Source organism: Hirundo rustica, chromosome 5 (assembly GCF_015227805.2).
Source record: "Hirundo rustica isolate bHirRus1 chromosome 5, bHirRus1.pri.v3, whole genome shotgun sequence".
NCBI lineage: Eukaryota > Metazoa > Chordata > Aves > Passeriformes > Hirundinidae > Hirundo > Hirundo rustica.
The window spans coordinates 71302860-71372514 of NC_053454.1; the positions used below are offsets into that span (position 1 = coordinate 71302860).

General features: G+C 40.0%; 1 long non-coding RNA gene across 2 annotated transcripts; it reads right to left on the minus strand.

Annotated features, from left to right (window-relative positions):
• Positions 1–20842: 20842 nt before the first annotated feature.
• LOC120753183 (uncharacterized) lies at positions 20843–38550 on the minus strand. Of its 2 annotated transcripts, XR_005701006.1 has the most exons (5): positions 38463–38550; positions 28715–28776; positions 27619–27664; positions 26669–26814; positions 20843–21733 (listed from the first exon to the last, which is right to left on the minus strand). It is a non-coding gene; the product is annotated as an uncharacterized LOC120753183 (long non-coding RNA). The 2 variants fall into 2 exon arrangements; XR_005701005.1 differs by lacking the exon at positions 27619–27664.
• Positions 38551–69655: the final 31105 nt, after the last annotated feature.

A 69655-nucleotide genomic window follows, 5' to 3' on the forward strand; every position in this document is an offset into this window, starting at 1 on the left:
CCTAGCACCTCGTCTTCCTAAGATGGGTGAGGTCTTCGGTTTCCTTGTATGGGATTTCTCTGGTACACACTCGTCTCCACCCAGATCTATTAAGGGAGGTGCATCTGGCCTTATGTTATACTCCTCTGTGCGTGATTTCTTGGACGCCCTGTCTGGCCACTCTGACACTACCTGTTCTAGTTGTTTTGTGGAGAGGCTGTCCATCAGTTTTTTCGGCATGTCCTTCTGCCAACCTTGTGACCAAACTGCCTGTCTCGTGAGTAGACGCTTCCAACTTGGTTTGAATAGGAGGAAATCCTGGGTGAAATTCTTGGACTAAATTGAACGTGTTAAACTCTACGAGTTTCTGACTTGTTTGCTGACTACTGGCCCTACTGGACTGTACTTTCATCCAAAATTAATCCATTCCTGGGCTACCTCTCCCCTGGCCCACACTTTGCCTCCCTGGGCAGTGGTATCTCCTGCAGGGAAGCATCTACTCTCAGCACCGTAGGTGATTCTTGTAAAGGGGTTACCTTACACTCATACATCACCTGAATGCATGCTGCCTTCTGAATGCCTTCTACTAATTTATCTGTGGCGCTTCCCGTGGTTACAGGGTCACCTCTCTCTGAGGGGTTTAAATTTCCAGCCTAGGAGGCTGCACTCTGGGTTAGGGACCACAGGGTTTGGCAGTCCCCAGTAGTAAGGAAAACACTGGGACCCCGGTACTCTTCAGCTTCCTTTTAGCTAAGAAGGATTTGTCAACCCCACTCAAAGAAACTCTCCAAACAAATTATGTTTCAGTTCTCGAGGTTGGTGGCTAAAGTCTTTTTTAACTTAGCTAATTCGGGAGCAGTAAAAAGTACCTCTTTGGCTGTAATGACGGGGGATTGATTCTGATCATTTTCATGTAAAAATTCAGTTTTCATTAGTGGGCAGAGATGGCCCACACTGTCACACAGGCTCTGTGGGGCCACTGGCTCTCATCCCATCCCATCCCATCCCATCCCATCCCATCCCATCCCATCCCATCCCATCCCATCCCATCCCATCCCATCCCATCCCATCCCATCCCATCCCATCCCATCCCATCCCATCTGAGCCTGTGAGAGCACAACTGCTGCACCTGTGATGTCACCCAGGTGTGTTCCAGCAGCAGCTGGGCTCCCAGAGCAGCTCCTTTTGCATCACTTCTCTCAAACCGCTGTTCTGGTTTCTCCTCTTTCCTAACTGTCCCTCTAGGTTTGCTACCTGGGCTTAGAGGAACGGAACCTGCGCTCAGAGAGATTTAATTACAGCCGTCTCCTGCTGGCTCCTGGCTGCTGGCTCTCCTGGGGCAGAGGCTAGTGCCCCCCCTAACACAGCACAGACAACTACTGTGCCCCTCCCTCGGTTTGGATTTCGTTTTCAATCGCAGAGTTGTGACGCGATCTATCGCTCTTTGCAGTCTGTGCCAGCGCTCTGCTGCCCACTCCACTGGAGACACAGACTGGTCCCCCTCACACCCATCAGTCAGACACTTCTAGTTCATCTGCTGTGTGGCTTGTTAATGCTACACAATGTGCTATTTTTAAATCGAAACATTATGTGATACTAAATTAAACGCCTCAGAGAAATCCAAGTATCTAAGAGTGACTCGCAGGTGTCTTTATCACCCAGACCTTGAACTCTGCTGAAAACAAAAGCTGACCCATCTGAGAAGAGGCTCCATAGTGACAAGCCTAATTATATTTATATTATCTAGTTCTTATTTAATAGACTCACAGAGTAGCCGCTTCATTATTCCACCTTGGGCTAGCATCTGGCTAATGTTTATGGCTCCATTGACTCATTCTTTTTAACCAGCAAAACTACCTTTAGTCAATTTTCCAAAGAGCACAGATAAATACCAGGGCAAGACCAGGTTCCTCAATTCCTCACTGTCTCTCTTGACACATCAGTGGAATCATAATATGGATTGGGTTGAAAGAGTCCTTAAATTCTTCTCTTTCCAATGTGCCTGGTATGGGCAAGGACACCTTCCACTAGGCCAGGCGCCTCAAAGCCCCATCCAGCCTGGCTTTCTACCTTGCCCAGGAAGGAACACCCACGGCTCCTCTGGGCAACCTGTGCCAGTCCCTCACCACCATTTATTCCCAACTTTCATGATGTTTTGTGCCCAGCACGCTCTCCTCCTCCTGGACCTTATGGCACGTGCCAGAGCCCTGTAAAAAGCCACACTTAATAGGGAAGGGGAAGTTACCCACGAGACTAAACCGAAGCAGTCATTTGCTGTAACTTCTAAAGACAATTCCTACAGAGCAGGTTTTGGGTTATTCTTTTTTTCCATTTAGTTCCAAGAGGACTAAGGTGTTCATTCCAACTGTTCTTAAAAGAACATCAAAATTTTAAAGCCCTGTACACATGAAAATTACTACTCTCCTGACAATTAGAATCATTTTCAGCTACTTTCTCAGTTGCCTGCTAAAGTTTTAAAAACATTAAAGCCCTGCTTGGAGCCTGTAAGTTATTTTGAAATTCAAATCCTGTGACTTTTGAAGTAGAATTGTTTCACAGCTGTCAGGAAATACAGAGAGGCAGAGTTGTTTCTCCCAAGCCACACAACAGCTTAGTATCTTACCAAGAATAAATATTTCTTTATGGGTCAGATCATGAACAATTTATTTTCTTCATACACGTACAGACATATAAGTAGTTGTGTTTTATAGAAAGGATGTTTAACCTGAAGAAGGACTACAGAAAAACAGAGTGCTTCAAGATCTGATCAACAATAAAAAATGTTCATATAATGCAGCTTCATAGAGACCAGTGCAGCATTCATGCTTAAGGCTTCTATTAAAGTAAAAATATCCTGATGCTTTCTTTGGATCCCTTATGAATTTCAGACAAAGAAAAAGAGAAATTCAAGAAGGGGAAGACAGAATTCAGGCATTTATGCAAAAGGATGGATTATATTTCAGCGTTCACTTTGCCTCAGGTACACTTCAGGGAAATTCATGGCATAAATATGCATGTATTTGGGCACATAGGCATAAATCCCACGCACCATTTTAACTGCAGTTTTCATTGTGAAATGTGGGGGGAAAGACAAATATCTCTTCACTCTTCTCTTTTTCTACATCACCATATAAGGTATTTGCTTTTAAAAGTTTTTTTGTCTCCCAAGAAACTGCAATACCGTCATTTAACTGTGCTACTAGGACCCATGAAAAAACTCATTTTGACAGCCAGCTTGGATGCTTTACACCCTGCCTCTGAGTGGAAAGAAGTTCAGGTCTCCACTGTCTGTGACAACTCTCACACACCAGCTTCTAAGCCCATCATGGCAAGAAACAAGGTCTGAGGTGAGAGCTCTCTCCTAATATAAAAAATTATGTTCTGTAGTTTGTAATGAAACTGCTGCCTGAAGCAGAGGAACCACACTGGGCAGGACAGGGCAGCCCAGAGTCAAGTGGGCATTTCCACTGTGCAAAGTGTAGTCAGTCAGCCAAAGGAAATTTCCCTCAGAGGAAGATACAAGTAGGATGTGTCAGCATATATCATGGCATCTACCAGCACACCTTCACAGCTTCTTTTTCCCCATCAGGAAGTTATGAAGCAAACTAGTTTCCAAAATCAGCCTTGGCCACCTCACCACCCCGTTGTTGCATGTGCAGTGGGAACATAAACACTGTGGACACTCCTGTCCCGTGCCTGGAAAGGTTCAAGGCCAGGCTGGATGTGCCTTTGAGGAACCTGATCTGATGAAAAATGTCCCTGCCAATGCAGAGAGTTGGAATGAGACGATCTGTAAGATCCCTTCCAACCCAAACTATTATGTAATTCTGTGATCTGCTTAGGGCACCTACGTATGCTAAGCAATAATTTGGGGACAGTGGAATACTTCTGTCTAAACCTCACCTGCTTGTTTAAGTGAGTCAATGAGACAAACTCAGGTGTTAGAGGACTGGATTACAAATAATTAAATCTTCTTTCTTTTATGTGAAATACATTTGCACATACATGTTTCTGGTTTGAAAAAAAAATCATTCAGTGCCTGCTGTACATGGGTTCAGGCCCAAAAATTACTGCGTCGTGCTGAATGGGAATTTTTAAATTTTTTAACCTTGCAAATAAAACAATTATTTCAACAGTTCTACTTTGTCTCCATCCCAGTTCTGAGACTAGACTTTTGCTAAGTGCCCATGTATTCTCTCAATTCTTCCTCTTTCTGTGTGTGTTGATCCAGAATTCAGTCTTTGAACTGAGTGACTCCTCCTCCTCAAAGTTTAATCAGACATTAGCTGGCACCTTTTGGGGGAATAGTGGGCTCTGACTGCAGCTTTATGTAGAGGCTCTGCTGAACACCTCCCACAGCAGTCAATATCTTACAGCAACTGCCAAGAAATTTCTACTATATGTTTTAAAATTACCTGTGATAGGCACTATAAACTGATTTTCCCTGCTTTTTAGCAAAATAATTCTTATTCTTTGCCATGGGTATATCATCACCGTGATGTTGAAAACACACATAGATTTGCAAGACATTCCCTGCACCTCTTTCTCACCACTCTGTGAGAGATCAAATTATAAAATGTACAGAAGGCATATAAAGCCAGGAAATAAATATTAAAAATAAATATCTTCCAGCACTTACTATCTGACATTTGTCCAATATCACCACAGTTTCTTCCATTTTCTCAATTAATAAAAATATTAAGAATTAAAAAATAACCTTTAATCTTAGTTCTAGACTGAGGATTTTTTAATATATAATAGTAATTTCTGAAAATCTTAGAGATTACTGCATCTGCAGTTGAAGTGCTAGTCCCGGAATGTTTGAAAGCCAGTCTAAAATCTACTAATCTTGAAATGAACACTGTCAGTCCTTTTAAATAATCTTCCATTCTTTTCAGATGACACTGGCTCTAAGAAAGGAAATAACATGTCAGGAAATTTTGATGCCTTATGTTTTATCTGGTGCGTGCACAGCGCCTAAGAAAAGCCAGTTAGCCAGTTTTTGAGAACTGTTCTGAACAGTTCTGAAGAATTTTAATTTGTGAGCTATACAGAACTTCCACCAACATTTTCACTGAAAGTAAAATCCAACTTTACTGATAGAAACATAAAAGTGGGGGAAAAAAAAAAAAAAAAAAACCACCAAAACTTTCAACCTGCTTTTACCTCTGTAAATGTCAGGTTTGGCACAGTTGTAGTTGCATTCCAAGGCTAATTAGAACTTCTCCGTTTTTCCTGGAGGTAGCATTTAATAGAGCTCTCCTCTGCAGTATCTCTTAGCTTCTGAAACAAACAGCAACTTGGAAAAACAGTTCCAGTAGGGATAGAAAGAGCCAGCGGAAATAAAGCAGAACATTTCCACTGTTAATGTGGGTTGTACAAGAAAGTTCATCCCAGTATCATGACACTTACTTTTTGGAGCTATGCTGTTAATAAATTGAATTTTTTAGAACGTGTAAAACAGAGACTAAACTTTTTAGTTTGCAGACAAAGGAAGTTTCCTACTTTCTTTGTATACACTGGCCTTTCAATTGCATTTTTAAATATGTTATTTTTTCATTAGAGACAGAATAGAATTTCAAATATAATCGTTGTATACAATCTTTCCATATTAGGTTATAAAGCTCTGACTTCTTAATATCTCATCACACATCAGTGCACAGTTTTTAACAAGCCTTTCCCAACTAATGAGTTCAGTCCCCTACCACAACTGTAGAGCTCAAAAAAAAATCACAAAATCCGCCAGCTCTGTAACTGCTCTAATTTATAAACTAGTTCATATCCCTCCCAGATCCCATATCTGGATCCACATACTCGCTAACATTTGAATCAGCAGAACAGCACACAGAGAATATTTTGGCTCTAAATCAAAGGCAGATGGAATACAGCGAGAATATAATTATTTTCTACTATCTACTGATGGGTTTGAGATTCAGCTCTCAGGTTTCCTCATTATCTAGATGTTTTCTGCCTTCCTCAAGGTAGAAAAGAGCAAGAGAACATGGAACATGCTCTCATGGAAGGCAAGGAACATGGGGCATTCTGATTTTGGGGAGACGACTGGAAGGGTAAAAGGGAGAGGACTTGTGGGCTGAGATAGAGGAATTTTATCTGGGAAAGCAAAAGCCACACACACACACAAGCAAAGCAAAACAAGGAATTAATGCACTGCTTCCCATGGCCAGACAGGTGCTCAGCCATCTCTGGAACAGCAGAGCCCCATCACAGACAACAGTGACTGGGGGGAGATACCACCATCCCTCTAAATGTCCTCTCCTTCCTCCTTCTTCCCTTCACTCTATACATACTGAGCATGAGGCCATATGGTCTGGAATATCCCTCTGGCCCCTTGGGGTCACCTGTCCTGGCTGTGTCCCTTCCCAGGCACCCCCAGCTTCCTCCAGTGTGGCAGCACAAAAAGCAGAAAAGGCCTTGGCTCTGTGAGATCCCTGCTCAGCAATAACAAAAACATCTCTGTGTTATCAACCCTGTGCTCAGCACAAATCCAAACCACAGCCCCACACCAGCCCCTGGGAAGAGCCCAACATTGTTCCAAGACACTGTTCTTAGAAATTAGTCAGAAAATAAAAGTGGGCAGACTTAGAACTTTTCTGAAATAGTAAAATTGCACCACTACCTTTTTCTCCCCTGGCCTTATTTGAATACCACATCATATTTTTTCTCATTCTAGCTGATTAAGATGTTTTTACTTTTCTCTAAGTCTCATCTGCAAAAGTGAGGCTGGTTTTATTATGATTTATAAAGCTTTAAAAAGATTGCAACCTAAAGTCGATAAAACTGATTTGATATTGTTGAACAAAGCCTAAAGTAATGTGATCATGCAGAAGTTTTGAGACAGGAATATTTTTAAACTCTCTACACTTTCTTCAGTAACTTATTTAATTATAAGAATTTTGGATGGCATGCTTTCTAAACTTCAGCTCTCTTCCAAAAGCTGTAGAATTCAGTTTTTCATATATTGAAATTTCCTTTCTTCTTCAAATTATATTGTCTGCAATATATTATTTTGATAATCGAAAGGGAAGTATTACATTTAGTGTGTACTTTTGGTTCATTTAATCTACCAAAAAAAGACATTTACAAATCATACTAAATCAGTACTAAATTTTGTGTTGGAAACTCACTCTGAGATATCTTCTACTGCCCATGGAGTCACAGAACCCACTCTTACTCACACGCTGTCACGTCTATATTGCTTTTGAAACTTTTTCTTGGAAGAATCCTTAACTATGCATACTAAAATAAATACCTGTCAAATAGAATAGATATGAGCAGCAGTACAGGTTTCCTCCAGCTGTCAGAACCACTGTAAAGAGACCAAGCATTCATGCATGATGGTCAGAAAGTTTATTTTTGAAATTTGGGGGAAAGGAAATAATAAACACCCAAAGAAAGTGACATTAACTGCTTTTGTTTCTTTGCCTGAAGAAAGATGATTTCTTCTGAGGTCACTTTATATCAGTCTTACTGAAGATGCCCTGCAGTTCTTCCACACTTCTATATGGAGTCCAATTTATTTTTCTTAAAAGATGTCTAATTTGTATATTTGCTAATTCGTAATTCGCTAGAGTGATGCGGTAGCATTGCTCCTTGTCTTAGGTTACAACGTAAGATGCAACCAAAACTATGTATTCTATCACCATTTTCATAAGGTGTTAAAACCAGGTGGGGCAGTGTTCTTTATCTCTTCCATGACTGACCCCTGATAACTCCAGGGAATATCTTCTGCTAATGGGCCATCAAGCCTCACTGCGTGACTTAAAATTACACCATCCTACCGTGAGATGCTCCCCCCAGGGGGAGGAACCAAGGGTTCCTACCTGGATATAATCTGAGGTTTGGAACACCACAGTCAGCTCTATCCACTGAATTCCCAGAAGACAAGAGCTACATAACCACCACAGGACCTTCAAAGGAAGACCAGGCACTTCTACAGGATCACAGCTTCAACAGAACCACATCTCTCACTCCAAGAGGACTGCAGCCACCATTTAATCAGACTGCTACCCTGACCAACAGGACGTCGGGTTGTCTCCTGACTCTGTCAGTGTTTCTCTATTATTGTCTTTATCCTCATTTTCCTATTAAATTGTATTTCTGTATTTCTGATCTCCCACTGGTCTGCTTTCGAACTAGAACATCCTTTCCCATGCCAGCAAGAGAAAATGAGGTTACCTCAAGACCCAGGCACACATCCTGCTCTTCAGTCACATCCTAGCTTTTGTGGGAAGGATCCTGGCTGTGCAGACTGAATAAAAACTACTGGTTACTCCAGCAGAACAACTGGATGACAGCAGGAAGATGTAGTGACATGCAAAATTGTCATACCTCTGACACAAATATATATTCAAATAACAAGAATAGAGCACAGGGCTTCATAACATTTGCAGAAGCATTTTACAGAGGCATTGATGCAGTATTTGTCAACTCTAATGAGATGTCAGTAAATAAGATACATCAGTGCAGATACATATGCATTGGAGTATTAAAAGGTCTAGGCACAATCACAGTATAATTCCCAAAACTATATGCCACGGTAAAATTTCCCTTGGATGTTTGAGCCTTGAGCCTTACAGATTCCTGCTCACTCTGGTTAATCCCAGTTTCATAAATTGGCTTGTGCTGAGGCCCTTAGCTAGACATCTACTGACCTTCTTTACTGATGTTTTTAAACAGTAAACACAAAACCAAAGATTTCCTCAATTTATCACCAACCCAAACAAAAAACTATAATATTCTGAAATAAGCTTTGTTGGGTTTTGTTTAAATTGCAGAACAAAAGCTTTATGCTCCTGCATACTGGGCTTTTCTTCCTTCCCCAACCACATTTTTTGCCTGTCAGCATCTATTGAGTTTTATTTTATACTGATAATTTGGCTTAAGCTTTGGAAATCAGCAGTTTCTGGAAAACTACAAATGCTGAAGAGTTTTGGAGATGTTCCTCTCTCCTGTGATTACTCATATTTCCAGGGCTTGACATCCTCTTGGTCCTGGTGGCTACATTTTGCCTTGTGGCCCATTGGTACTTATCAACATTTCTCAGCTGAATATTTTATCTTCTCTTCACAGGGCAGTGAGGGTGGATGAAGGCACTTTGGACCTGATGGCAGTTTATCTGATAAGGAGCTGGGTGTTACTGCATCTTACAAGCCACTGGAGTATCCTGTTGCTATGGATGCACAGCTCAGCCCTGCCCTTTGCTGTCATTATATCAATGCAGTGCATTGTAAAGGCGCTTTTCAAAAAAAGCGCTGTGGAACTCGGGCACAGATTGTGCAATCACGGGCTTTTCTACAAAGACCACAGCCTTATCTGCATGGTGATATTAATATGCATTCTCGTGTTTACTTCAGCCAGGTTTGTATTCAGAGGGAGGTGTTTTAAACGTTTCCTACACTTTTGATCATTGCTTCCGAGCAGATAATACTCTTCTCCCGTGGAATTTTCCCAAAGAAATTAGAAGGGGAAATAAAAGGACTTCCAGCAGAGCAAGGTGATACCAACTTTTTAGGATCACCTATATTTTGTCTATAACATCATGTAATATCTTCACTATTTCCATAAAAGCTTCTGATCTACAAATCCCAGAGACACCATCTGAATCAGCTCTGAGCTCTTCACATCCAAGTGGAAGTCAGGGTGGAAAAGAGAACATTTCCAGATATGTTGATGAAATCTATCTTTCACCTATAATTTTTGTGTAAGTTGACAAAAAAAGGAGGAAACTCATTTTTGGGGGGTTGGTTTTGGTTTTTCTTTCCCCTAAGCTGGAGCTTTTATTTCAGAGAGACATATTAGTTTCCAATTATTTTTCCTGCATTTTTCGAAGAGTGGAGGGCTCAAGCTGTTTTGCGGCTCAGTAGGCAAAGATCAGACTTTGCTGGAGTCAAACAATTAAAAAGTTTTGATCAGCTCTCTGCCAGGATGTAAAAGATAAGCAGCTCATCAGGCAGCCACGGGATCAGCACAGAGACAGGAGTGCATCTGCACCTCTACAAGAGTATTTGTGACTGAGAGTCCAAAAAGTCCAGTCCACTCCTGCGTCATCATCCTGAAACATCTTTTTTCCACCCCAAATCTGATGGGATAATTGGAACTGACTTGGCTGGTCCCATGGGGTACCTCCAGCTGTTTTCTTACAGCAGATAACTACAGGTTAAATCAACACACCTGTACAGAAATTCTTCTAAGATGAGAATTACCATAAAGTGGAAGAAATATTATATTTGTGACTATTTAATTACAATCTGAGCATGGTCTTGCATCAACCACTCACTACTCTGGCACAGTAAACAGCTTTATGCCATACATTTGCCTATTAAATTTCACATCCACTTAAATGTAAACTCAGCTTAAATCTGGTAAGGCAAATGTATGGAGCATTTGAATCACTATAATTATAGTAGAACACACATTCTATCTGGTCTTTTACTTACCAGATTTCCTGAGCTGCACAAGGATTTCAGAAAAGAAGATGCATCCATACATTTTTTACACTGACTGTCCCAAACTCCAGCTTAGTGAGCCCTAATTAAGGAAAAACCAAGACATTTTCCAGTAAGGCTAAAGCAATCTTTTTGCTCCAGACCCTAACTCATATTTATGGTTCTCTGCCGTCACAACACAGATATCACCTGAAATATAAATGTAATATATTGTAAATCCAAACTAAAAATATAATGTGTGAAGTAGTAAATTACCTTCCCAAAAATTCCATGAGGAACTGAGTACAGACTATATGTATTTCTTTGAACATGAAATGCCTTTTATTGTCTCACATCAAGGGAAAGAAAAGCCCTCCTAGGAAGGAGGGGGTTTGCTGAAGACAAGGCAACACAAGGTGTTGTCTTAGGTTACAATGAAAGATGCAACCAAAAACATACATTCTATCACCATCTTCATAAGCTGTTAAAACCAGGTGGGGCAGTGTTCTTTATCTCTTCCATGACTCAACCCTGATAACTCCAGGGAATAGCTTCTGTTAATGGGCCATCAAAGTCTGGCTGCATGACTGATAAAATTGCACCATCCCATTGTGAGATGCTCCACCCAGGGGACCATCCATTGCTACCTGGATATAATCTTAGGTTTGGAACACCACAAGCAGCCTTATCCACTGAATTCCCAGAAGACAAGTGCTACATAACCACCACAGGACCTCCAGAGGAAGACCAGGCACTTCTACAGGATCACAGCTTCAACAGAACCACATCTATCACTCCAAGAGGACTGCAGCCACCATTTAATCAGACTGCTACCACCACCCTGACCAACAGCATATCAGATTGTATCTCAGCCCTGTCAGGTTAAGCCAGTATTTTCAGCCTTTATCCTAATTTTCCTGTTTAATTGTTGTTCTGACTTGGAATATCCCACTGGTTCGTTTGCAAACAAGTACAGTGTCTTAACACGACTAATTGCTTTAATTTCGTTTTGAAATACATTCCCATTTTTACAAAACAAGTGCAAATAATCCTTGTACACAAGTAATAAAACCGATATAGTTTAGTAAAACAATGTCTCCTTATACAGGCATTTTTTTAAAGACTAAAACATACAGAAATTCAAATATTCCTCCTCGCTATCTGGTTCTCTGCAGCTACATGCCTCTGTAGCAATGCTAATTCCCAAAGCAACTTAGTGAAGGATTTTCCAAAAGGCAAGATGCCCAGGACTTACACATCTGTGCCAGAAAGGGAGATTTCAGAGCTGCCTGTTTCCTGAAGGCAGGGTTATTAAATACCAAATTGAAATGCTCTTGTAAATTTACACTGGGCATAACTCATACTGTAATTGTCGTATAAGAGAGCAACGACCTCCTGAAAATTGCTGTATCCTTTGTCCTATCCCCAGTGTCACTTATTTTTCACCAGAAAGCCTCTCTGGGAGTGTGCATAAACCCAGCTTGGAGCTGCTGTTGGACCTCTGCAGGGCAAGATGCTTCCCATCGATTTGTCCCATGAGGAACTCTGCAGACCGGCTTTGAGTGTGCCAGGTTCAACACATCAAACACACTTGCTTTATTGAAGGCTATTTTTCCCTGCTGTTAATGAATAATATATATTAAAGTAGATTACAGAAAAGTGTGAAAATTAAACCACATATGTCTGTTGTAAACACAGAGTTTAAATTGCTGTGTAGATTGGGTATTCTCTAGTGACAGCTGCAGCTTTTTTTGCCCACTGAAAGCTTTGAAATAGAAACTAAGTCTTTTAAGCTGGTAACGATTTTCAAATGCCCAACAAATTGCTTTTGTGATTAATGATTAATTTGAATACTCCGGAGTAAACTCCCCAAGTACTTTGGATTAAAAAAAAAAAAAAAAAAAATCATATTCCCAATACTCTTGTTCTGTAATGATGTAGCTTAGAAACTTACCCCTTTGCATTCAGGGATATTCATAATTTGGCTCAAAACTGATGTGCAAACACTAATGACTTTGCTAGCAATATAATTCCCTAGGAAAACTAGAAGAGTTTGATTCTTTCAGGAAAAAAAAAAAAAAAACCTGCAACATATTGAGCACCAAATTACTAAAGTTTACTTAATCATGGGCTTCAAATAGTACATACTGAACAGATTTATTGATTCTCAAGACATTTATTTATCCCTCTATTCTTTAGCCAAAAAAGAACAGAATACATTAAAGGTTTGATTAATAATGTTAGTACAGGAATACTTCTGGGGAATCTTCTTGTCTTTTCAGGATATACATTAACATTTGCTGGATTAAAGTGATTAAGGGAACCAGCCAAGGAAAACTTCCAGTGTCAAAGATGTTTGCCTTGAATGCTCATCATGGATGTGCTCTGTTGGGCCCTTGGACTGCTCTTTCAGCCCCATATAGTGTTTTAATTAATGTACTTTTCTACTTCAAGTTACTGCCTCAGCTCCAATTTTCTGAGAGAGCTCCTATGATGCAGGTTCTCCTCCCACCTTCCTTTTAGGACTGAGAGACTGTTGCCTCGTGGCCTTTCGCTGCCAGCTCCACAGATTCACCACTGGCACCAAAACAAAACAAAACCAAAACACTTGCCCTTAAACTTTTAATTGGAAAGTTAACTGAAAGCTGGTGAGCATTTATTCTGTCTTATCTGAGAATGAAGCGCTTGAAAAGCGTCATCCTGCTCATGTGCCCTTCAGGGGAAGCAGTCTTTTCCAACTCTAAGCCAGGCTCACAGGTTATTAGTACAAAACAAAGGCTTTTCACAGGTGTCCCCTGTCAGGAGACAGTGACAGCAAGTACGTGCAGCTGCTTTCTCAGCAACACTAAACATCAGAAAACTACAACCATTAAAAACAAGGAGAGAACATGAGGAATATGCTGGTTCTCAGCCTGAATTTCCACACTTGCTGCTCCTTACTCCTGTTCCTAGGCTTTGGCCAGAGACAGTCTAAAACAAGCAAAAACAAAAAAACAAAAAACAAAAAAAAAAAAAAAAAAAAAAAAAAAAAAAAAAAAAAAAAAAAAAAGTAATACTGCTATGAGATTTGAAGGTCTTGAATATATTGAATGTCAATGACCTGTGACTGTACTTGAAGACAAGTATAGATTTCTCCATTATAATCTGAAATAAAAGGACCCACTTGTACACTAATTTGTGACAAATAAATAGCTAATTTATTTGGAAAAATAAATTATTAGAAAAAAAACCCCAACTTACTAGTTACCCAGAAGAGAATGGTTTTGGCTGAGACCTCTCAGCATATCAAGTTCTGCATGGATATTCTGGTTATCTTATCTGTAGATAAGATAACAATACTTAAAAACCACTCTAGGTTTAAACCCACACTGGTTCTGCACAATCTGATCACAATTTTGCTTCACTAACCTGCCATTAGCGTGGCCAAGCAAATAAGATGTATTGCTGCCTCTATGAAAGGGATTGGTTGCAATGCATTAACTATGAAAACATCAAATACCATAAATGTCAGACACAAGATGCCACCTCCAGAGGTCCCAAATCTCCTTACATTAAGGAATAATTAATTTTACATTCTCAAGGTTTGTGAAATGAGCCATAAACTTTTAAAACAAAGAATGGTAAACACCATACCTCGGAAAATGAACACAGTGTGCTGTTTATAACATTGCAGTCAAGCATAGCAGCCAGAAAAGCAACCTGCTCTATCAGACATGTGTCACCATTCCCTTTCTAGAAGAACAGCGTGGGTGTTGGATCTCTAACTCAGAATTATCCATTTAATTCATGGATAAGTCCAGAAGTTACCTGGGTCTGCTGTTTATCTTTGATGTGCTACCCCCACCAGCAGGCGTGTACACTGCACCCCACCTCACAGGTACTGTGACCTAATAGTCTTCCTTCTACAACTATTTTCCAAGTGTCTTCAGATGAATATTTGGTGGGAAAAAATTACAGTGAGAATTAATACGGCTAAAGAAATACTAAAGAAATACTTTAAGTTGTTATTTGGGTTTTTTTCCCCTCGTGTAAATGTTAAACAAAAAGAATTTCACTGGTTAAGGGAGATGAGGGGTACTCACCTCTGCTGGGACTCCACCTAGAGCACTGTGTCCAGCTCATTGAAAAAGCCTGTCCAGAGAGCTGGGAGATGTCCCATCTCTGGAAACATTCACAGTCAGGTTGGACAGCACAACCTGTTCTAGAGGAAAAACCTTTCCTAAAGGAAAATGCAGTCCTCACTGCAGGGACATTGACCTTTAAAGGTCCCTTCCAACCCAAAATCTTCTATGATTCAAGCATGACCAGAAACAACTTTTCAGTTTGCATATTTCAGTTTATTACTCTTCTGACTTCATGTCAAATGTTTCAGCTGATGCTAGCTTGGTTCAGTGGAAAACTTCGGGTCAGCAAGCAATGACTTCAACAGAAGAGCCCATCTGCTTCAGATTAGGTATGACATAAAGAGCTGGCAGGATCAAAGCCAAAACAGCCACATAGGTAAGCTCCTCATGTATGGAATAATTACCTTGTGCTCCTGGCCTAGGGCACATTTACCAGCTTACTTTATAAAGTCATGATCTAATTAATCTAGAATTTAGCATATGTTTGTTATGTTGGAAAGAACACAGGTCTCCAGTAACACATAACAGACTTGAAGAATGGGGAAAGAAATCCTACTTACACAGACCTCCTATTGCCAGCTCTGACTCCAAGGGGCACAGAGTTTCATCTGGATTCTTGGATATTGAATTGCTTTTGCAGGCTTGGAGTAATTGACCCTGCTACTTCTACTTTTCTATGCTCATCTGAAAGACATTTCCTTTTATGCTCATTTACAAACAGCATGCTTTTTACATGCACTTTTCTCTCATGTGTGCTTTTTGTTTTTCAGTGGTTTCGCTCCACATCCTGTGCTTCCATAACTTTGGATTCATTGTTTATGTGATAAAGTTTCCAGAGTAGCCTTGGAGAGCTTAAAAGCAGCCTCCTCACCTCCCATTATGTTCCCTTCCTCCAACATCTGGTACTTCACAATTCAACGTGCCTATTTCTTCCAGCCCCAGACGCAAAAATAATGCTTTTCCAAGAAGGGAACTGAAATGCAGCCACAAAATAGTGTGTATCCATAACAGCTTGAAGGCAGGACTTGTCTCACCTAAGTGGAAAACCAGCACCAAGTTCTGGCATTCTTATTCCAAAGTAACCCTTTAGCCACATTCCTGTCTCTCCTTTTAATTTTCTGTTTTACATGTTGCCTGTTCGTGTTTAAAACCCAGTAACGAGAAGAGTGAACACTGGCATGTTTTCCTTTTGGCTCCCTGGCTATTTGCACTGGCATTACATGCACGTGTGTCTGTCTCAGAACAGAAAAGATTTAGGACGCCTGAAAATATGAGGTCTCACTGAAACTTCTGAACTTATGCTGACAGAATCTCTCTAGTTAATAAAAAAAATATGATCTGGAGAGATTTATTCTGGTGCACTTGCAACCCTGCATTGTACACAAGTATGGATGGCATGCAGAAAACTTCCTTTCAGGAGCCAGGGAAGAGATAATACCGCTTTTTGTGGTACTGGGCCATGTCATTTTATTTACTTTCATTCATATCCACCCGGGAGATTGAAATAACTACAAAAACAGGACCTGAAAACTAGGAATGTCCAACTTGGAGCCTAGAGTTGAGTAATATGAACAGTAAAGTGGGGGGAAAAGATGCACAAATAAAAGTCCTGGATTAACCTTCTCTCATGAAAGGGGCAACACAATACCCACTGAATATTAGAGAGACTAAGTGTACACCAACAGACTGGATTTCTACACACCCACCCCCATTTCATCTCTCTCACTGGAAGTTGTTAAACATTGCCGCCTGAGTATCAGACTGGAGAACTGTCAGCGTGAATAGGCTGGTAATATTTCAATCTATCTACTCGGCTCAGAAGAAAATATTATTTAAAAAAAAAAAAAAAGGTGAGTAGATTTAATGGAAAAATACACTGGTGATATTCAGGCTGAATCAGGATTTTTCCTGGTATTAGCAGGTTTAGTCTGAGACACACCCCTCAGACTCATTTTGCTTGCTTTGCAACATCACAGTCACATCTGACTGCATTCTTTATTAGTCCTAGAAGTTTTCTTTTGCTGAGTGTCAGAGGCTGCTGTCTTCACAGGCCAGGTTGATCTCCCCAGCGCACACATCCCCTGAGCTCCCTCATCTTCCCCTACCCAGGGAGCAGCCGTCCTGCTCTTTCTCCACGGGCTTTATCTTTTTTTTTTTTTTTTTTCCTCCCCTGTGGCTTCAGATCCCCAGGTGAAACAGCAGCAAGTCTTTTGGCTCTAAAGGATACCTTTAAAACTGACATTTCCACAGCCTTCAATTCCAAAGGCTGGCTGAATAACAGAAACAAATACTTCAAGCAAAGGGAATGAGAAATCATCGTTCTTTATCTGTTCTGATTACATTATAACATTTCTGGAAGTTACATTATAACATTTCTCTACCTGGGGAAAAAAAAAAAAAAAAAAAAAAAAAAAAAAAACACCACACCACCAAACACTTAAAAATACAGCCCTGCTAAAGTTAAATGAATGCAAGTGTAGAGAATGGGTGAAAGAAAAACACCTGGGATGAGAAGAAATCAGTAGAGGTTCTATTGCTGAGAGGTCAACAACAAGAAAAAGGAAAAACGGGAGAGGAAGAGGAAAGAGGAAAAGAAAGACCAGGGGAAGAGTCTAAAAACAGGATTCTAAAAGAGTTTCTTACAGTGACACCGCATTGGAAAAGTTGTTGCATAGTGTATGCTCACTGCCATCTACAGACAGAGAGCTGTGCTCAGAGCCTCAGCCCAGGGAGAAGAACTGGTGAACCCAGGATGTCCCCATTCCCAGGCAGGAGCCACTCAGCAGCCTTTAAGTGTACTAGCTCAGCTTTCAGGAGCCTACACACATTCTAAAATTGTCTGTGAGAAAACAGCAAGGAAGACATAAAAGACAGCAACAGTAATGCACTTGATGTGTCTGCTGGCAACAGCCACACAAAAGAAAATCATATCCTCTTAAAATACATTCTAGATTAAAAAACAAATGCAGTTACCATAAATACACGTACCACGATCCTGTTTACATTTTGGTGAAGATTCACAGCGGCACGTCCAATGTCACTGGGGGAAACAGACAAGGATTTTACCTGGAGGGAGCTGAAAAGAAAAGCAGATCACCTGTGTTAACAGCAACACGTTGATGGCACCCATGTTTTCTTGTAAGCATGATCTTTCCTCTCTATGGCAACATTAAATGTAACTGCATGTAACACAGCCAGCACACACGTCCAATATTCCCATCACCATCATCATCTCTTCAAAGCAGCACCTTCAATAACATTATCACATTCCATGAAACACTTGCTTTGTAAGGGTTTACGGTGAATTAAGGGAATCTTAATTTTAAAATTTAAAAAAAAAAAAAAAAAAAAAGCAAAAAAACCAAACAAACAAAAAAACCAAAAAAACCCACCACTTGTAGAAGAGCATGATTTAGAATTCTGCCTCCAGACAAACATGAAGGCTTTGAAAAGCAAACAGTAAACGCAATTTCAAAACAAAAGTTTCCCCAGTTAGGAATAAAACTGTGCTGAAGTTCCAGACAAACTTTTCCAACATTTTTTAATGAGCATTTCAAACGCCCCTTGCAGAATGTATGTGGAAGTACTTCAAGCTTTTTTTTTTTTTCCCCCCAAAAAAGTGACAAGCAGTGTTTAAATTTTCATTTCATTAGGTTAAAATACATCACTTTAATGAGATTTTGCTGAGATCAGAGAAATAAAGACAAAAACATTGGATAGAAACTGCGTAGGGCCCTTAAAATAGCACAGTTATTGTCAAGATCTTATAGAAAGAACATTTTCATGAAGCAGATACCAGGAATATTACACATATTGAAATAAATATATTTACACATACTTTTTTAAGACTGGTGAAACATTTATTCTAATTTTGTTTGAAAGAAAGATCACGTTTCCTTTTTGATTCAATGGGACTATTAAAAAGTAGTTGAAGGTCTGTCCCCCTGGAATATCAAATTTAATGAACACATCTGGCAGTCACTTTCATTCATTCCCGCCTTCATACCATTGAAAACGTGGGTTACCACGTCATCTGCAGGACTGGAATGTCACAGATATGCAGTAAATCCTGGCTCCTTGAAAGCACTTGACCTCCTCCACACAAGAGTGTTGTCTTTGTGTAGCAATAGCATAAGAAAAGTTATGTCTGGATCTGAGACTGCCACAGTTGTAATTCCTAAACCACTGTAAGGTGCAACCTTCCAGCCGTCAGTCAGTCTAGCAAGGCTGCACCTTGATGAATGCTTTCAAATTAAAATAGTGGTAGCTATATTACTTATAACACATTTCTCCAAACAGGGTTAATAAAGTAATTTTTACACCATTTTCAAAATAACAATTTTAGCTAATTCACTTCCCACACTCTTGGCTCCTGAATATAAAAGGGAGGCCCTGCAAAAAGCCTTAGCACAAGCAGAGAATGGGTGAACATGTGTCATTTAATTTGCTTGCAAAATGTGCCTGCAGCCAAAGAAAACTCCAGAAAGCATGGAGCAACTTTATGCATGTGGTCACAGCTTCCACAGCATCCAGTTCAACAGACTAAAAAAGAGAAGAAATTGCAGGATAATATTGTCCTGGGTAGACAGAGCTGTATTTTATGGAAGAAGTCTGGAAGCACATCAATCTTCTCTCATATGTTTCTAGTTACTGTCTTTACCGTGTAACAAAACTGTCAAATTCTTTTGGCTATTGAGAATCCTCTACCTTTCCTGACAAGCAGTAAAACTCATAAATATTTCAAAATACACTCTATTTGTCTCTGTTCCTCTTTAAACTGCACAGGAGTGTGGAGAAGCACTTATGAATCACATACTATTTTGTACCTTTAATGAGATGCAGAGCATTATAAGCGTATGCGTGCGTGTCAACTGCATCAGCCTCGTTAAGGTTTAAAAACATCTCTTTCTGTTGAAGAAAATTAAAAATATGAGGTTACCTGATGAAAGACTTAAAACTGAAGGATGATAGCTAACGTGGAGGTGGCACCTTGGTAAACTTTTTGTGTTGCTCCTGGAATCTAAAACACTGACTCCCCATTACGGAACACAGCGCATATTCAGCACGTATTAATGAAAGGCAACACTATTGCAAAGGTGCTTAATTTCTTCATCCCCGGATTCTACTTGTCCAGATAACCTGGGAGAATTTTCTTTTTCTCTCAACTTTTGTTTTTATTAAAGCCCCCACACCCTGGCAATTTAGAAAAGAATTATATACTGCCAGCCAACCTTACCACTTTGTTAATGTCATTTTTTGGCATCAAACTTGCTGGTTATTCTGCAGTCCTTCACAGAGGAAATGTCAAATCCAATCTCTTTTGTCACACAAAATACTTATTTTTGTCTTTCCTTGTCCAGAATAATCAAAGAAAAGATTGTGTACTTTGTTTTTTTTATTTGAGGCTTAGGTTGGCTTTCTTTTGTCTTTTCAAAATCAAATAAGGACTGTGTGCTGAAATAAAGTTCATGACCCAGCAGATATGCTGTGCACTGATCTTTAGGTGGAAAGACAACTCTGGCACCACTGCCCTGGTTGTCAAGTGGTTTTGTAGTACCTCACATTAATATAAAAATAGTAATCAAAAATTCACAAAAAATTTTGCTTGTTCTTGCTGTATAACCAGTTCCTCAATAATTCCCGCAGCTCTTTGTTCATGTTTCTTTAGTTCTCTAGTTATAAAGCATTAAACAAGAAATACCCTCCTAAAAACCCATTTCTCCGAGGTGCAAAACAGAAAGCACCAAACTCCCTGCTGCTAATCCAAGTTCACGTTGCTTAGCCAGAAACTGAGATTAACAAAAAGTAAACTGTGAAAATACTTTATTTATAAAAAATTGATATATAATATTTAATAGTTAATATATATAATACTGAATACTTAATTAATATATCATAATTAATAAGTTATCATAGTATCATTTACTTGTGGCCTAAAAAAAAAAAAAATAAACATTTTAACTGAACTCAGTAATAGAAGCCAGTTCACAACTACAAGCTCACATAAGGGTTGAAGGAATGATGACCAGGAAAAAAAAAAAGAAATAAAGAAAGAAAATTCTAAGCAAGAACAATCCCAAACAAAGACTTCAAGGTAAAAAGCATGCCACATAATAGAGGCAAAGAAAAATGGCATTTCAATTGCTTTCTGTTGCTAGAGATTGGGCTAGAAAAATTCAAAATTTTTTTTTCTTGAAATTGTGAAGGACTTTCATTTCAAAACCTGCATCTTCATAACAATTTATTTTATGTGTAGGGGTTGATGAACAAGTTTTTTTTTTTTTTTATCCTACATTTATGAATTTATTTAGAAGACGGGTGAGATAGTCTTGAAAATGCACTTTATTCTACAAAAGCCAAGTTAGTGTTTCAGCACAGGCAAAGAGAACGCTCTCTACCCTCTGGAGTACAATGTCCCAAATTGTTTCATCCAACATGGTCACAAATTCCTAGCTGATGCTAGATGAACTGTGAAAGCCTCCAGACCACAGCAGTCCTCACAGATGTCATAAAGTGCTTCCATATTCCATAAATTCCATTTACTCCATAAAGTGGAATGTAGAGCTTGAATTAGGCAGAGGCACTCAGGTCCTGGCCTGCAGCATCCCCAAGGAATACTGCTCTGTGTTGTTATCCCTTCACTGGTGCCTTTTCCCCAGCTACTTGGCTCCTGGGCAGGAAGAAGCTATTCTTCCAGGCTAATCTGCCATGGGATGAAATGAAAATCCACTGCATCCTTGGGGAACAGGAGAACTTTCCAACACTGAATCTCAGAAGACATTAAATGAAATGGGCAGCTTGCTTTATATTTTTTAAAATACAACTTGTTTTAGAAACTCCAGTTTTCTTGCAGCAGAAAAGGAAAAGTTATGCTGACTCTACTTTGCTCCTTTTCAGTTGTACATTTCCATGCTGCCATATTTCTTATTCTCTAGACCTTTTTTCCTTCTTCCTAATCCGATTACAGCCACTCATGCCAACAGTAGAAGAAAGCACATCATACTAGGATAAAAGTTCATTGTGTTTTATGTGGCACATTCCTGTGCCAAGGAATTTAGGTTAGAAATTTGGTCTCCTACGACTGTGAAAACTTGATACCAGAGAAGACTGTCTGTAGTAGGAATAAATGTCGCACTCTAGGCCCTTGGTGGTAAAGGGAAGAATTCAGGAGACAGAAGCAATATGCTGAAAAACAGAGATGGAAATACAATAGAGTGAACTATAGCCTCTTCCTCCTCATAGTCACTGTCTTGAAACCATTTCAAGTTCCTGCTGTTTAGAGTACATTCATGGATAGTATTCCAGACATCAGTTCTGGTAGTAAAATGTTATTAGCTACTACTTTGCTACAAGGAAAATTGCAGAACATGAAGTTACTCTTGCATAAATTTGTGTTGGTAGCATCACTCCAAAGGATTCTGGCTGCCAGCTGGAATGAAGATGAGACAGCGCTTCTCTATTAACTGATACAGCACATTAGCAATATTCCACTAGTATTTATCCCCAATCCACACTTCAGGACATCAGACAGGTGTCATACAAATTAACATGAGCACCTTCACTTCCTGCATGCAATCAAGTCCTCAACAACAGAAGAGGCAGCTCTAATGGTGCCTAGCACATTCCTGGTGCAGGAACTACAGATCTGAGAAAAAATGACAGTGACTTAGAGGCTGTTGCTACACTGGTGCATGAAGAATGTTTATTAAACAAAATGTTTGTAAAATGTGGAATTCAGTTTTAGACATAAACTGCTAGATATATATTCTCTTGGCTCTGAGAGTTTGTTGCTTTATCGGATGTAGAGGAAAGACTGAAAACACATAAGTTTTCAGTTTGCTGAAAGTTTGCTTAGTTTTTACCAAATACCAGGAAGCTAAAAGCCATACTGCAGCAATAAGGTGAACTAACATATGTTACACAGATAAAGGGCCTGTGCAAATTTTACTGATGGTTCAGCTGTTGGTATTTTCCCTACCTGTCCAAATATATAACCTTAATATTAACAAATGACTGTGTGACCTCCAGCTAAGCCCAGGACCTCAAAGGAATGAGGATGCAGGGAGGTGTTTTGCCTTACTCAGTACAATGGGAAGACTAAGAAAATCTGATATTAGCATGCTTACATAGTTAGGAATTACAAGCCACATGCACAAGCCCCTCTTGCTTTTTACTGTTCCCCAGGCACATCCCTGTTGATTCCAGTGCTGAATGAAAGAAAAAAACTCAAGGTTTAGAGGGTCAGATACAGTGAAAGAGTATAATCTGATTGCAAAAATAAAGTGCTATGTAGAGCAATAGCCAGCCCAATACATAAAATTTGTGAGAACAGCTCAAGAAACACTCTAGTACTAGAATGTGTATGGGAAAAAATAGTAGTGGGCCACTCTGTAGCTAGGCAGCTCTATACTTTCCCCCTGTCTGGATTTTCCTGTTGCCAGGTTGATTAATGGAATGTCCTCACATTAATCTACTTTGGGATATTTTAAATCTCGACAAGTCCAATTCATGTTCTTGCCACCAAGATTTCCAGTAGATTTCTTCTAGCATGACAGATAAATTCCTGCAGACAACCTTGTAAAGGGCTCATTATTGTTTCAGACTCAAGTACTCGCCCTTGTGGTCCTCTGTACAAAAGCCTCCAGAGTTTTGAGTCATTTTAAAATCTGTGTTGAGTAAAGGTGTAATTTCTCTACTTGAGGAAGCTCTGGAGCAGTGTTTAAGGCCACATTCTGAATTTTATACCATTTGTATTATCAGTCCACATGCTCTAGAAGTAAGTGCAATAAATGCTAAGTAGTTCAATCCAGCACACGCTCGATGTATTTTATTTATGTGGTTGGCTGCCCTATGGTGAAAAGCCACAAAGTTATTTATGAGGTGGTTCAATTATTTTTCTTTAGAAAGTTTCAAGCTCTCACTGGCAACAAAGCAAAATTATCAGTATATATTTTTAACCCAGTTGCAAAATGCTGCTGGTTTGAAGCTCAAGTACAATAATCATTTCCACTGTTTAAAGAGATAATTTTGGAAAAGAAAAGTACAACTGAAATCCCTTACATAAGGTCAAAATAAACTAATTCCTACACTCACTATGCAATTTTGACTGCAATAGTGAAAATCTATCAGGCTCCAGTGTAGCTGTATTGGTAATGGTGCTTTATTATAATTGTCATGAGTTTTGCACTGAATGAGTGAATTTATCAGTAAGCAATGAGGTGGCAGATTGATCAACCACTTGGGAGAGAACCTGCCCCTGCTCTACACCACCATCATTCATACTTTTTTTTGTTTTGTTTTTGTGACAATGGCTCACAAATTTGGGGATAGGAGGAAGAAGGGGAGAGAATATTTGTGAGCTTTGATTTGAGTTTGAGGGCATGAAGGGGGATCCTTAGAAGGAAATACTCCATATTCTTTGCCATCGTGATTGGTTTTCCCAGTCTGCAACTAGAACCTGATACAAAAAAAAAATTTAAACCCTGCAGATAATTCCAAGCAACCAGATCACAACTAATCCAAGACAGAAGCATAAAATGGGGTGAAATTAGGTAACTACCAAAAAAGTTTATATTAATGTCTTGCAAGCAAGACATTTTATAAATTAAAGCTTGAGTTTCCTGGTCAGCTCCACATGTGTCTAGAAATTACTACCATGTTTAAACACCAGCTACTGCCTAAGATTCATGCAAAGCAATTTAAGGTACCTGTCAACTAAACACAGAACTAATGACATTAATGTGCAAGTGTAGACATCAACTTTCTGTAAATACATAATAAGTAAATGTATTTACAAAAATATTTCTCTTTTTTATCCTATATCAGAAAGGTCATCTGCTTTGCCAGCTGTAGCTGCCAACCAGATACCAGAGATATTTGTGAAAGTTCTCCTTCCTTCCTTCCTTCCAGAGCAAAGGAAGGATTTTCCCTCCATTCCTGTCAATACCAACGACTGGGCTGTGTTCCTGGAAGCATGATTTTACAGTACAAATCCAGAATTTCATACACAGTGAAGGGGACCTCTCTCCAGCAGAGATCAGAAAAGTTCCTCAGAAAACAATCAGGCTGAAACCACATCCTTTTCCTGCCTGGTTTTCTGAACTGTCCAACACCTTTCAGCCCAAGCAATTATAATTCCTGATAATATAGTAAGGAGCTCAGAGCAGGCTTCTATATCATATATTTACCAAATATTAGTATGAAACTATTGCTTTACTTCAATCTACCTCTCAAAGCTATCTATATGCTTTAACACAATTAACTAATTGTTCATTTTGAGAAGATAAAGTTATCTCTTAAATCTACCTTTGACTGATATAGGCAATTCAAAGTCTAATGATAAGGAAACCATCTGCTAGTCGAATCACTGTCCTTTATGTAAAAAAAAAAAAATAAAATAAAATTAAACATACCCTTTAAAACTGAAACAAGAAAACAGTTAACAACAATTAACTTTAGATTAGAAACAAGAAACTCAGAAGCAGAAAGTCAAACAGAAGAAAAGAATAGTCCTCTCGTTAGCCATTCAAGCACTGGGAGAGGCTTCCTCTGCTGTTGTTTATGCTTTTTTGGCCTGAAGCTGCAACAGTGTCCTTGGTTCTCAGGCTGGGAAAGGATTGTTCTAACTAAACCATGAGGAGAACTTGCTAGCACTTTATATGAAGTCCAGAGTTATACACAAATGTGGTACAGAATCTAGAAATACGAAAGCTAAAACTTAAGACATCACAACAATATGGAGTTTAACAAGTCCAAGTGCCAAGTCCTGCACTTTGGCCACAACAACCCCCTGCAGTGCTACAGGCTGGGGACAGAGTGGCTGGACAGTGCCCAGGCACAAAGGGACCTGGGGTGCTGGTGACAGCAGCTGGACGTGAGCCAGCAGTGTGCCCAGGTGGCCAAGAAGGCCAGTGGCATCCTGGCCTGGATCAGGAATGGTGTGGCCAGCAGGACTTGGACATTCTTCCCTTGAATTTGGCACTGGTAAGGCGACGCCTTGAGTGCTGTGTCCAGCTCTGGCTCCTCAGTTTAGAAAGGACATTGAGTGCTGTGTCCAGCTCTGTCCCCTCGGTTCAGGATGGACATTGAGTGCTGTGTCCAGCTCTGTCCCCTCAGTTTAGAAAGGACATTGAGTGCTGTGTCCAGCTCTGTCCCCTCAGTTTAGGAAGGACATTGAGTGCTGTGTCCAGCTCTGTCCCCTCAGTTTAGAAAGGACATTGAGTGCTGTGTCCAGCTCTGTCCCCTCAGTTTAGGAAGGACATTGAGTGCTGTGTCCAGCTCTGTCCCCTCAGTTTAGGATGGACACTGAGATGTTTGAGCACGTCCAGAGGAGGCAATGAGGCTGGTGAGGGGCTGGGAACACAAACCCTGTGAGGAATGACTGAGGGAGCTGGTGTTGTTCAGCCTGGAGAAAAGGAGGCCCAGAGGTGACCTTATCACTCTCTACAACTTCCTGAACTGTGGCTGTGGTCAGGTGAGGGTCAGTGTCTCCTCCTCCAGGCAAGCACTGACAGGACAAATTGAAACAGTCTTAAGCTATGCCAGGGGAAGTTTAGGCTAAACATGAGGAAAAAATTCCTCACAGAAAGAGTGATTGGGCATCGGAATGGGCTGCCCAGGGTGGTGGTGGAAGCAGCATCTCTGGATGTGTTTAAAAAAAGACTCCATGCAGCACTCAGTGCCATGGTCTACTTGATAAGGAGGTGCTAGGTCACAGATTGGACTTGATCTCAAAGATCTTTTCCAACCTAATTCATTCTGTGATTCTGTGAATACTGTTAAATTGCAGGTGTTCCTATATCAAATGTGAAACTGCCTCTACAGTTCTGTTCAGGTTGAAATCACTGTTGACGTGCCCAGTTTCCATTCAATAATCAGTATTAAATTCAACATGTAAATAAATAAATTATAAGTATTAATTATGGTGTAAATAAATCCTTAGATATCAGTTCCCCATTTTACACTACTTAACTCATGAACACTAATACAAGATCAAGTAAAAATACTGAAACTCAATTGAAATCTTGAATTTAAATTTCATTAATTTGTTCACGCACGCTACTTCCTCATATTCTCCAAAAAGTGAAAACTGGTACTCTTTTATAGAAGTTCAACACTCACATGAAAAAACCTGATGGAGAAGGAAAATATTTCCATAACCTTCATTCTGAAAAGTGGTTGAGACTTTGCACGGAGACTTCTCTCTCATCTACTTAACAGGACACAGAACGTTTAAATGAGAACATCTGCAGCATTCTTTCAATACTCTGGGGAAAGCATGAAAAGCAATATGTTACAGTAAGAGCAGAAGCAATGGGGATTCTTTCTTTGCAGCTCAGTCAAAATATGCTGCATGTAGGCATATTTAATTTTTTAAAATGAATTTACTTGGAGTTCTTAAAGAAACCAGCTGTTGTTACTGTGTCTGTGCTTGAAAATCCTCTGAGTCTAGCAGTTAGAAGCTTACATACTTATTCCATTAATTTAGATGACTGTGAACATTTCCCATAGAATAATTGTGCTGCATAATGCATGACTATTCATTCTCTAGTAACATCAGTTGAAAGAAAGGAACAAGAGAGGGAAAGAAGCAGGTGGGGTTTGGGGGATTTTTTTTTTTTTTTTTAATTTTTTTTTTTCCCCAGGGGGAGTGCATTGGGTTTTTGTCTGGTTGTTTGTTTTGTTTTTTGTTTGAGGTATTTTTTGTGCACTTGGAAATTAATAAAGTCCAGGAGTGTTAGTGCTGCTTTCACAGGGCTTAAGTTGACGTGCCTTGGTCTCTGAACAATCCTCAGTGTCCCTTTGGCACATATTAGCCACAGAATCCCATGGTTTTTTTATAGTCTGGGTCTAATTACTTCCAAACTGTCTGTTTTGAAAAAGGACACAGAAAAAAACTAGTATCCAAACTGTGGATTTGTCATCTGCCTAACCATCATTAACTTCCTGAGGGAATTTAGTTTCCAAGGTGATATTAAACCTAGGAAACAGCTTGGTAGATGCACTTGATTCTAGTACTCTTAAAGAATAAGAAAATTTTATGGGGGAAAAAACATCTCCTGAATATTTACCTGGTCTCTGCCCTTTTCTTGTTGTCTCTCAGTTTTCTTTCTGGATCTATTGAGAAAAATAGCTTCCTAATAATATTGTAAAATACTGGAGAGTGGGACCCCAAAAGAGATGGCCATTTGCAGAACCTCCAATTTTCTGCAGCAGTCAAAGCCAAGAGACTTCCAGTCCCTCTCTCTTCCCACCCAATTCTGTCTCTAAGAACCCAAACTAATCACAGCAGAACCCACAGAACTCTGTCCTTCACTTCTTGTTGATCAGGACGTTTTCTTTTGGTAGAGTCCAACACAGCTGGGTGTAGAAGGGCTCACATTTTCCTTACATGCCACACATACCATAATTAACATAAAGGCCAATAAGGGGGATAAGAATGCTCACCCTTTATAACAGCAAGCTCTGATTCATCTAATTTCCTGTACTGAGAGTTATCTATAAGTCCCTTGTCCCTGCTGCCATACCATCCCTATGGATATCTACATTGAAACGTTTAAGACAAGACACTTAAATACCTGAGCTGCTACAGAGAGATTCTACTGGACCTTGTTATGAATAACACAAGATCTCCTGGCAGACATTATCCAGTAGAAAATAACCCCAGGTTTTTGACCACATCAGGTGAAGTCAGGCGCAGATGTAGGCCTCTTGGCAGGTCTTCCCGAAGTTCAAAAAGAGGATCTCAACACCTTAGAAATCCCTTAAAGCATCTTAGTGCTAGTGTAAATGTGGAGAATGAATCATAGACAAGAGCACAGAAATGCTGCACTCTGACACCCAATGTGGAGTTCTCCTCCTCTCAGCCTCAGTGCTCTCAAAACCTGTCCAATGGGAGGGTGCAATCAAACAACGCCTTAAAATCTGCAGACAACTGTGATTCTTTAAAAAGAATTTCAGTTTCCCAGCTGAGGGATTTCTTTTGCTTTAATCTAACACACCAAGTGTTCTACCCTGGCCAGAATCAGATAGAATCATCAAACACCATGAGATCCCACCATGAGATCCATGGATCGATATCCCCCACAACTCTCAGCAGACGTGTAACAGCAATGAACTTTATGCTTACCACTGAGGCTGGAAGTAAATTAACTGAAGTAAACTTACCAGAATTAACTTGGGGGGTCTAAAGAAGTGAAGTGGAGATACTCCTAACGGTAGCAGAGAAACTGAAAGAAATAAGAGAGAAATCAAGATTAGACTGAAAGGCTGATTTGCTCTATGTGAGATTATGGCAAAATGGATTAAAACCATCTTTCTGCCAAGGAGCAATCTAACAGCGAAATCTGGACTGCTTTTCAAAAAACCTTTGCAAACCACCTTAGACTCAGATACAATTAATTTCTCATGCCATGCAGATAGTTCTCACTTCTCATTATCTTTAATCAGAGCACAAGGCCATAAGAAAAATGCAGCATAGCGATTCGTGCCATGGATCAAATATGACCAGGCTACTATAGCAGAATAAAAGAATCACTGAGAAAAAACTTTAAAAATTGGAACTCGTTGTATAAATTGTGGCAAATGCAGCCAGTGAAAAGAAGAGAAACAGAAGTTAAAGATCTAATTAAAGTGAATTTTAAAACTTGCATATAAGAATTCTTGCATACAAACTGCTTTAACTCATAACTCAAGATAAAAAAAGCCTGTACTGTATGCAGGTTTGTCAGCTGTTTTATTTGAACAGAGATGGCAAGGAAATTCTGAAGAATTAGAGACCTATCAGCTCTAGCTATCAATAGGTAGAGACTTGAAAGCCATCCTCTTACTGAGAATTTCAGCAATAAATGGCTTTTCTCCAATCAGTCTGCTTCTGAAGACAAACGTGATTCTACCACTATATGTAGTATTTAGAAACCATAATAAGGGTTGCACTTGATGACAATAGTAACAACCATGGGTTTAAGCACTAGATAACCTCTCTGCCTGTGATAAATGTGAAAATGAACAGGCACTGAAACAGCCATAAGAGGCAGTCATGAACTCAAGTGACAGCAGGAATAAAATGACTACATTGTGTAAAAGAAAAGTATGTGGAGTACTCAGGAATGAAATAAGAGCAATCTACATCAAATATATGATACCATCAAGTTAATACGGAAACTCTACACTGAAAGCAGGGCTGTGTTCACCACAAACAAATCATGTACTCATCCCACACAAAAAAGGAAGATCATTAAAGAGAAATTACTACATGATCCAGCACAACGCCTAAAACTGGAGAAGAGCCTACAAAGGAGAGAAATAAAAGGTCTCATATATAAGAGCCTGGCGTATATTCAGAGGAAATATCATCAGAAATAGTTTTAAATAAACATTCTCCTGAACAGAGGGTCTACAAGTATGACATTTCATAAAGAATAACCTTCTGGAAGAAAAAAAAAAAATCTTCCATTATTTCAGTACTTCAGCATTTCTCCCCATGACCATTATTTACATTGGTATTGCTGATAATCTTTGCAACTCTTCTGTGAGTTACAACTCTTTTGGTGACATTAATATTTTCCCTGTCTGCTTTGTATATTTATTTTCCTTTGAAGATTTTTTCCAATTCATTGAATAACCATAAGGGAAGTCGCTCTTCAGGAATTTCTCCTTTTTTGCGCTAGTACATTTTTTTCTGTGAAACAGTCATGTACGTGTTAAAGTCTTTAATTTTGTATACTGATGGTTCAAAATTGCTTTAATTCTTGAATACTGAACTTAGTCCACATGAATGGCATCCAAATAGAAATGCAATTTTCATGTTGTATTCCACATGATATTTAAATACCCCCATCTCAGGTTTAGAATGCCAAAAATAAATTTTATTTTTAAAAGATCAATATTGGAACTATTCACAGAATTTCTCTGTTCAAACCAATCCACAGCCCACCACGATGTTTATAGCTGAACTGACTATTTTTACCGGAACAATGAATTAGCTAGTCTCCAGAGTGAATTTCCTTTCCTTTTAAGGTATTGGTACACAGGATTAGAAGCCTATCGTTTTCTCCCTTCAGTTTACTACTTGTGTATATCACTTTCAATCATATAGCATATAAATCACAAATCTAGAGATGAGCGTTAGGAAAAATGTCTCAAGTGGATTTCAACACTTCTATTGATGTTTTAAAGAACACTGTAGAGGTTAAAAAAGGCACAAATCCAATTTCAGATCACGCATCTGCCTACCCATGTGACATAATTGCCTCCTGATTGATAGAGGAGTGAAATATTTGATCTGTACATTTTCCCCCTACGCATAACTTCAAAGGGAGCACTCTTTAATCCGTGCCTCTCATAAGTTTGGGTGTCAGTGCATTAGCCAGTGGAAGTGATTCTACCAGTTCTGCCTTTATTCTTGCAAAGGAGGACTATCATTAGTTTCCTGGTGCAAGGCAGCTGTAAGAGAGTTGGATTGTTCTTTAAACACTAAGGATAAAACTGCTATTTTTTCCCCTCCCACAGGAGCTGAATGGATGATGCTTGACTGAGGGTGTCAAAACACCTTTTTGACCAGTGAGCCTTTCTGAACCTGAATTTAAATTCTTTTTGAGGAAAGGGAAAATGGTTGTTTTAATAGACCTCTCACACTTCAAACTCTGCCGTCAAAGCTTGATAACCTTCAGAGGGATTCACTGAGACACAGCTACTGCAGTGGGGGTGACAAAAATGGGTATGAATATTTTTTCCATAGTGCTATTATCTGATTTTTCAATCACTAGCCATGTCTGTTAGCCTTTCCTATTTATACATTCTTTATTTCTAAATACTTCATATTATCAAAATGTCATGTTCTGGTTTTCATAGGGCCGAACAAAACATGCAAAATACCAATGCTACGATTAAAACACTGTTTTTGCAATATTAAAAAAACCCAGCACAAACAATTAAGCTTCTGATTCTACTGTGACTTTATCAAATAAAAACACTCCAAATTCCTTCTCATTTCCAATGCAAAGACCGTGGAACCTGATTTGCTATTAATAAAGTTTTCTAATTGCCATGTAACTCTAAGATACAAATGACATTGGATGTAAAAGTCCATAAATAATGATGATAAAAAGCCACTATTCCTCTACATCTGGGTTCTCTCACTGATATTTTGAAGTGTCAAGGGCACTAAATTTAATTCCTGGCTCTTTGTATGCACAATAAAGATTTAGATAACCCATCTAGTTTAAATCAGCAATATATGGGCACTCTTCTGCAGCCTCTCTATAAATCAAGCAATGAGACTCAGCCAGTTATAAATCTAAGACAGAAACTCCAGATAGCGGACAAGAAATTGTCTCTTACACCGTACAAGCAGGAGACATAAATTATTTCTGTCTGTGCAAATAGGTAACTTAAAAAAAAAATTGAAGTACTGATTTTCAAATTATTTTTGCCCAAGTGCAAGAGAAATTAGCATTTTGGAAAGAGGTTGGTCCACATTTGAAGGATTTCAGTATGGTCACACTCAGCTCTACAAAATACTTCACAGTCCATAATCCAGCTCTGGAATAGAACAAATGTCCAAGATTTTATACACAGAATAAGAAATAATCAAGGCCTGTACTTCACTTCAGCTGGGATTTACACATTTTGTAAGTGTCCAGCATAGACATCACGTGACTGCAGCAGCTGAGAAAACATTTGTTCCAACCACTCAGATGTCAGAGTTAAAGCAAAGTGAAAGGCAGAGAATACATAATTAAAATCACCCTCTGCAATTTGCAAGAGCTCATTTATTGGGGGCCTCCAAATTTTCCACCAAGGGTAGGTGGGGCTCTTTCTAGTTCACATCTCACACTTTACACTTCAAATAGCACAAGAGGTTTTTGGATTTCTAAGGGGTTTTGGTTTGGGTTTGTTTTTTTTTCTGAAGTTGATCCCAAGTTTTTATAAAGCCATTGTTGTGATTGGCTATGTTTCACACTCAGAATAGTTATTAAAGAATTATTAGTAAAGCCTTTACATAAAAATAACACAGTACTGAGAGTTTAAGGTACCTTTCCTCCTGAGAATGATAGAGAACCGAAACTACGGCAAAACTAACTAGCAGACTGCTTGAAACCATAAAACAAACTTCTTCAGTTACTTTTGCAGCATACATGATGTAAGGGGAGTGTTTTAGTCTCCAACAGTATGTCACAAAGACGATGTGTGTGGTATTTCCCTGTTGTACGGAGCTTGACACTAAACAGGTCCCTGCTCTTCAGTCAAGAAATATAAACATTGAGAAGCACCAGCACAGAAGATTTGCAGCATAGGAACCTAGAATGAAATTTCTGATTCTTCCCCCTAAGGATACATAAAATAAAACAAAGCAGAAACAGAAAACTACAAAAAATTAATTTGGATAAGATGTTTTTGACTGGGTTTTTTACACTATTTACGTACCACAAAGCAACTCTGACGTTGTAGTGCTGCCGTATTTCAGCTCCAGCCATCCATTTTAAACAGCGGGCTTTGATATTCTTACATGTTAATTAGCGATAGAAATCACAGAAGCTGAACTTTATCACTCATCAAGTGCTTTTAGTCCTAACTCAAGGAATGATGGATCGAGGCTTGCCAACACCGCTTGATAAAGATTAAAGTAGCAGTGACATGGCAAGTGCCTGCATCACCCTAAGTCTGAAACCTTCCAAGAGTTGTGCTGTGGGGACATATTTGTTGTGATGTCTAACTCCATCAGATTAGGAATCTGGAGCAACTCACTTTCCTGCCTTGGAAATGTGGACGTAAGATACATTAACAATAATAAGGTAGGAGCTTATTGATAGATTGTTAATAAATTAACAATAATAAGCTTTGATCAGGCATTCTACTCTGTAATCCCAAAACAACAGTTCACCTTCAAGTATCATAGCTACAGCCTTGTACAGCAAGGGAAGCACAGCAAGAAACGAGACAACAGTCTGGGTCTGGGGATATTTTTGCGGTGGTGATTTTAAAATTTATTTTAAGCTTAGAAGTTAGGGAAGGAAATTAAGGAATAAGAACTACCTTATGCCTGCTTTGACATATAACATGAGGCAAGGATGGAGTCAGGTATTCCAAATGAGAAGGCAGTTGGGCTAAATCAGAAGGAGAGCTAGCCCAAAAGTTACTCTGTTAAAAAGATGAGGTGGTAGGCGCAGTTATAACTTCCCTTTTCCATAGTTCTGCTGAGGAGTGTCTTAAGGTCTTATTTGCATAGGTGCACTTAGCATCTCGTTCCTTCTCATTTTATTTTACCTACAATTCTGCATTGCCAAAAATGGCTTTTTTTACAGTGAAGGGGCATTTGTTAATCCTCCTGTTTGAAAGAAACATACAGAGAGCTCAGCTGTCTCTAGCACTAGCTCATGATTTATTTTACAAGCAGTTTCACACAGCTCTTTACTAAACAGACATTCTTTGTGCTTTATTACAAGTTTGTTCCATTGAGTCATGCTCTCTGCGGGATGTAGTGTCTATATTTTATTTCACGCTAGCTATTAATTACCTTCTGGGCCCTGTATCATGTGTCTCTCAGTCTCATTTTTTACGGCGGTGCCTGCTAGTGTTGCTAGTCAAGAGGCTGTCAGTATTTCCATTAGAAAACCCACCTCTCAGGGGTTTATAATTCAGCTGTAAAGCTTTACTCCTGGCTGATGGCTGGCATACATGGCCACAGCCAGAAGGGTTCTTTCTTTTCTTTCTTAAATTGAACCAGGAAAAAAAGCCCTCAATGTTTTTAAGTTATAGAATCAGACATGAGTTTTGACTCCGTGTTTTCGAAACTCAGAAACGGCTTTATTTCTTTAAACCAAGTTTTGAAGGCTGTTTGCTGACAATGTAAGGAGTTTGGCTATTTTTAAAGGATTCAAGTCATCCTTCCTTTTCCATCACTGAACTTCCTCCCACAGCACCTTGCCTCTGACTAACAGGCCTGGAGCCTGCTCCTCAGAGGCTGCCACTGTCTGAAACAGCTTCTGAACATTCCTGCACATATACACCCTTCCACTTAAGTCCAACAACAAAGAAATTGCTCTCTTCTGCCTATATCTCCACAATGATGGTACTCACTTGCAGTTAATAGCTCTGTATCTCCATTTTTCCCAGAGAAGTGGTTGGTGCCCCATCCCAGGAGGTGTTAAAGGCCAGGTTGGATGGGGCTGAGAGCATTCCCATCTAGCAGACAGTGTCCCTGGCCATGGCAGGGGGGTTGAGGACAGGATCATCTTTGAAGTTCCTTCCAACACCACCCATTCCATGTTTCTGTATGTTTGAGCAGAACTGGGAGGAGAAATTTCCATACAGCAACACCTTATTTCTACTCCATTTAGAATCAAAATGGGCATCCCAAAAGCTTCTTTGTAAGGACTCTGAGGCAAGACAGGACAGCCAGGGCCCCAGAAGTCCAAGCAGTCAAGGAGCCTCAGAGAGCCAGCACTTGCCAGACAGGGATTTAGCACTGTAGCATGCAGATCTCTACTCCAACTTAAAATTTCAAGCAATTTCTTCCAATTTTATTCCAATAAATCAATGAATTATTTTAATGCACCCTTTCAATAGCAAATATTATCCAAAAGTAAGTCCTTACAAGCTACGTGGTATGAGTAGATACCCTACGAAAACAGAAGTGCAAACTAGAGATGTGCTTGACCCCAGTGTTCTTATCATGTACAGAAAAAAAAAGAAAAAAAAAAAAAGACACATATCAACAATTATATACTTCAATAGTACAAAACAATTGGAAGACAGTCAGTTGTTTTAACAAAATGTATTAAGTTTATCCTCAGTCACTTCCCAAATAAGCTGGCTTTCACATGCTACACAGAAGCTACAAAGGAGCTTATGAAAAATAAGCCTGGGGTACAGAGAGGAAATAAGCTACAGAAGACTTTTTTTATAGTCTTGATTAATCTGCATTTTGATTTATTAACTGCATAGTGGTGGAGAAATAGGCAGTTATCAACCACAGACAGAGAACTGAGAATTAAATTACTGCATTTATGAGTTACAGGTAAGATGACAGTGAACATTTCTTTAGCATGGTAAGAAGTAAGTAATGAGAGTGATAAAGACCAGATAATGAGCACTACTAAATAAGCTGGAAAAAAATTCCTGTTAAATAGAATTACTACCTATAAAAATCAACAGTCCTTGCTATTAAGCTTTATTTGTCTTAAACTTCCTAGGATACATCCTGGTTTATCAAATTTCTTGGATAGGTTGCTTATTTCTACGCTCTCATGTAAGTGAAGTGGCCATAAATTCTGAAAATTCATCATCCTCATCCTTTTATTTTAACTGGTCAGAATATTCTGCCATATTCTTGTCATCTAAAGAGAACACAATGCCAATCACTCCTTTAGACTATCAGTAAGGAAAGACATTATATGGGAGATGAGGTACAGAGACAAGAGAACAATAAATCTATAAAAAATAATTTACTTTATCCAGGTGAACAAATGTCTTAGACCAAAGGGAAAGGAAAATATTGGTTGTGGGGGAAAAAAGTCTTTCAAATGCACACTGTATCAATTATAGAACCATATAATTATTAAAATAATCTTAAATAGTTTAAAGAGATTGATTCAACTGAATCAAGGCTTTGTAACCTCTCCATTGTAAACATTCTCTTCAGATGCTCCCAAGAGCATTGTCATTATCCACTGGCTCTCATTCAGAGAAAATTATCCCTTCTCCAGTAAAGTTAAGAGAGTTTAGATAGTTTACATCAGAATAAATGTTGGGGGTCGGGGGGGGAAGTACAGGGTGTGTTATAGCTACAGAATCAGAAGTTACTGTCATAAAACCTGCCATCAGTTTGAAAGATAGTTATAAAAGTTCTGTCATCTGTAGTTTTGGGAATTGTATTTGGGGTTTAATTGCTTCATCCTTTGGAGTTTAACATCCCTTAGAGAGGGGGACTGAACATGTGAAGCTCAGATCAATATTGAATACTAGACATATATTCACCTCATAAAATTCCCTCTCTTTTGTAGGCCTAATATCTCGGCATCATTGTCATCTTCATAAGGAATTTGGGGGTTTTGCTGTGTTAACTGTATAAAATCAGCCTGTTTCATTCTCTCTGCATCTGTTTCAATTCATCAAAGAGAAAAATAAATCTTTACACAAGAAGAATATAGAGCAATAGTGCCACCTCTGAAACCAGGTTCTTTGACTGATCTTACATTTCTACCTAGCCCCAGTTGTTTTTCGTTTAGTGGAAGAATAGTATTTGCTTGTATTTTCTCTTCAAGGTTTACTGTGGCATTAAAGATTCACTTCGAATAAGAAGTAGTAGCTTTTATTTAAATCCATATTCATATGCAGTCCACAGAAAGTTTACTGTCCATAAATCAAACTGATATTGCTCCATAACTCCTCTCAAGATATTCTGCCCTCTTCTCTAATTCAGAGAGGAATTGTCCGTCATGAAAAGTAGTTTATGATTAATTTTCAGTTTATTATCTTGGTTGAACTTAGCAGGCTTCCCTGCTAGCTCCAACCTATACCTGCCATTGTAAAACAATTAGAAGTGATGCCTCAAAACACTTACTGATGCAGCTTTATTAAAATTAAGTTTTGCTCAGAACAACAAACAACATGCATAGATGAAGACAATGCAAACTTCAGTGAGGAAAAAAAGACTTCCCTAGCTCCAGACAACCATGCATTGTGGCCATTTTTTCTAAAAATAATGGCAATAATGAAACAATAAAAAGAGAAAATGCAAAAATTTCACATTAATATTGTCATCTCTACTCCCCCTCCATGAAACTCCAGAGGCAGCTTGACAAGTGATATAAGGGTCTCCTATGCCAATATTCAGGATTACTTGCCTGGACACCACTAGCATAACAAAGAAGCCACAAATCATTGCCAAAACAGATGGCATTATCAATGAGCTTTTATTTTAGGCACCTCCAAATAGCTACAGAAAAGGTGGCAGCCTTTAGCATGCTCCCCTTCCTAGCAGTGAAACCTTTGAGGAAGTCTCAAACTCATTAAGTCCCTAAACAAGTTCAGTGTGTGACAGCAAAATAAGAGAACAAAAATGGAAAAGGCATCTTGAAGGTTCTGAAAAAATGGTCCTAAATGTCAGAAGTCATAAGGCATTCCTTTGAAAAGCTTGAGATACTGAGAGCTCAACATGAAGTTACTCACCAGGGAGACAATTTATTAAAGTAAGAACATAGCCTAACCATGACAGAAACCTGCTTGTTTAGTTCTGTGCTAATTTTTAAAAATAATATAGTTGAGAACAATGAAGAACTCTTGAACTCACAGCAAAGCTCAAAACCTTCAATATGAAAAACACATATTTATTAAAAGGAAAATATTTGTGTGCATTAAGCTTTCTTTAAAAGCAATTAGAGATTTATAAAAGCTGTTAGCTTTAGAAATGGATTTATCCAGGATGCATTAAATGAAATTTTTCTGAGTTATTTTTCAGCTGATTAGCATGGATAACAGAGTCGTCCTTTGCATTAGTTTATGATTTCACTGAGATATCACTTAGAAACACAGCAATCATCTCTGAAGAGCTCTATAGCAAGGATACCACAAATACGTACTTAAGCCAATCCTTGGCTGTGGCAAGTGGGTGAGTGGAGAGTTTGCATGAAAGTCAAATAAGGTGGACTATAAAACATAAACTGCTGCAGCAGCCCTCTTGTTAGAGGGTAGAAATGAGCCCAGACACAGACTCCTTGTTTATCACAGCATGAAAAGGGTCTTGGTTTATTCCTCTTTACACCTCAGCCATCCTGACTCCAACCATTCACTGACTCTGGCTGCAGCAGCCCCTGCTGCAGGTTTCCCTGGCAGACTCTGACTGCAGCTTTTACCCAGCCAGACTGTGACTGCAGGTTCCAACAACAGGCTCTGACTGCACACCCACACTGACCTCACAGCAGGGATTCTCTCTCCTCAGGAGCTTCTTCATGAGTCTCTGGTTCCCTCTTCCTCAAGGCTCCTCCATGATTCCCCCTCACCAACTAACCCACTCTCTTTTATCACACTGATCTTTATTTGACACAGCTGTGACTCATCAGAGGAGAGGCTGTACTGGGTAATTAACACAGCTGTTTCTAATCAGGGGCGAGGTCACCTGTATTCCCTTCTCCTACGCTAAACTACTGCTTTGGAAAAAGAAATGGATCAACGCAGAGGTGATAGATGATCTAAAGAGACTCAAATTCAGATTTATATTTCTTCCGATCTCATAGTAGGTCCAGTGTTTGGCTCAGACGGTTTGACTAAGTTTTAGACCTTTCATTCCACACCTGTGTGAAAGAAGTGCTATCCAGATGCTATCATTAGTCACAGCAAGGTGACTTTCAACAGCAGCCTTTCAACGTGTCCCTAAGACACCATCCACAGGGAAGTGAACTCACTTGGCTCAGTGTCGTTCTGCAAGTCTGCAAATATACACCCAAAGCCTGGGACCTCAGCTAATGGTCCTGAATAGTTTACCTTCCCTTTTCAGGCACATGAGCAGTCTTTATTGCCTATTCATAGTCAATTAAAAATTAATTTTTCTCTTGACACATCCTGTAAACCAATTACTTTCAAATTTAAACATAGCCACTAAGTATAGTTATAAATAAAAAAAAATTAAAAATAGAATAGTAATAAAAAATAATAGAAATAATAGAATACTAATAAAAAGTTAATCACTTATATGTGTTGCGCTATAGAGCAAAATGCTGCAGTTCCTTCAGTGTTTAGCCTTTTTAAGCTTCTTCTGATAAAAATGAAGGACAAAAAAAAAAAAAAAGCATGTATTTTAATAGACTGATACCAAAGATTAGTGTTCTATAGCTCTGTGGTATGCTCCCTTCTCCAGGAGAGCCAGAGCACTGTGTACATGAACAGCTCTGGACCGGAGCACCAGGGCTGCCAGTGACCACAAAGCTACTCTTGGAGCAAGCAGGGATCTGGAAGAGGGGAAAGGACTGTCTAATGGAATATTTCAAAACCCCTTGGCTCTGCATCAGTCTGTCTGCTTATGGACACTATTCTTGGCTTCCAGGGGAATAGGATCCTGTCTCACAGCAAGTAGCTTTCTTCCCTCTGTTTAAATAAATATGAGCTGTGCTGAGACAAACAATCTGTGCTAGTCCTCACCACACTGCCACATGCTTCTTAAAATATTTCCTGATGGCAGGGGCTGCCTGGTGTGCAAAAACACTCACTGCAAGTATGGCATTAAAGCCCATTTTCCTGCTGAGTGAGCAGACCAGGTTATAGCCAATCTTCTCGGTACGGTTATTGCAAATTTATACCGTACCAAACAATTTCTCCTAGTTTTGAGCAATATTGGAAAAGGGCATCCCCTTATCCACGTTGAATTTATTTCTCATCGCTTCAAACACTATGACTGGCTTGAAACCCCTTTCTGTGAGCTAAAAAAGGGACTCTGCTCCCCTTACACAGTACAAGGGACACAAGCCCATCTCCAAAACCCATCTGCATCCTAGAGAGCACAGAAAAGCATAGTCATGCAGAGAATAATCTCTGCAGGGTTCAATCCCACAAAAAATATTTCATGGGAGTACACGGACTGAAGCGGGAGGAATTTGAATCCTGAAAGAAGAGAAATTTCAGTAAATGCAGGAAAAAATTCTTCTCAAACATTTGCAGAAAGTGAATTAAAATGATAGAATAGTTGAATTAACTTCCCTGTAAGCTTTACCCCTAGGTGTACATTACTTAAATAATGCACATAAAATAAAAACAGGATAAAAAAATGTTCTGATTTTCATACATTGATCAAATGTGTTGGAAGGATGAATTTATTCTTTGTTGTTTTCTAAACTAATACACCATACTAAATATGTAAATGCTGACTCTAATTAATTAACTACAATTCAAGCTGCAGACAAGCTGTTGCTCTTTACGTATAATATTGATTGAAGTCTCTGTCATTTTTGTTTTAAGTGTGCCATTATCTTCCACCAAAATATTTGATTTATGATACAGACACAGTGAAAGTTCCAAGTTTTATTCCCCATTGTCTCAAAAAAATAAAGACAAAGCAAGTATGTAACTAGGAATGACACCAAATGACAACATCCTAACAGTTTATACAAGAAATGTACTCACATGGGTAATGCTGTGAAGGGCCAGGGCAAAACAAAATAAATGGGTTACCCACAGGGGGGAAAAGGCCACTTTGGGGTGATTATATAATACATTTTTTGATGGAACCTTAGTCATTCAAAAACAGCTTCTTTTTTTCACCAACCAAAATCAACATGTTTTTCCTCTGCTCTGCTTTGACCTTGACCACAAGCACACATCCTTCCTGAGAAACAATTTTAAGTCAACAACACAAGCTTCACTATTGCCTACATTTTTCAAACAGACAAGAATAATGCTCAGCCCAGATCCATGACTGAGACCTTTGTGAACTGCAATGATCCTTCTGTACATGGAGGGGCTTGGAGGAATGGCAATATGATTTGGGTTGTCAGAATTCACATAGTTAATTTAACACTGACACGAGTGTGAACTTAAAAAATGTCATGCCAGAGTTCTCAGGCACAGCCATGGTGTTATTTTTACTTTTCAGTTAATAGCATAAAGTCGCTTGATAGCTATTCAGTGCGCAAGAAATTTTGACTGGACACTCAAAGGTTGAGCTGGTCATGATGCCCACCTTGTTGCAGGTACCATGGAGCCTGTTGTTCCTAGGCAAGGCAAACCTGGCAGAGAAGGTGCCCTGAATGACTGCAAAAGCCTCTGCACGAAACAAAACCACCACATTTCAGCCAAGCTGAACGTTATCACACACTGTGCTAGTCAGAGAAGACAAGCCCATACAGAAAAGGAAAATGAGCCCTCAGCTGTGACATCAGAGTTTACGCATTTGTAGATCAGCATGGAGAAATCTGCATCCTCACTGCCACAGCTCTTAATGGGACACCACATCGACTCTGCAGATCATGCTCAGGGAGATGTTATCCAAACTTTGGTGAGTGAATCTGCTAGTCAACAAGCATGTTGACTTTCAGCAGAAAAATATCTAGATGTTCTATGAAGGGTAAATTTAGACATGGTTTTAATAAAATCTTTTTATTTGTGTGGAAATACACAAAATAAATATGACAGATATTCTTTTCGGATATTGATGCACAGAGAAAAGCAACACAGATATATTATGGAAAGCTGGTAGAAGAAAAAACAATTACAACCTTACAATGTCCTGTAAAACTAAATCAGTGGATCCATACCAAGTTTTACGGGGGAGAAACAAGAAGAAAAAAGCAGTAGCGTTATAGTAATGTCATAAAATTCTTATTGACATTCCCAGAACAATTTTCTCAATGATTTTCTCCAAAGTGTTTTTAATCATCTACTACAGTAGAAATAAGTCAATAGTAAAATGAAACAATTACTAGTTCAAAATTGCTTTTTCACTGGATTTGATTTGGAGAACACAGAAGTCAGCACAAGGCATTCTAACCATACAGTCAAATTTAGACAACACGGCAAAGTGTTCCCACATGGAACTGCTCAGGGCAGTAGCTCTGGTGCAGATCCCAGTCTGAGAGAGGATGATAACTGGAAGTCCCAGTCCCAGTGTTCTGCTGACCAGGGACTGAGGAGCACCCACCATCTCTGCCAAACGTGGGGGACACCCTCCCACAAGCTCTGCCTGGTTGTTCCACACACCTGCTCTGACACTTGAGCTCTGTGTCCTCAACTGGACCTTTCCCAGACCTCTAATCACTGCACCCTGACCCAGGAGACCAGGACAGAGAGAGTGCTCAGTGCTCTGTCAGCCAAGCAGAGAAGCAGCAGCCTGGGCCAAGAGTTACAGCCCTACCAGCAAGTGCGACTAGAAAAAATGGCATCACATGCAGGGGACAAACCCCCTACACGCTAAATGTCTAGGACAACAAGTGTTGTAAAACTGTTTTGCTTTCCCTGTGGACAGGAAAAGGGATGAAGTTGTTAATCTTCCAAAGACAAAGCTGTGCAAAAGAGAGGCTGACTAAATCTCCCAAATTTACTCTGTGGCTACAGGCAAGTTTTTGTACTGAATTCAGGGTCTGAGCACACTTGTGATCTGTGGCCGAGCAGAAAGGAGTATCTGTGCCTCAGGCAGCCCAGTCTATTCCGGGTGAACAAAGAGCAGAGCAACTCCTCTCTCGTGCTGCAAATGGTGCAAAACATGTTGTCACTGATGCTGCTCGTGGTTCTGGGGCTAATGGCCAAGAAACAGCTGTTTTCTGATCTCTGTAGAGCTTGTGCCACTGGGGTTTTAAGCCTTATTCTTAAATTATGCAGAATATGAGACAGCAATAGGGACATATGTTAAGTAGCAGTGATTAGTTTGCGACCAAAAAAACCCTGTATTTTATCTGAGTGCAAACACTCAGAATTCAATAATTCAGCTTAGTTATTCACCTCCCTTCCAACTTGGAGACAACTTTGGGAAAAAAAAAAAAATTACTATCCATAATGGAAGTGCTGTTATTTTATCTAAATTTGAAGTTAGGTGCCACCTACCAGAATAAATCAGGAGGATTTAACTGGGTCTACTGAAAACAACAGGTCAAAAGTGAATCTGTCTGCTTATATAACTGCTGTGCTAAAGTACACGATAATTAGAGTTCTACATCCACAGATACCAAAAAGGGAGTCATTATATATGCTCCTCCCAAGAAGTCTTGGTACTACTCAGCAGTTAACTGTCCATTTGTACTTCCCCAAAAAGTGGTGATTATAACAAGTACTCATCTTCAGTTCTTAGCTACTTGACAAGGATTATTCAGTGCTTAAAAATGCAAGCTGAATACCATTTTTAATTATTACAATTAATGTTGAAATGTCTGTCTTAGGAGTCCCAGGCTTTTTCAGGATAGCCAGATGCCTCAGCCTTGAAGCAAGGGGGCAAGAATGAAGGAAAGAGGACTTCCCACACAGTAGGAGGAGATGAGGAATTTACTTTCTAATTACAGACACAAGTTTCTCTCTTCACCGCTAAGTACCAAGCGCAGAGAAGCAGCAAACCACGTCTATTCTTAAAGGATTTGTTTGGTGGTGGGCAGATGCAGGCTTTAACTTTAAAGAGGGAGAAATAATAAATATTTTAAAACACCCACAGGTAGTTTTTGAAGAGTAGTTAATGTCTGTTCAAGCTACAGAGGATGCTTGAGAGAGAGCTACCGACAATTTGCCCTTCGTTACTTGCACAACTTTCACTTCAAACGTAAGACACTTCACTTATCTTCCTGCAGTTACATCTGCCAATATAATTTGTCCATTTGGAACAGAGAAATGCCTCATCATCAATGCCTCACTAAGTATTAAGAGCTGAAAACTCCATCATGAGGCACTTGAAATTCAATCTCTCTTGCTTTACCAACAAGAGTTCAATCCACGATTTTTAAGCCTTAAAACGTTAAAGATTTCCCTACTAATAAGCCACAGGAACAGAATCAAACTTGAACAAGCCAAAGCCTTTGGCATATTCCAAGGGGCATGCCCTGTCAAGTTTACCTTATATCCATCCCTAGTCCATGTGACTGAGATATACGTGGATAAAAAATTACTGGAAGAGCATTGCATAAACTTCTCTTCAGAAACAGTTGATTTATAGCCATTACTTTTTTCTTTTAGAGGCAAGAGGTTTATATTTAGAGGCCCTAGAAACTTAACACTGGCTGAGATTCAGATCTCATCTTGCAATACTGGGAACTGATGCCTCACAGCTGACAGTCTGCCAAGCGTAGGCAAGCACCTAACACGGTTTCTCTCCCTTGGATTTGGTCACTTCAATATTTTGTGGATCTGAATTCGAGAAGAGGATTTAACCTGCCCTTGCTGAAGGCAGCAAGTAAAGCAATAAATATTGCAAACTTTCCCTAAAATGTCACCAAGCTCTCTGAGCTAAAGGAGTCTCTGTGATGGAATGGAAGGGACGCTCAGAGAAGTTACACTGAGGGAAGCTCTAGGTTTTTTCAGCAACTACCATAGCACAGTTTCAAGAGGTAGCTTCCAATCCTGCCATACAGTCCACAGGCCTGTTTTCCCAATGCTCAGGACCCAGACTCATGACAACAAAAGCTCTGGGAAGGGAGACACTTATTCCTGGACTTAACACCCCTGTGATTTTTGTAAACTTGCCTGTTAGGTGATTTTGTTTCGGTGCAGACATTGAACTGTTGCTGATGAGATTTACTTACACAGTGGAATTCCTCAGGGCTGTTTGGAGAGCAGAGGAATTTATGTGTTACTGGGTTTGACCCCAGTAACACCTATGGAATTGAAATATTTCTTTTCAGAGAGACTGAAGTGTGTGTGTATATATCTTCATACCAATCTCAGTAAAAAGGCAATGACTAGGCTGGCTATATATGACCTTGCTTCCAGATATTGCAGAGCACACAGAAAAAAAAGTTTAAATCATACTTCATGATGCCAGGGACCTACAAAAAGAAAATGAAAGAGTCAATTTTGATAAAAAGAAACTCCAGCACATGTACAGAAGACTGGCTGATACGGTGTGTGCAATTCCTCAACCAGGAAGACCACAGGCACGTTACAGGTTTCTCACATCCTCTCTCAGGATCTACCTCCACTTGCTCCTACAGCTGTGCTCTCTCCTTTATAACACACATAACATAACATAACATAACAAACATAACATAACATAACATAACATAACATAACATAACATAACATAACGCACTTGGAAGCCCCAGCTCCTTTTCCACTCACCTGGTGTGAAGTCTACTGTTTCCAAACCAAACAAACAAAACGCTTACAGAAGGAAAGCTCTGGAAGGAGAGAACATAACTCTCTCCTCCTGCTAAGCATGCTGGCATCAGGTTGCAGAACAAGACCATTAAATAAAGTAACCCAAAAGCCTACAATCCCAAGCCCCCTACCCCAAACCAAGACAGCCTTTGCACAGAGCCCACCCACCACTTCCTTGGACTATATCCAGAAGGTTTTACTGTGCTCACAAGGTAAGCTCCAGACACTCCAGAATTAAATGCAAACCACTTTGGAGACTTTGTTTAGGTGGTGCAAAATTTGGCACAGATTATGAACCAGAGAAGCCATACCTCACCCCTCACGTTTTTTTGAATCATAGATCAGTCTATATTGCAGCCTAATAAGCAAACATTTACATGGTCCTTAAAGCATAACATGAAACTACCCTTATTCTGGTTCTGATTCATACATATTGAAAACCTCTTTCAAAACATTGCTCTTTGTCCTGTGAACTTCAAGAATCTAGTGAAGCATGTACAAGACTGAGGACTAGTTTTTCCCCAAAAATATGCCCAGGGTGCATACCTAGTGGATGTACCTCTTTTCTTGAAATAATTTCTGAATTATAGCATATATTCTGCTGAAAAGGAAAAAAGCAGAAATATGAGGATTGAGTGACTGTCTGACTGTTTTATTCATTCAAGATATCACAAGACCTAAGTAAGCACTTTAATGGTTAAGTTTATCGCTGTGTGTCTAAGCTTATCATCCCTGGTTATGGTTAGAATCTCATACCAAAACCATCCTGTCAATGAAATAAATGTGTCCCATGGCACCGAAATATAACTAGATTGGAGAAGACAGTGTGATATGAGCATATAGACACCACATGCATAATGCAGTTCTGAGCATTGTAGAACACAAGTGAACACTATTTTCCAAGATTTCTTTTCCTTCTAGTGTGTTGGAGGTTAGAGGAGAAAAATAACATAAATGTTTGTTTGTCACCTGCATTTTAAGAATTTGCTGTGAAGTTACACGGTGCAATTTTCCTGAAGTTTCAAATGGTGTGCAGTATCTTGTTAGAATGATGTGAGAAAATTCCTTTTAGACTTTTTTCCCACATTATTGTAGTTCCTTTGTTACAAAAAAAAAAAAAAAAAAAAAAAACCCACACACTTTCATCTAAATTTTCAGAGCAACAACTGTTCGAAAAGAGGAGATAAAAAGGATAAAAGTAAGAGCACCTTTGCGTTCACTGCCATCACCAGCTGCAGGAAACTTCACAGGTTTTTTAATCTTAGGACAGCTTTCAGTGTAATTGTTGGTTCCACCCTGACTACTCCTCAAAATGACAGAAAGTGATGTTGACACAAGATAACAAGCCATGGTACAAAACATCTAAAAGAATGAAAAACTGGAAAAGGTGTAATAATGATAGTCCCTCGCCTAATTCTGACACTCCTGAGTAATTTGGGGATAGATGTCCATCCTTTTCACCAAGCCACTCTGATTTTTCTACTTCATTTTCATTTTCCTTTGACCTTTCACTCACTTTGAATGAAATGAAATGCAGACTTAAGAGCCCCATCAGGAGTGGGACATCGTGGAGCCTTCATAGCTACCAGAGTTAGCTCAGTCAGCTGCTGTAAGTGAAGCACAAGGGTATCTAACACATAAATCCTAATGAAGACTGTGAGGCAGGAGACCCAGCTCTGGTGAACTGGACCAATCAGGAGTGAGAGGGAATTTTCAGCTATGCGCATAACTTTAAGACTTTATCCAAAAAAAAAAAAAGAGGTACTAATTACTAAACTACGCAACAAAGTAAATGTGAAAACTTGATGAGATTGAAGGTATTTTCTTAATCTATTTCACTTCCTATAGCAGCAGGGAAAGAAATCACTCTAAAATTTTGAAAAACTGCACTTCTAATAGCATCTGCTATCCCAAAGTACTTGGAAAGTTGTTTAGCATATGTTTCTTTATGAACATAGGGAGGTTTTCCCACCACAGCAATACAAAATCAAGAGGAGAAGTTTGGTTGCAGACTATCTTTTCCCAAATATAAGCAGTGCAGTCTTCAGTGCCTAAAGGTACATAAGCCTCTAAAGCTGAAGATGGTCAGTAACAGCTTCAACAAATAACATCTATTCTTCCTTTTGACTGAAATAGCATATTTCTCAGAGAAAAAAAAAATAAAGTTGCCTATGGCTGAAGACTTGTTCAGGATTGTGAATCAGGACTTCCAAACCATCAGCAACATTTGTTCTGCTCTCCCCTACCTTGAGAATGAAGTCCCCCATGCAGGCACAGACCTGGGAAAGCCATGATTACAGTAGCTTGTCAGATCACAGAACGAGGCAGGAAGGAAGGCTGCAGATTTTCCTGACATGAAAATCCGAGGGCATTAAAGGACAGTTCTGGGGGTCCCAAGAAATCCTGAAAAGACAAAGAGAACCCACATGAGGAGTATGGCTCTGTATCTTCTGACATTTGGATAGGTCTAATAGAGAATGCAAATTTGATCAAAAAAGAACCACCCCACAAGTAAATCCAGTTTCACTTACATGTTTGTAGCAAAAACTAGCTGTGCTCACACACCAGCCAAAGAACTGAAGCATCAGGTGAAGACAAAGATGTAATGTTTCCTCACCTCTCCGCTGAGTCACTATACCAAAATACAGTGAAATTATGTAGACAAACACCAATTTACACTTCTTTCTCAGCAGATTAAGGAAGTTGTACACAAAGCAGCTTGTTAAAAAATAAGAAATATTTTTTAAAGGCATTTAAAAATCTATTCCTACCACAACTCCTTTCCAGCCAATTTGCACCTATAAGGTCATAGCACAACTGCTTTGGAACCAAGATAACATGATTTGAATATTTTTATTACACGTGAGATGCGTAACAATATCGTTTGTGCATTTATACACAGTTTTCCTTCACTGCCTTTCATGAATACTTCAGCAAAGGCTTCTTATACGTATACCATATAAAATTACTTAGAATTCCAATATGTTCAATGGTAGAAAATTGGCACAGACAGAAGAATGAGTTTTGCTCATCTTCTTTCATTGACCTGTGCACCAAAAATGGATTTCTGAATGGCCCCGTGACATTTCTGCCTTCAGATCAGAACTTTGCCTAAAGTACTTTATTCTCTTTTAAAGCAGAATCTACTTGTCCAAAGGGAAAAGACCCCAAGACTTGCCACAATCAATAATTCTTACGGGAAATCCCTTCTCAGTGCATACAACACCAAGGCAATCTGTGCCTGGGATTTTCACTTCCCCATGGGCAGCACTGAGGTGCCCATTGACATCACTTTGTGCTCAGATATTATCACTAAACATTGCTGGCTCTATCTTCCATAAAGGGCCACTGGTACCAGCGGTAGAGACTACTTTTGTCTCATAAATAAGCAATCAAAAATCTGTTCAGCCTTCTGGAGGACATGTATTTGTCACATGTCAGGTGGGTGGTTGGAGAAAAAACATGGACTAGATCATAGAATGGACCCTCAAGACCACCTAGTTCCAGTCCCCTTCTGTTAACAGCGAGATCAATAATAGACAGAAACAGAAATAATGGATGAATAATAGACAGAGACAGAAACATTTTTTGCTACATCAGCTTGCTCAGAGCTCCATCCACCCTGGCCTTGAGCTGTCCTAGAGATGGAGCATCCGCAACTTCTCCGAGCAACCTCACCACCCTCTCAGTGAAGAATTTTTTCTTAATATTTCATCTAAACCTAGCTTTTCAGTTTGAAGACATTCCCCCATGCCCTGTCACTGCATGCCTCTATAAAAAGCCCTTCTCCATCTTTCTTGTAGTCTCCCTTCAGGTACTGGAAGGCCACAATTAGGTCACCTTGAAGCCTTCTCTTTTCCAGTCTGAACAAACCAATTTACTCAGCCTTTCCTCAAAGGAGAGGCGCTCCTTCCCTCCGGTCACCTTGGTGTCCCTCCTCTGGACTCTCTCCAGCAGCTCCATGTCCCTCCTGTGCTGGGACCCAGAGCTGATGCAGCACTGCAGCTGGGCTCTCAGCAGAGCAGAGCAGAGGGGCAGAATCCCCTCCCTCCCTCCCTCCCTCCCCTGCTGCCCACGGAGCTCTGGATGAGCCCAGGACACGTTTGGCTCTCTGGGATGAGGGCACATTGCTGGGTCATGTCCAGCATCTCACCCCCAGCACCCCCAAGTCCTTCTGGGCAGGGCTGCTCTCCATCTGCTCATCCCCAGCCTGGATTGACACTGGAGGTTGCTTGGACCCAGGTGCAGCACCAGCACTTGGTCTTGTTAAACCCCATGATATTCCCATGGGCCCAGCTCCTGAGGTTGTCCAGGTCTCACAGCATGACATCCAATCCTTCAGGTGTGTCAGCAGCACCACCCAGCCTGGTGTCATCTGCAAGTGTGCTGAGGGTGCACTCGATCCCTCTGCCTGTAAAGAAGGTGTTAAATAACCCTGGTCCTGTACAGACCCGAGGGACATCGCTTGTTACCAATGTCCCCTGGGACTCTGAACCACTGACCACCACCCTCTGGATATGACTGTCCAACCACCTTCTTATCCATGTGACAGACCATTCACCAGGCTATCATAGCCGACCATTTAAAGAAAAGTGATATTTGGATTATCGGAGCTTGTTGTCATTCACGTATTTTCCAGGATAAATTATGAACTGCCGTTTCTGAAGCATCAGGTCACTGTCCTTACGTGCTCCTACATTAACTTCCAAGATGGTCCCAGATGACATGAAGACACCAGACATGCTTTCCTCCAAAGCCCACTCAGTATGTGACAGGACAGTTGCTTTCAAAATTATGCTGAAGGGACACAGGGATGTGTGGTCAGAATATTCCTGGACAGGTATAATTTATGTTGAATTTCTTGTTTTTGTAACAGAAACAGAGTGGGCACCTAAAATCAAAGGGCTCAAAATGAAAATACATGAATAAGTATGGACATTATCCCTTTTCCATGAAATTTCAGCTACAAACTATTAAAAAAAAAAAAAAAAACCAAAAAAAAAAAAAAAAAAAAAAAAAAAAAAAAAAAAAAAAACCCAAAACTTTCTACTCTGAAGCTGTGTATGGAAAAAGCTTAGGGAATTACAGAATGTTCAGGGTCACAAAATAATTTTATTATTGCTCTTCATTGAATTAAGTTATTATTCACTCTCAATTTAGGCATGACAAGTTTGACAGGTGTTCAAGCAGGAATATATCTGGCTCTTAGAGACAGAAACATATATTCAGTTTTGTTAGTGAATTCACTCAGGTCAGACTTGGTTTTCTGGAGATGTTGGTGGCAATAGAACTTAATAAATGTACATGAGAAATTGAATGGAACATGAGAAAAAGTCTGGGATTTTTACCTTTTGCTAAATGCTTTTTCCTCTGTCTGAAAGATAGTTTGTACTTTTTCAATCTTCTCACTTGCCAGTTTAGACACAATTAGCCTAATATAAATTCATCATAATTAGCAACACTCATCCTACTGAGGTGTCTGTTGAATTAAAAGTAACAAGAAGAGTCAGTGTATTATTCATCTTGCTGTTAACAAGAAAAATTAAAACGGTTACAGCAGAGGTCTGAGGACCAGAATTTCACTGTTCCACCCTCAGTCCTGTGACAGCTCATTACAGAAACTCACATGAGTCAATTTTCCCCAGATTCTTTTTTTAAAACTGTTCAGGGAAGAGGATGCAATACTAAGCTCAGATAATTCTGCATAACTGTGGGCCACTCTGCTTTAGTCTCACATCTACCAAATGGTAACCACAGTAAATGCCATTCAATATTATTAGACTTTTGATTTAGAGCAGCAACCAGTTGTGCTCACAAAAAGTGAATTTCTATGTAGGCAATAATATAATATTGCAATTCATACATTTTTTAGCAATAAAATTGCTAATCTAACTGTCTGCAGTTTAGGATAGGCAAGGTCTTCTGGGCCAGCCTACCATGCAAGAAGCTAGAATTTTGGAAAGGGCTCCATAGGAGCACAGTTAACATTTTCATCTGTGCTGACACTATTCTCAATGGGGCGGAAATGCAGAGAAATAGAAGCAAAAGGAAAAATACGGTGAGTTTATTGAAGTCCATGTGCACATTGAGAAGAGAGACAGACAGAAAGCCTATCAACCTCTCTGACATTTGTAAATGACACCAGTTAGTACTTTTCCAAAGATATTTTACTTCAGATTCAGATGTGCATACTATAATCAACATCAATTAGTGTTTGTCATCAATATTTTAAGATTTGTGACTAAAACTAGACACTTGATTTCTCAGCTGAAAGTAGAAGCTGAGCTGTACTAGATAAGGGTGTGGGAAAGAGAATTATTACACAAGAAACAGAGTAAAGGAGACAAACATCTCACACCAAAATCAAACAAGGAGGGGTTGTCAGGGAACTAGCTTTTGTGGCTAAGAAGGGAGTGAAAGTCCTTCAGTCTCAAAAAGACGCTTCTCTAAGACATGAGAAACTTTTTCAACAAAACTTCTCCACTGGGACTCCTGTTTCAGGTTCCCTTTTCCTGAGTACAAGTTCAAGAACATCCACACTTATAATTTAAAACTTAAACACCACAAAGGACCTTCAACTGAAGTTGGCGGTAATACAGATGTCAGCTTTATCCTTTGAAGATGAAACTTCAACGTTGTTAAATAATTGAACAGAATTCTCATAGCTGTCACCTATAAGCTTACAGTAGCCTCTTCCAAACACTGGCATTTTTAATCACCCAAAAGATCCCAATCCTGATCCTCCAAAAAGTTTTTTAAAAATGCAAATGCCCTATATAGATTAGTTAACACAGCTGTCTGAAAGTCTGCATTAAGCCAAGATGAGGGCTGTTAAACAGAACACAACTACTTAAGTGATCACTGCTTTTGTTTCAAATCAATACTCAATTAAAAATTTCCTACAGTCTTAGCTGTTAATTGCTTCACAGTAGAACAAATAGCATTTTAACTGCCTGTAGGCTTGTAACAAGCCCATTCCTTTCTGTTGTAATTGTTTCTCTTCTTGGCACTTTCACATTTCTTCCCTGATCCTGTCGAAACAAATTGAAAGGATTAATGGATGATAGGATAATGTACACACAGAGATGGATTGTACACACTTTGATTACAAAAAATGTAATGGGATAAAGGAGAGAAAGTAGAAAACTTGTATAAAGTGATAATTTTGATCAAAAATATGTTTCCAGCATTTTTTGTTCTTTATCTGTAAAAGCACCGCAACCTTTTTCAAATTTAGAAAGTTATTCGGATTTCAAAAACAGAAGATATTTTAGAATATTAAACTTCCTTTTTAGATATAGCTTGCTATGGAACAAGGATGATATCAGTAATATCTTACAGAGAGTAACAAACATCTATCATCAGCTAAAAAGTATTTTGTATCTAAAATTTCCAGTGACCACATCAGGAAAGAGATTGCTCGTTGGCATCTTACTCCTGCAGCTTACAGAACAGCAGAAGTCAATACACAGTGCTGGACTTTATTCTCACCCTGAGATAAGTAGTAAAACATCTGCTCTGCCTAAAATGAAAGGACTCTATTTTCATTTAGAGACTTTGAGCACTCCCCAAGTCTTCTGCTATTACTTTGTTTCTGCAGAAGACTTCACGTGGTGCTTTAATTTTCTCTTTCCCAGAGCGGTCTAATGCCCTCCCCTGTCTTTTTCCTGTTCCAGGGAGCTGCTCAGGCCTCAGGAGCACAGGGACTTAAAGGAGTACATCTCTCTCACACAGCTCCACTGCCCCCCATTTGTCAAGGTGAGTTTGCTAGCAGGTTGCAAACACCCAATAGGTTTGTTTTGCAAGGATGTCTGCTTTTGTACTTGATCCCTTGCCTACCCATCCCTACCTGTTGCTGAACATCTGTATTCATGGGCTTCTGCAGCCTTTATCTGGAACAGCCTTTCCACAGCTTCTCCTCCTGGCTTAATTACATCAATAAAAGAATTGCAGAACACTTTTAAAAGTAATGAGCTTTCTCACCGCCGCCCCCCCCCCCACACACACACACACACTACTGCTGTTTCTTCACTTACGTAGTCCATAAAATGTAGCAGGAGACAGATGATTACAACCGATGATGCTGCTTCACAAAGGGCAACTAACTCTGGCAATACAGTGTACAGCACTCTGTTTAGGTCTTTTTTATTAATAGCAATAATAATCAGTAAAACTAATTCATGCAACAAATCAGGGACCTTAATCTGGTGCCCAGGGTCAAGACTTCAACAGGTAAACTGTGACTGATATTCTCAGAGTATCAGCGAAGATTAGGAACACTGAAAACACAGCTTATCTGATTTTATCAATTAAAAATAGACTACACCTTGTCACACTGTCTTTCAAGTACCAGGTACAGCCCACGTGAAATTATTAAGTCTTCAAACACTCCTATAATAGGACTTTTCAAGGCTTTCCTGCGGCTCACGTTCTTAAAAATAAAAAAAGTTCTACATATCTACAAAACAATCTTCTGTTAGCAACCGTCAAGTAATTTGCACACAAACATTTAAGGAGAAGACACACAGATATAAATCTCAGTGGGATGAACTAACATAACTTTCTCTAGACTAACCTGATTTCTTTAAACCCATTTTTATACAACAGTGCACTTGCGTTCTGCGCCCTGTCGTGGCCCAATCACACCCAAGACAAGAAACGAAAATTTCTGATCAAAAATCACTTTTAAAAATATATTCTATGTTCTTCATTTGATTATTGTTAAAAAAAAAAAAGAATCCCTCAAACGAACAACAAATTATTATACAGTCACCTGGCTATCCTGCTGAAATATTAGGAGGAAAAAGATCAAGTCATTGTGTTCCAAAGAGCTTAAAGGAATGCTTCTGACACAGCAAATGCAACCATGCTGAAGGAAAAATACTGGGGGGGGGGCTGTTTCCCTTGATTTTTCACATGTAATATAATCTAAGAATCCTGAAATCACTGCTTCAGGAGAGCACACAGGAATTACTCATTCCGTTTAACTGCACTATGAATCTTACCACTGGTGGAAAAGGTTTAATGAAACTGAAGCGGGAGAGGGAAAAAAAAGAGAGCATTTCATATGGTCTCTGAACGTCTGAAGTGAGCAGTGTTCCTGTTTTCCAAATAGTAAAATTCAACCAGAGCGGTTGAATTTTGAAAAACACAAAATCACTACATTGTTGTTCATTCCCACCTCCAAGAAGTTCTGATCAAAAACTTACAGGAAACCGGTGTTTAGCCTCCAGCTTATCCTTGGAAGGGACATGCAGAGAAACTGATCTCCCAGACTGCCTTTATAGTCATTTACCCCTAAAAACTCCCAAGCTTCCAAATGTACCATCTCCTTCTAGAGTGACAGACAAGCTCTGTCAGGCTGTTGACACTTTACGTTGCCCACAAACACCCCAGGTTCTGGCTGTCAGTGGTTTTTTTAAAGCTGTCACTCTTCCTGCAGTTCTTTGAATGGGATACTCCATTTGGATGCTCCTCTAAGTAATTTCTCACTGGTATATGCACAGTTATTCCCTAAGAAGAAAGGTGACGTGTTCCCCACACAAAGAAAGGGCAGACTGAGCCATGCTGTCAACCCTCAGCAATTCTTTCCTGGCCAATTGCTAACACAAAGTTTTACATGAGAATTTAACCTTAGCAGGAGCAAGAAAAACTCTTAAAATTGTGTGCACAACTACAGTTTGGAAATTTTGCCTTTTCTGTGTTCTTTCTTACTCAGTTTTAGCTTTCATTGATTTTTGCAATTACACAGGGAGTCAAGCTAGGAAACATATTCCCACTGTTCTATTCCCACGTTCCCAATATATTCTACCAGTTCTTGTAAACTGTGTCACCAAAAGTAACTAAAATTGGGAAAAAAAGGATAAGAAAGGGGGAGGGGGGGAAGTAGAGCTCCCTCCCTTTCTATGTATATATTTAGCGGTTTCAAAATATTTGTACAACGGTCTTCAAAATCAGGCTTTTCCACTAATGTCGATTTCTTATATAGTTATATTTTGGGTTGCATAAATAAGGATAGTTAGATATCATCAGTGTCTTCCTCTTGTCTGGTGAAGGAAGCAATTTCAAGACTTCTTTTACTTTTGGTAAACCATTGATAAACCATTGACTGCACTCTCTTCTACGTAATCTGGGAAAATCCATCGTCATTTTGTAGGTACGGTAAAGAGAAAGAAGACCTTTCCCTTTTCCAAATAATTTTTGTAACAGCAAGAGGCAGTCTCTAAATATTTTTTCTCCCCATGGAAAATCTGCTGAGGATGTTATAAAGTTTATTCTTCCAAATGCCCTATTTGTTCCATTCTGGATGGAATCCACCTATTCACCAGAACATCACTCAAGGTCCAGCTGGCACTGAACTTAATCCATCCCTAAAAGTAGGAGAATAAATTATATATAAATAAATCCAAACTGTACGGTGACCAAGAGTACTCCGTGTGCCTTAGTTAATAGCAAGGGTGTCCTGATAAATGATGAAGTGATCTTTTTCTGATGAAGAAGACGTAGACAGCAAATAACAAATGCTTCTGCTAGACTAAAATAAATAAACATGGAAGATAACAGGAGGGAAGGTTTCCTATGTGCAACTTGAGGAATGATAGAGTCCATAAATAGTAACACATTTCTTTTCTGTAACATTTATTAATACTCCTCCAGGAAGCTGAGCACAATAAATTAACATTCCTCCTTTCTAGAAAATTCTGAAAGGGATTGGTAAAATCTAGTCATCTGAATCCATTGTCCTGGATTCAGGACAGGAAACCTTTTTGAATTAAGGTAAAAAACATGCCTAAGTCTTTTGTTAAATGCATTAAAACTTTCTGTAGGTGATTATGTCACATAAAAGATAATGGCTGAGAAATTTAACCTATATAAAAGGATATAAAAATAGTTTTAAATGACAATACTATGATAAAAAGGACTCGTCCTACCCAAAACTCAATTTTTACAATATAATAAAAAAAAATAAAACACAAACAAAAAACAAACAAAAAGAAAGAAAGAAAAACAAAACCAACATATTCTTCATAATGAAAAAGGATCTCTCTAGAACAAAATGGGACTCTGACTTCTTTGACCACATATTAGTTGGGGTAACTGCCCTACTACAGCCCACAGAATCTACCTTTACTACACGGATATTTACCTTTGTATCAAAGAGTTGTTGGCATTTTACCCTGCAAAAGGCCACATTTCAATAGGGGTGAACAGCACTTGTGGGCTGCTTTTAAAGCTTCACAGGGCTACTTGGTCAATTGCTCCTTACAAAAGATACAAGGAATATAGATAAAGATATCTTTTGTTTTTTGGGGGTTTTTTTCGTCACAGGTCATGTGGAAAAGTTCTCCACCACAATGACAATTTCTCTATAATGATAAAATAACAAATTACCTGTTCATTCTTATGGAGGGGTGCTGTTAAATCTGCCAGTTAAACCCTAAAACCCCCAGATGAGAAAGATTTGGAAACCTGTCCAGTGTTCTTTGGGTTCCTTTAATAATTTCCTCAACAATCTTTCTTGTGGTCAATTAATACAAATAAAATGGCCTTATGACTCCAAGAGTTTGATAACAACCACATGAGACCACCTGCAGCAAGAGCAAACACATCATCACTGTTTTCTTCCTTTAAAATAAGCCCTTACTACTTAACAACAAAACCAGCAGCCTTTTGCTATCCTGTATTTTGCAGAAAGACTAGATTCTGATGCTCTGGCTGCTCCCAAGAACTCCTTCCTGCACAAACATTTACTCTGACTTCAACATGGTTATGCAAATCCTTGAATCAGGAGGCAAACTTGAACTCTGGCAAGTAAAGAAACCAAAAGTCAATTGCATCCTGAAATGTAAGCAGAGGCCTAAATTCCTTGTTGAGTTTCGCTTAATACGATAGTCAAGACAGAAATGAATTAGAATATTACTTGAAATGCTCTAATCATCCAGATACTGCTGTTTAATTGTGTTGAAGATGAGTAATTTGGTATCCAAAGAAAATTCACTCACACCTGGTTCTGCCAAAATACCACAACACAGATAGAAACCTCACTTACCCTCTCTTAATGGTCCTTTGAAAATTTTGTCGTTCCAAACTTAAATCGCTTCAAAAAATTCTGGAGCCATTCCTCTCCTATGGCTATACAACTCTGGAGAGGCAAACAGTAAAATAAAAAATGAGGGAAATTTCCAAAGGCTGTTAGTGTAATCCAACCTGAGCAACTCAGTGGTCATACCTAATAAATAATTATGCAAAATTCAGAAAAAGTACACGAAAGTAGACGTGGTTTTTGTGTCAAAGGTTACCCATATAATTCGGTAGTAGCAGGATTTCCTTGTGGCACAGTTTTCTCTTACAGACACAATGCAGTTGATTTATAACTAGTATTTTCATGGGAAGTTGGATGAGTGGAAAGTGCATCCTCCCTTTGAGAGAGGTGCAATGAGAGGTTCCCCCACCCCAGCAGCCTTCAAACCCCTGCAGGAGGAGAAGGGGCCTCTGGAGCAAGTCCTCTCGTCTGGCTTCAGGAGGAAGAAGCCAATCACAAAATGTGTTCAGAGTGGGTCTCTATTCGTAAAAATCAAAGCCAATACTGCAACAGGCAAGAATGGCAGTCAATATTTTATAAGCCAGTGTTCTTTGGGTAGTGTGGTATTTTTCGTTTTTGAGGAAAACACCTGCCTGTTTGCCACAGAAGAAGGGCTAATAAATGTAGTCTCCCACAATCCCAGTGGACTATTCTGCTCAGTGTAGTCTGTACCTCTGCCAAATGCTGCCACAAGGGATGTCCTAGGGAAATCACACCTTGGTGGCCACTTACAGTGTCCCAGGGCATAGATATGAAGCAGGAGGAAATCAGCCCCTGTGTCCCTGCATAAGTCCTGAAAGAGGCATTTTTCTTTCCTGCAATTTTTAAATGAAACTAGCCCATCCCCTGAAGAAAGGAAAAAAAAAAAAAAAAACAAAACAAAACAAAAAAAAAAAAAAAAAAAAAAAAAAAAAAAAAAAAAGAGTTTTTCCCTTCTCTGAAGTAAGAGCACCCTGCTCCTGTTCTCCTTAATCACTTAAATGCTCTCCCAGTAACAGCACATGGAAAAGGGTCCTTTCATTCCCATGATGCCTGTGCTAGCAGCCATACCAGAACCGAGGATGACAGCATACGCGTTTCTGAGTCAAACACTCTTTCTTTCTCTGAATTCTCACCTTCAGGCTCCCCATTAAAAATGTTGATTTTGGCAGAAGCAAAAGCTCTTAACCACAAAATCAGGCGAAGGTGGAGGAAGAGGAGGGAACCGTGATGAAATGGAAAAAGTCAAGCATCTGACCAGAAATTAGACAATCTGAAGAATAACATTTCCGACTTATTTGTCCCATCAAAAATAAGGGAGTGAACAAAATGTCACCATCCCCTTTGGGATCCTGAGGGGGTGAAGCATGGAACAAGTCTGCCAGGTGACTCACCCTCATGCCTTTCCCTCCCTCTCCTCGCTCTGACACTCACGTCCAGTTCTCGTTGCACCCAAATGAGTGCCTGCAGCCAGCAGAGACAGCAGAGAAAGGCCACTTGCTGCTTCTGATTCAATGACAAGGGTCTCCAGGATGATCTTGTGAGGATTGTGCTTTCCCTAATGCAACCCAAATATGAAGGGGCACCTCATCCAGAACCTCCTTGCTACAGAGACATGTCTGTCTCAGTGAAGAGGAAGAAAGGCAGAGAATTTATGCTTGATTTTAAAAGGTGTCTGGTTCGCTGTCAGTCATTAGACAGTGTTGCTAACCTCTTTTATCTGGTGCTGCTGGGAGCCTACAGCCAGTTCTCTGCTCGTGCCCCACAGTGGGATGAGGTGTGTGCACGTGTATATTTGCGTGTACGTGCGTATCTGCACACGTTGCCTCTGCCTTTCGCACCACCAAGGCAAAGAACCACAGCAGAAATCTGTTCTCTCATTTTCAAGGCGTGTGAGGCTGGGACACTTAACAAAATGAAAAGCTACCAGCTAAGGAGAAGCGTCAGAAAAACAGCTTTGGAAAGGAACAGGCCACGCACTTTGAGTCTGAAACCGCCTGAAGTTAACAACACACATAAGAAGAATAAACTGGTGGTGCTGTAATTGAATTTTTATGGAAATAAACAGGTGGCAGATTTACTGTGGCTGCAGGGATAGCAGGGGGTGAAATGCTGCGGCTACATTAACCTGTTTAATTTAATAGCCTCTCTACTCCAAGAGGAAAAAAAAAAAAAAAAAAAAAAAAAAAAACAGAAAAAAAAAAAAAAAAGGGGCAAAAATAAAAAAAGATACTGTGCTGTTAGTTCAGTCAGCTGGATGCCAAATGTAAATAACTGCAATTACCCTGCAATGCCCATGTGCTGGATGGGAAAGGGCTTCGTGCCAAGTCTCACTTCCTTGTCGTGTTTATTAATTAAGCTCCAGGAAGTTTAAAAACACAACAGTTTTCATGAAAAATCGAGGCAAGAGGAGCCTGCACATGGCAGCATGCGCGGGGTGTGCCTGGGTCCTCTCTGTAGGGTCTGCTGCTCAAACCCATCACTGCAGCCCCACTGTCAGAGAGATGTGGCCAAGCCACTACCTTCATGGCAGGCTTTTAATGCCTGCTGGGGCATTTAAAACTGGCCAGCATTCAACAGCCACCTCCAATGCTCACAGGGAACCTGAGCAGTTTACCTCAGGGAGTCCAAAGCCATTATGTATTTATAATCAAGGAAATTGTATGGGGAGGGATGGAAATATTAGATTTAGCCTTTTTACCTTGACTGCTGATGCAAAACAAAAATAGGTTGAAGCGTTAGGAGCAATATCTTTGTATCCTGGCATGAGAGAGGTACATGAAAGAAATGCTGCAATAATACTCAAAGAGGGCTCTAGAGCAGCCCTGTAAAATTACACATTAATGGAATGGGGAATCTGCACATTTAGGCAGCTGCCAGCCAAAAAATGGGTTCCAGGGCTCTGCCCCTTGTCCATATGGATGATGATACAGGTTTTTAAGTATATGATCAGTCTTTAATGATGTAATATAATAACAACACATTTCCTGGTATATGGCCCTTGATAAGCTTATGCAGCCCGCTACACCTGTGGGTAAGTAGAGCAGATTAAAACATTTTTTTACTTAGAAATTCCTTTAATTCACGTAAATGAATGTTCTTCTCTGGAAAATTACTCTGTTCAAGAAAAGGAATTGCATTCTCTGTTAGTGTACACTGGCATTGACTCTGAGGGAGCCGCAGTCATTTGTATGCATTGCGGGTCTGGTCCAAGCAATCATGTAATTAAAGACTGCAATGCAATTGCATCTCATTAGTATAGCTGAGATAAAGCTTTAATTTAGTCACTACCTGCCTTATGAGCAAAATATCTGGGGTTTTAACATACTCTCACTGTTAGCCTTTATGTAATTTTCTATCTTAAAAGAGTATGACTGAAAACAAAAGGATCCCATAATTTAAAACACATTAGGAAGACATGACTGGAAAAATGCATATTGATCTCTGTCTCATTCACTATGCCCTGTGCAATATACAGACAGACTGCACGCACAAGAATCCTTCTTTATTCCTCGCTAATCTTCAGTAAATTTTTGGCTTTACTCATTTAATCATGCACCAAAAAAAAAAAAAAAAAAAAAAACCAAACCAAACCAAAAACAAAAAACAAAACAAAAAAAAAAAAAACAAAAAAAAACAACAAAAAACAAAATTAAAAAAAAAAAAACCACAACTGTCTTCTCCTTTAAAAGTTTCTGCTCAACTTACCAAACATTTTCAAAACCCTTAGCATCAAAATACTTGGCTATACCTGCCACTCCAAAGGACCTAAGAAGGTCAGGAGGACAGTGAAAATGGAAAGGAGAACTTAAAGATAAATGTCTTTTAAAGCAAAACAGGTAACATTTGGCTTGGGAAGCTGAAGTCCACTTCTCTATCCTTCTAGATATTCTCTGAATCCCAAGAGGAAAAGCGGGAGCTGGCACCCCTGGCTTCATTTTAACACTGTGCTTTCTGAAAGAACACTGATTTTGAATAGTTATGGTGATAAAAGTATAAAACACATGCAGAACAAGGGCCGGGATTTCTGACCCAAATGATTCATCTGAACAAAAGATTAAATTTAAACACCTTTAAGGACTATGTGTTGCAAAATACAGCTGCTAAAATATAGCTCGTTCTGAGACATTATTAATGGCCCTCCTCTTAGCTGCTATCTATGTTAAATACTGCGATGAAAAATTAGAGTATGCAAAGATATAAGGTAATAAATCCAAGGGTAAAAAAAACCAAAACTGTTAGAGAGATGGTCCTTATTTCTTTTACTTCTCCCAAGAGTCTTCAGCCTGATCTGCATGAAGCTGCCATGAGTGCACCCCCAGTCCCAAGCAGAGAACCATAGAATGGTTTGGGTTACAATGGACCTTTAAAGGTCACCTAGTCCAACCCCCATGCCATGAGCAGGGACACCTTCAATTAGGTCAGGTTGATCTAATTGATCTCTCCAACCTGACCTTGAATGTTTCCAGGGATGGGACATCCACCACCTCTCTGGGCAGCCTGTTCCTGTGATCCACTACCCTCCTAGTAAAACCTCTTGTCCATACCTAACCTAAATCGAACCTCTTTTAGTTAAAAACCATTTTCCCTTGTTCTGTCACAATGGTGAGAAGTCTGTCTGCACCCTTATTATAAAAGCCCCCTTTCAGTATCAAAAGGGTGTCACAAGAGTCTTCTCTGGCTGAGCAAATCCTTCTCAGCCTTTCCTCAAAGGAGAGGGGCTCCTTCCCTCCGGTCACCTTGGTGTCCCTCCTCTGGATTCAGCAAGACAGCTCCATGTCCCTCCTGTGCTGGGACCCAGAGCTGATGCAGCACTGCAGCTGGGCTCTCAGCAGAGCAGAGGGGCAGAATCCTCTCCCTCCTTCCCCTGCTGCTCACGGAGCTCTGGATGAGCCCAGGACACGTTTGGCTCTCTGGGATGAGGGCACATTGCTGGGTCACGTCCAGCCTCTCACCCCCAGCACCCCCAAGTCCTTCTGGGCAGAGCTGCTCCCCATCTGCTCATCCCCAGCCTGGATTGACCCCAGGATCTGCCCCGACCCCACTCATTAAACACCGGCACCCCCTTTCGCGCTGAGACACCGCCCCAGAAGCAGCGCGGAGCGCCTGAGAACAGCAAAGAACACCGATTCCTTCCGCAAAACGAACGGGGGAAAAAAAATAAAAATAAAAAAAAAATCAAAATAAAAAAAGGCAAATCCCCATCACAGCGGTATTTCGCAGGCGCGCCGGGGGATGGCCGGAGGAGCTGGGATCGGGAGCTGGGCTGATACTCCCATCTAGTGGGGATCGCCGGGACAACGAAAGCACGGAGGCAGGAAAAAACGGCCGAGGCGAAGGCGAATCCAGCATCTTCCCAACTCCCCGAGGCGCCTGCGATTCGACCGGAACCACACTGAAAAGGGTATTAAAAAAAAAAAAAAAAAAAAAAGTAGGTTACAAATTAGCAGTCTCACGATGCCTGCTGCTTTTCAGGGAGGTCCCCAACTAAGCAGGAAGAACTTGCTGGAAAATATTTCATTTGAGGAGGAAAAAAAACCAAAAACAAACAAACAAACCAAACAAATGAAAAACAAAGGTCAGGCCTCTTTAAAAGCAGTCAGGAGACTGTCATCCACGCGGCGCAAAAGATGATCCATGCACTGTTTCTGGGCTATGAGAAGCAGCACCATATCTGGAAACAAAACTTAGCATTTCTTATTATTAAGTCTCCCACTGAAATATTGTCACTAGAACTGCAAGTGGAAACAGCAGAAAATCACTTTATGGATGTTTTTAATTGGTTTTGGTTTTTTTCCCCTTTTTCTCCTGGGTTTCGGGTTTGTTTGTTTGTTTGTCTTCCAGGAATTTGGGGGGGGGGGGGGGGGGGGGGGGGGGGGGGTTGCTTGTTTGTTGCAGTGGGTTTTGGGTTTTTGGGTTTTTTTTTTCTAGCTGGGTTTTTTAATATAAATAAATAAAACCAGCATTTCTTTCTTTTTTTTTTTTTTTTTTTTTTCCTTTTTCCTGAAGTTCTGTTAAACTTCAGGAGGATTGCTGTTCTAGAAGAAATATCTTCAGGCTCCCCCTGGTCCCTCCCAATACCAGGATTTAGTACCCAAGGAGAAGACATTTTTATAGACAAAACACAAAAAATACTACACTGATGGGGACCTTCTTCCTCAGAAGCCTGTGTATTATGTGGCCACTACAAGCCATAAATGCAGGAAAATTATGTTGCTCCTCATAGTGGTAGAGGATAATGAAAGTGTTGAAACTAGAAAAACAGGATACAGGTATATAAGTGTCCTCGGAGTCTGAAGGCATCATAAACTACTCATGCTTTCCTCTTTTTACCACCAGAACCTCATAATGCCTACATAGTGGCTTATCATCAGTTTTTCCTCGGTTGGCTTTTTATATGTAATGGATAAAAAAAACCTCTCACGGCTACTGCTGTAATATTCAGTTATGTAGCACAAGCAACCAAGAAAGTCCCATTTTATTTCTTTTTCAGGGAAAATGGTGTTTTTTAATCCTTGTTACTCTTTGGCAAACATTAATGAGCAGTTAATATTCCTTTCAACAAACAGACAAACAAAAAATTAATAAAGTAAACCAAATAGCTACTAAAACAAATTTGGAATGATTTCCCTCTGACAGGATGATGAATATTCCAAAAAACCCAGTTCCACATAAGTACAGGAATTTTACAGCCGTTCAACAATGTAAGTGTAAAAACCACTGCAAAAGTGAAGGCCAAAGAAACTTTGTATATAGCTGCTTATCACACCTGCAAATACTTTTGCCTGTTTTATGCTGTTGTCCTCTTTTTCTGATTATTATTTTCTTGTTGTTTCAGTATTTGGCTTCTGCCACTAAAACATCCCCTGTTTGTTCTCCAGAATATATTTTCAGTCTGGAGTAATATATGCAACAGATATTTAGGTCTTCTGATAGTGATTCATGCTTTGGTTTTGGGAGCTTTATCTTCTTACTTCTTCAATGGCTTCTTTACAGCATTATACTTCAAAACATGCCAGAATCTCACTGTTACACATATATCATCTCATTTGCAATTATATCTGTCCATGATGCAATATTGTTCACCTTCCATTCCAGGAGAATTAAAAAACCTGTGCTTTTGGTTTCATGGAGTTTTGGCTTGCTTTCTCAGAGTAAAAGATTCCTCTGAGCCTAACCTGAATGTGATATCTTGGAATTTTACTGTTCACAAGCACATAAATGGTCTGACCCTAGGGAAACTCAACTGAACTTGAGTTTACTCTGAATTCACATCACGTCCATTCAGACTTTTTTACTTTTCCAGACATAGAATTTTAAACCAGGCGAAATTCAACTCACATTCAACCTGCCATCAGTGCAGTCACCTGAAATGTTTGGGAAGCTCAGAATGGTGGAACAAGCACTTATACCTAATTAAGCTTCAAGGTAACTTGAATACCACGCAAAAATAAGTCCCAAGGCTCTGGAACGTTTCACATTCCGGAAGACTGAACCACCACAGCTGAAGCATCACTTCAATTTACACGTTTCCATTTGTCTGCAAACAGATCACATTGCTTCTCTGTTAAACCCGCCCAGGAGGACCCCGAATTCCTGCTCATGAGAATCAGCTGATGGCAGTGGATTTGGTTAATCTACACTGTTTAACAGTCCGGCCCTCCGGCATTCTCTATCAAATAGAGCTAGAGTAACAGCATAAACTAAGTAGCTAAGCATAAACTAACAGATAGCGGACATACGTAAAACAGTTGTCCATTTTGTAACTGGGAAAGGAGGAAATAGATCTTTCAGATAAGATTTAAGTTCTTCATCTTGTACGAAGGTGCATGCATCTGAAATTTAAGTGCTGAAAATACTGCACTATAAACTCGCCTTGACACAGAGAACTGTTTCAGGCTGGATATACACAGACCTCCCCAGCACTCATGCCATGACAAATCCCATGGAGGGACAGCAGAAAGTGTTTCCCTCCTGACCCAGGGATATGCTGAATTTCTTCTGCTGAAGTGGCTCTGCTTGAAAAAATAGATTCAGTATTAAATCAATGGGAACCCCTGATGTTATCAGGGAGATAACATCTCTCTCTCTCTTTCTCAGTAGTGGTAGAAACCAAAATCCCCTCAAGCCCTCAGAAAGCTTGGCATGACACTGGTGACCTCTCCAAGTGAGTCCAGAGGAGGCCCCACGCTGTGATCATAGACCTGGAATATCTCCCCTGTGAAGAGAGGCAGGGAGAGCTGGGGGTGTTCTCCCAAGAGAAGAAAGCACACCAGGGAGATCTTAAATTACCTTCCAGTACCTAAAGTGACCTACAAAAGGTCTGGAGAGGGATATTTTACAAGGGCAAGTTGTAAGAATTCTCTACAGCAAGGATGATTAGGCACTAACAGTTTGCCCACAGAAGTTGTGGATGCCCCATCCCCAAAAGTGTTCAAGGCTAGGTTGGACGGAGCTCTGAACAACCCAATCTGTTGAAAGCTATCCCTGCCATTCTGTGATGCTTCAATTCGTAGGATTTTTCTGCTTGTTTGTTTTTTCAGAGCAGGGAGGAGTTGGCCAGCTTTCACAGCTGTGCATCCTGAACACACAGAGACCTTTCCCTCTCATTTCTGAGTAAGGCATCTAAACATTTCTCTTGCTTTCTCCTGGGCAGGCTAAACAGCTTTCTACTCAACATGCTGGTTTTCACAAGCCCCAGTCTTGGCCCTTTAAGAGACATTTCCAAATCCGGGTGGTGCTGTTCAAGGCAACACAGGTACCAGAAGGGCTGTGCTGTGTTAGCACAGAGTCATGGATAACTGGGCTGGGCTCTGTGTATCCAGGGAGGCTGTTGATCCAACACAGCCACGCTCCATCCAGGGCTCTACCCAGCCATCAATGCAATGCGAACTGGCTCTCCCTCTGCACCGCCTCCCTGCACTAAAAATCTAATCTTAGGTTTTTTCTGTGGCCAGAAGAGGTTTATTTGCCTCCTGATGAGGCGATCAGTTAACTGGAATTTTTTTTTTTTTTTTTTTTTTTTGAGGTGGGGGATCTGAGTCCAGACATGCAAAAATCTTTCTCGTGCTCCTCTCGCCCCCTAAAACTCATTCTACGCGTCCTCTGAAGCTGTTTGTCTCTGCTTCAACCATCACACCAAAATAATATGGTCATTTCCCAAGTGCCAGCCGCTGCCATCTTCTCAGCAGGAAAAAAGGGATCTTTGATCTGAGCTAATTATTCATCTTGCCCCACACCTACTACTACTGCTAAAAAACATAACACATGGGAGGTAGATTGTGCTGTATTTCATGAACGTTCACTGCTGGCATTAAGGGACATACCCATCTGTTATTTGCTCTCAGCTTCGCTTACTGATAAAACAGGAAAGACAGATTGCTGATGGGCTCTTTGAAGCAAAAGGCTTCACTCTTTTACAATTAAAGTCTATAATTTTTTTTTTTTTTTTTTTTCAGTAGACAGCATGCAGCCTGGCTCAAATCAAAATTACTTCTACTAAATTAAAACTAAGTACTCTGTGCTTTACTTTTTTTTTTTGTATCACTTAACTTGGAGTGATGGAACCTTACAGCAGCACGACTCTCTCTTAATTGTATTGGACTTTCTCCCAGCACAATCTGCCTTCCTGCTTTCTGGATTTCAAACATACGCTCTAGTCTGTTTTTCAGCTGTGTCATCATAGAAATGTCTGTGAGGGGGTTAGTGCATTCTGGCTCAGGGACCCAAGGGGGGGAGGGGGGCAGAGGGGCAGACAGACAATGAAGCTGTCTGTAGGGCAGAGGCTCTGATAGACGCCTTTCGGGGCTCTCTCTGCTCATTTTTATCGCCATCACAGATCCCAAGGACTTCTCAGTACAGAAGACAGGCATCCTGTAACACAGGAGGGAGTCACAACCCACAGGTAGGAGACATGATGTTTGTTATAACTTTTCACCAGGCTGAACAAAGACACCAGACACGTGTCAGGAGCTCTTCCGTTTTCTTGTACATCACACTTAAGTAAGTTTTCAAACTCACAAGCCACAAGCTCCTCTAAGGTACTGACTCACAAGCCACAACACACCTCCAGCATCTTGACAGGGATGGTTTTCACCTCCAGGAACAGGCCGTAGGGGATAGAGCACAGGTTTTGTATGGGTGAATTGTGTTTCCAGGGTGCAAGTGGCTCCTTCCTTTCAGTCACTCAGAGCAGGCACCATACTGCCAACCCCCATCCATCGGTGCATCGGCTCAGATTTAATCCCAAAAGTTGTAAAAGCCACCCTGGAAGATTTCCAGTTTTGCCAGACACATAACCTGGCAGCAGCTCATCTGATAATGTTACCTGTGTCACCCTCCGTGCCCTGGCCAGCACTGGAGTCCTCTCCATTCAGCAGGGGAACACTTGGCAGTGACCTCTCTGAGGAACAGAAATACTCAGCGTAAAGGGACATCGGTGACAGGCAACATGCAGTTTCTCTTGGTATACACCTCAAAGCAACATTTAAAGCTTTTTGGAGGAAAGTTAATTTTCTGATAATGATTAAAATTTCTGCATGCTGGTATCCTACGAGCTGGAAGCACAGGAAGAGCCGTCCTCTACAATTCACAGTCAATGAGTTGTGAGCTTTCAGGATTCAGATGCACTATATAATGAATTGAAACAGCTAACAGCATCTTCTGTGTGCTTCTCACGATATCTGAAAACAAGTCATTGTTCTGGCAAGGTCACTTCTACTGCTTGAACAAATTAAACCTCTTAAGGAGAAAAAATAGCCTGCTAAGCACAGAAAATTCAGCTCTAGGTTCAAAGCACCTGCACAGTTCGGAGTAAATAACCTTGTAACTTTGGGACAAATTTGCTAACACAAACATCTCTGCACAACCAGTGTCATTTTGCTCAACGTGCCTATAATGTAGCCTTATGGGTGTGCACCCTCCATATGAGATACCCAAAAACTAGAACGGAAAACTTTTGCTGTTCTTCTTTCCCACATATCGCCCTATTGTTAACAACAATCTACAACAGGAGCAAAATCTGAGGAGGTCTGTTGACTCGTGAATTCTTACTGCTTTGGGAGGCTGGAGGCTGAGCCACTGTGCCACTGACATCATCCTAAAATATCCTAGGAAAACACTTCAGAGAAGAACATCAGTGCTCCCTGATTGTATCATTATTCTGTCTTTCCCATACCAAGGAGCCTTCAGAGAAGGCTGGTGAGTTAAATTTTACTGTCATGAGTTAACTCCATCCAGCAACTGAGTACCACACAGATGCTCACTCACTCCCACTTCCCCAGTGTGGGATGGGAAGGGGAATCAAAAAAAGAAAAAACCTCCTGGACTCGGCTAAGAAGAGTTTAATAATGGAAAGTAAATTAAATAAATATATGAAATAACAAAAACAATTATACTAATGGGGGTCAGGGGGGTGAAGAGAAAGAAATAAAATCCACAACAGACAAGTTTCACAAAATAAAATTTCTCACCAGCCACTGATCGACACGCAGCTCATACCCAAACAGTGATTGCTCTCTTTTTGGGTAACCCTCCCCAGTTTATACTGACCATGACATTCCAAGACATGGAGTATCCCTTCAGCCAGTTCAATTCAGCTGTCCCAGCCATGCTCCCTCCCAGATTCTTGTGCACCTTCTCACTGCAGAGCCTGAGACACTGAAAACTGCAAGTACATCTGTCATTGTCGCAGCTTAACATAATTACATGGCAATTTGTCTACACTTTGGAAAAAAATGTGCAGTTTGCAACAGCGTGACCTCAGTGTCACAGAGCGCCTTGGCTCCATTCTCCATGCGTTCTCCTCCACACCGCATGCTTGCCACAGGTTTGGGTTTTTTTCTTCCTCTTGGGCAGAATAGACAAAAGAATGCACAACAAAACCTTTCCTGCTCCAGGAAATGGGTAGCCTCCTCTGGAGACTGTGCTCCTCTCCCTGGAGGCAGAAAGGGACACTTCTCTCTACCAGTCCTGCAGCATTTCCAAGCCACGAGGACAGAAAAAGGGATCTGGTAGCATCAGGTCGTGAAACTTTGCGTCATGTGGAAAGGGCAACCTCCTCTGCCCTTTCCCTTGCATAAGAAAGTTGACAAATGGAAACAAGGAAAAAGAAGTGCACAAAAGTAAAAAAAAAAAAAAAAAAAAAAAAAAGTTGGTAAAAACTAGGCAGGAATACCTACTGTAAATAATGCTTGTGCATTATTTACAATAGGTTAACAAATGTTTTTTGTCTCTGGTCATCGAATACATCCTGCCTTGAAATACAC